The sequence below is a fragment of the Ictidomys tridecemlineatus genome, chromosome 6, assembly GCF_052094955.1.
Source record: "Ictidomys tridecemlineatus isolate mIctTri1 chromosome 6, mIctTri1.hap1, whole genome shotgun sequence".
NCBI classification, from domain to species: Eukaryota; Metazoa; Chordata; class Mammalia; order Rodentia; family Sciuridae; genus Ictidomys; species Ictidomys tridecemlineatus.
The window spans coordinates 99,820,869-99,892,957 of NC_135482.1; the positions used below are offsets into that span (position 1 = coordinate 99,820,869).

Here is a 72,089-nt window from a genome sequence, read left to right on the forward strand (position 1 = left end):
TGAACATTGTTACATCACCTAACATGAGCATTTTGTGGGACATTCACTAGATCTAAATAATAGTAGACATTCTGTGATATTGTTCAATTAAAAGACTAAAACCTGGGATGATTTGCAATTTCTCATCAGAAGTTATTTGTTTTCTCAATTTCTGAAGAATGTTTATACAACATTTTTCATAAGTCTTATCAGATGCTCATGAATTACATTTTCTATGTCTTATATTTAAAAACACATTATTAGGTCATTATTCTCAGAACAGTTTGGGAAAATTAAAAAAAAAACAACTAATGCTTTTGTCATAGTGCAGGAAATCTCATTGCAGTGCTCCTGAGCCAGTCTAAATAAGCAGGCCAGGTAACCAGGATTAAAAAAAAAAAGATTTTACTTGGACACATTGACTGTTGGGTCTGGGGAAGGAACAATTAGGTATGATGTAATTTACTTCTGGTAAATTTGATATTTTACAGTCTCAGTTTAGCTATTACTGGCTTACTGCGTCATACTTTGCTCATGATTTTTTTTGTAGACTTATAAAAATTATCTCTTTTATTGATTCTTAATTTTTCTAGAAGAAAATATATAGGTATGAGCTTAAGCCCAGGAGTTTCCCATCAATCATATGTTATTTTGAGAAAGAAATACTAAGTGAGAATTATATATACTCATAGGTTCGTAAGCCTAGGGATGTGTAGGCTTATGATGGTTTTCACAGTGATTTTGTGGTCTTAGATTTATTTCAAAAATTATCATTTTATTACCTGTGAAGAACACAGGATGTAGAGGGAATATGTATTTTTTTTTACAGAGGTGTAATATATATGTATTGCCTACAGTAAAATAATGGTCCAATGTGATCTCATATTTTGCCCTGTTAACCTAGTGATAGTATGATGTTATCGATTTAACAAAATAGTGCACTATAGATCTACTATTGATGCTTTTTGTTTGCTGTTCATTATTTTCCTTGTACTTAGGTATGTTTTGCCTCTGCATCTATAGTTGGAAAGAAATGTTATTGCATCTGGCTGCATGATTGCATGTGACCACTAGAGGACATGCTCCCTCTAGCAGCAACTGTGGGAACTCTTGTTTAAACTTCCTGAAGAATGGAAGTGTTTAAAAGGAAAAGCAAATAAGACTCTGTAGGCATTTTGTCTATGGAGTCTGAGACTGTACCTGTTTCTAAAAGTTTTGGAACAGAATTTGTTCCCAAATCCCACCATTATGTACAATTGTAATACACTAATAAAAAAATGTAGGAAAAGTTTTAAAAATTTAGAAACAAAACAAAAGCAACAAAACCAACAACAAATCCTTGACAAACAAACACAAAATGAAACAAAAAACCAACTGCCTCCTCATCCTATATTTTTTTGAGCAGCGGTTATTTGTTAGACACTAGTTAAGGGCTTTGTATGAATTGTTTCATTTAATCTTCTCACAACCCTTCAAGGGAAGTAATGTGGTTTTATGTGTCTTATAGATGAGGAACACAGACATAGGAAGGGTAAATAAAATGTCCTACTGTATCTAAATTGTCACTATGTTAGTATAAAAGATAATGCATAATGAACTGATTGTGGCCTACCTCTGTGCCTTCATTACAAAAACTGGACTTTCCATGTTCATCTTAATATTTCAGACATTCAGAAGCAATCATATGCTGCATTATTTCAGTGCCTTTGCACCTTCCGGTCTTTCTGCCTCAAAAGACTACATGACTTAAATACTCCTCATATGCTTTGTCAGTGTTGCAGAAAATCTCCTTTCTGTGCTCTAGAATTTTGTCACAAGTCCTTCTTCCTTTTCCTGGATAAGCTCAAGTGGAAATAGTCTCTTCCTTCTCTCTTTCTCTCTCTCTCTCTCTCTCTCTCTCTCTCTCTCTCTCTCTCTCTCTCTCGCCACAACTGCATAGAATGTAGTATGATATTGCACCTCTCCCATTGTACTGAAATTATTTTTTCACATGCATCTGTATTATACCTCATCTCTTTAGTACAGGAATTATATTTCTTTCTTCCTCTTGATTCCCAATATTATTTGGTACATGATAAACACAAATAAAAGGCAGTGAAGGATAAAAAAAGCATAGGTATACTGGTATTACAAACAAGTTTTAATAGTTAAACCTTATATAGGAGGATAATTGTGATAAGCTTCATTTATAGTATTTCAATATCTTTGAAGGTAATTATATATTTATATCTCTACATATAGCTATTTATGTTTAATTTTAATGTTATAAATATTTTATGAAAATAGCTATGGAAAAAAATTTTATGAACAATGTCTATTTTAGTCAGCTTTTTCACTGCCATGACCAAAAGACCAACAAGGTGGAAAAGTTTATTCAGGGCTCATAGTTTCAGAGGTCTCCACCTCATGCCCCTGGACTGTGGTGAGGGAAAGGGGTTTGGTAACCCCCTGCCAACTGTGATCCACTTCTATGTGGATTACTGGGATAACCTACTTCTGAGGTATTGCCTATGTTTTTATTTGTAATTGTAGATGGGGAGGTGCTCTATAAATTTATTTCTAAGTCTAGGTGTGGTCTCCACAAAATGGCTTTCCTTCCCAGCACTATTTTCTGCCAGCAAGTTAAGTTGAATTGTGCAATGTCCTTGACTGCCTTGATGCTTCTATCACTTTTTAACTCTGTGTACCTTTCTTTGTATGTTGCTAAGGAAGTAGGCTTGTGAGTTTGCCTGTGTCTTTCTCCCTTTGTTATTCCTTCCCCTGGCCCTACCATAGTCAGCTTCTGGATAAATGAATTAATTTCTTATTCTTTGATCCAATAATCTAATTTCAAGTTGCCCAAGTATTAAGTTATCCAATGTTGAGTTTTAGAGTATTTTCTCTGCCACTCACCTCTATGGTCAATTGTTTTTTCATTTCTTTTGCAGAGGAGTTGCTGGTTACTGCCTTGGTCTGCTCTGCTATCTTCTTATCTTAAATAATTTAACATTATTAATCTTTCTGTCATTTTGATATATTTCTATTTTTCTAACGTGCCTATGGATTTTATGTTGGGAGTAAAGTTTCTTTTAGTATATTTAATTTTTTTTATTCATAAATATGTTTTTAGAGGGTGTTTTCCTCCTGGGAAATCTGAATCTAGTTGGATTTTGCGAGTAATACTTTGAAGTGGTTTTGCATTTCCCTTTCTCAAATTTTCAAGGTCATTATCTTTAGATGAATTTTAAATTAAATTACTGACTAGTAGTCTTTTTTCCCATCATAAGACAAACAAATTTTAACTCCATTCAAGCCTGTGTCAACAGATGCCTGGGATTTTAACCCTCAACTTTTTATCATGAATAGTTTCAAACAGCAGCTGAGTGAATGGAATAATTAACTTCTACATAACCAACATTTATATCTAAGAATTGTTAAGGTTTTGGCCAATTACATAAATAGTATTTGTTGTACCATCTGAGAATATGTTTTATATATGACACCTTACCCCCAAACTTCAGTAGACATCTTTTAAAATTTTTATTCCTCTACAAAATTATAATACCATTAACAGTCTTTGAAAACGTAAGTTATTTTCTAATATTGTGCATTGTATTATATTCAAATTACCTAAATTATTCTCAATACACTCATTATAGCTGTTCTGTACAATAGGGATCTCATAAAGTTCTACTTGCTGATTTAAAAACATTATTTCAGTAGGAAGGATGGAACCCAGGGCCTTGCACATTTTTAGGCAAGTTCTCTATATCTGAGTGACATATTCAGAACTGTTTACTTTTTTGAGACAGTATGTTATTAATTTTTTTCATATTGGCATTGAACTTGTGATCTTTCTGACTCATCCTCCTGAGTAGCTGAGGTAGCAGGTATGTGCCACCATGCTGAGCTAAATAGTTGTTTTTTATTTAATATCAACAGATTTTTATGGGGCAAAGTGAGATACTTCAATACATGTATATTGTGTGCAAAGATCACACTGGAATAATTAGTATATGCATCATCTCAAACATTTATCATTTTGTGTTGGAAATATTCAAAATACTCTCTACCAGCTATATGAAAATACTCAGTTCATTGCTGTTAACTGTAGTGATCCCACTGTACTATAGGTCCTCTGTACTCATAAACTGTCTGCTTTCAGAACCTCCTTCCTAGACTCTTGTAACTACTATATTATTTACTTCTATGAAATAAATTTTTAGCTATGTATGGAGAATATGCAGTATTTGTCTTTCTGTACCTGACTTATTTCACTTAATGTTTTTCAGTTTCATTCACATTGATACAATGTGACAAAATCTCATTTTTCATATTAGTGAATAATATTCAATTATGTATATATGCTAAAAATTCTTTATCCATTTATCTGTTGATGGACACCTTATCTGATTTTGTATTCTGACTATTGTTAGTAGTGCACATAAGAGTGAAATTTATTTCTTTGGTATGACAATTGCACTTTTAAAAACATATACTTAGAAGTGGGATAGTTGGATCATATTTATGAATTTATTTTTAGTTTTTTGAGGAAATTTTATACTTTTTCCATAATGGTTGTACTAATTTACATTCCCACCAGCAGTGTATAAGCAGTATATAATTTCTACATATCCTCACTGGGATTTTTTTATTTTTTGCTTTATTAATAATAACCATTTTGACTAGGGTGAGGTGATTTTTCATTGTGATTTTGATTTGCATTTTGCTGATGGTTAATGACATTGAATTTTTTTCTTATATGTATGGGATAATTTGTATTTCTTCTTTTAAGAAATATGTATTCAGATTGCTTATTTTTATATTAGATAATTTGTATTTTTGTTGTTGTGTTTTTTTTAATTCCTTATATATTCTGATAGTAATTTCTTTTTAGAGAAATAATTGGAAAATATTTCCTCCAATTCTGTAGGTTGTATCTTTATTCTGTTGATTGTTTCCTATGCTATACAGTAGCTTTGAGACAGTACTCAAATAAAACCCTTCATTTTTAGTATTTCAAAAAAAAACAGGTAGATAAACCATATTCTTACTTCTTTTTTGGCAAAAGAAAAATCACAATGTGGCAATAACATTTCTTCCTGTTATCAGTTTTTTGATATGTCCCTGCATAGTATTTGTTTCTTTTATAATGTAGTTGTCTTCTCATTTATTTTTAGGACATTTTCTATTTCCCAGAGAGCATGAGTTGTGTGTATATTGCTTGTGTGCTTAACTAAATATGTGCTAATTAACATACCATTGGGAAACTATTCACAGTGATCGAAAAGGAGAAAAATCTATATAGCACACTGCTATTTGCAAAAAGGTCATGAGGCAACATGTAGCAAATATCAAATAAGGTACACCATCAATTTCTTATGAGCTTCCATGCTTTCATGATAGATCATGTAACTTATATGACAAGCATCCAATACTAAATCCATAAAATATTATTGAAGTTTATTTTTCACAAAATCATAAGGAAATATAAATAGAAGTTTCAGTATTTTATCTGTATGCTCTAGAGTTTCTACTTTTTTTTATCAACCAAGGTGCTCCATTTTGAATATCACTGTCTAAGAGAAATTATACACTATAATTTAAAGTGTATGGGTGTAGATACCATCACCATTCCCAAGTGTTTATATCATTCTCTGAGAAAAGATTAAGCTTTGATGCTATTGACATGTCTTTCTATGGGTGGAGTGTCTTTTTCTGCCTATTCACATGTTTATCCAGCTAACATCCATTGGTCAATAGATCAGAGTGAATATAATATGCATTTGACCCGAATTGAGGATTCTACTGCACAGTTCAGCTTACAAGGAGCCACTCAATGGTTGTGGATACCTTCTCAATCCTCTTATACCCTGGTACTGTGCTGAGGGACACTGTATGTGTGGACATGCTCCTCACCATGCCTCCCACCTGGGTTCCAGAATGAGAAAACATTCAGAAAGGATCCAAGTCAAGTTATAGTCAACTTTAAGTAGATCTTTAAGTCCATATGTTCTCTGTGTGGGAAATAAATATTACAAAGCTTTGGGGTTGTTTTGGACACAATGTATTCTATTTGCAATGTGAATTATTCTAGGGAGAGAGACTAACTTTAGAAACCTATTATGTTTAAGGAACTTGAATGAGAAAGCCTCTTAGAATCAGCTATTATTACTAGGAGGAGGGTGTGTGTATGCACAACTATATAAATGCTTGTATTTTGTTAAGTTCCAAAATTAATTGCAGAGAACTTAAAACGCCTTTGTACATTATAGCACTTTGTACATTTCCCTACTAATTATTTGGTCCTAAATTAAGCACTATATGGGGCAGGGAAAAATAAGTGTTTGCTGTAGGATGGGGTGAGCAGGTGGGATAAATGTAGCACTGGGCCTTAGGCTCAAGCAAGGAAAGGTGACAATGAAGGGGTTTGGTGTGACAGTGGTATTGGAGCCCATGAAAAGTGAAGAAAACCTCATCATGGTGGTGGAGTGTCTTCTGGTGTGTATACTTAGAGCCTGAGTACGGTGAGGAGGCTATCCACAAGTGGCAGTGGCCCAGAGCAGAGTAGCAGAGGATAGGAGAATTGAGGAGGTGTCCCCATAGGGGAAGGCTGGTGTGAGATGTCAGTCTGTGAGAAGAGGCCATCTATGTGGTGGTGTGGTGAGATATGGGGAATGTAACTTAAGCAGGATTGGTAAGTCATCCATGCATGAAGTCAGTTTTTGTGAGAAGTCAGAGCTCCCTTTTGGGTGAGGAATGAGTCTTTATAGAGGGGCTTCCTGGCATGGAATCTCAGCATCTGGGAGCAGTGAGTAGACATCCCTCAACATTGTTATTTCCAATGTTGGTTGGGATCAGTGACTAAGTGGGGTGAGGAGGGCATCCTTGGACAGGGAAACCTGTGTGGGTTTCAGAGAACAGTGAGGATAAAGGGGGTATCTCTGTGTAGAGTCCATTGTTGAAACTCACCACGAAAGCAAGGGAAAGAAGTAATTCTTGCTGGCAGTGGAGGACCTGGCATGGGATGTCAAAGCCCACGCAGGATGAGGAAAATGTCTGTGCAGAAGATAGACATGGTGTGGGTTTCAGAGACTGAGCTGGATAAGGAAGCTCTCCACATGATGGCATAGACCCAAAGGGGAGTCTGGTCCTTATATGGTAAGAACTTTTATCAGTTTGAGTAGCCTTTTGTGGTCTATTAGAACTCAGGGAGACCATGTGGTGGTGAGAGATATGCTTTAAGAATCTGATCTGTGTCACCCTTAAAGAAAAGTAGAACAGTAATATAGCATGACCCTGAAACACCCCTTTCTATTTCCAAGACACCATTCAAATTAAGGGAACAGTATGAATGTTCCTCGACTGAAATATTCAGGTAAATACTATCTTGTAGGATGCTGACTTTTTTTCATGTATGTTGTAAATTTGAGGGTGGCTTAACATGAGGTGTCAGAACCTCCACAAAGTGAGGAGAATGTCTGTTAGATGAGGTGTGGTTGGCTGGCCATTGTGGGAACACTCAATTATAGTGAGGAGGGCTATTGTTCAGAGGACAGTGGTTGGCCTAGGGAGTAAAGGATATATCATGGAGAAAAGAATGTCTAGGGAAAGATGGTACAAAAGATGAGAGATTGGTAACATCCAGAGTAAAATCAAATAAGTTAAAAATAAGTGAATAAGTGTAAACATAATGAACACAAATTTCTTTCTGTCACTGATGTGATAGAATTGTGACAGAAAGAAATGTGAAAATTGAGAAAATGAAAATGAAATCTGAGCCATTGAATTAGAAGTATTACTGTGAATTTACGGTTTTCAGTATATATTGATACAAAAATAAATGTAAGGTTAGGGGACATAGCTCAATTGGTAGAGTGCTTACTTTGCATGTACAGGGCCCTGGGTTCAATCCCCAAAACCACACACACACACACACACACACACACACACACACACGTAGAAATGGAATGGATACAAATATAGAGATGAGAAAGAAGGAGAGATGTGGAGGGAGGGAGACAGATATAATAGAAAAAAAGATTTAGGGGTTATTACAAGAAGGGGAATCATTTTGGGAGATCTGATAGTAAAGAACCTGGGCATGAATTCAAAGTAACCCTCTGGACTGGTCCTACATGAAAGATTTGGTTTTTGGACTGATTACATTTTATCCTTTGGACAAAAACCTCAGATTTTGCACTCAAGTTCATTCTCTTCTATATGTATTCCATTCAATTTTCCTAACTTTTAAGTATAATCATATGTACCTTCCAGAGCTGGTTGTTAATGTGATGTGGGGAGTAAAGGTAGAGATAAGTATGAAATGAAAGATGGCCTCCTCTTTTATTATGGCTTTCAGGAGTTCTCAAGGTAACCAGTAGCAAAATGAATAGAGATTCATGATGGAACTGATTATGAACAGCAGGGGAATGCAGAGATCACAGAGGAACACCATCTGAAAATAAAATTTAAACTTTTGCTTCCCCACCATGCTAAAGGAAGGTGGCTCTGAACATGGGCAGCCTGTATTCAGGAGATTTGTGTCAATGATAACCTTAGAATGTAGTACAAAAGAGCTGCCTTATCAGTCAAACATGATGATATGAACGCAATGTGAACAAGTGTTGCTCAGGTGGTTGGCTAAAAAGAGGTTACACTTGCACGTAGAAGTGCACAAATTTTAGTTTTGCTGTTGAATTTATAGAATGAAGTTCTCAGAAAAGATTTCTTTAATTGCTTGGTTCCTCTTTTCCTTTCCTTCCTATTTCTTTTGAGTTACCGCTTTTGTTATATTTCTTAGCTATATTTACTATGACAGCTGAAATTCTCATCTGGTTGTCACAAAGATCGGACCTCTGTGGCCCAGTGGTTTCACATGTTTTCAATCTTAGGGGTGTGTGCATATTTATTACTTCTGCTTTCATCTAGTTAAGTGGTAGAACAATTTACTCTCAAGCTGGATTCTCATTTGTAATATGTTTTAAGAAAAATATTGCATGGGATTTCTGAAAAAATAAGAAAGTTTTTTCTCAAGATGGCTTTGGGAACCAATTATGCTGAAATTAATTTCAAAAATGAATTGAAGTCCTCAGGCACCAACTCAAATTCTCCTGCAGGTAAAAATAATTTTTCAGTGGTCAAAGTTAATTATGAGTTGAAAGATAAAGAGACTGTAAATAAGCAGGGCAGAGGTAATGTTAGGTGCTGTTATATCTGAGTGATCATGTCTGGGACACCCAGAAATCTCTGAGGATTGTGCTGCCTGTAGATAGGAATTAAGGTGTTGTAAAGTTGCAAATGGGAAAGAAAACATCCATAATACTTTCTTTAATATTATCATTTACAGAAAATCAGATGTCGAATTCTATTGTATATGCTTTCAGGTATGAATATGTAAAAATGTGTGTACCTATATTTCCAGAACTGAAAGAATATAATACTGAGTTTTTCCTCCTCATCATTGACAATATACGTAATTTTTTTTGAGAAAAAGAAAAAAAAAAGCTTATTGCTTTTCTAGCAAAGGAGAAACACAGGGGATTCCTGTTCCAGAGGCCATATAATAAGAATTGTAATGCATTATGCTGTCATATATAAATAAAAATAAATAAATGAATAAATTAAGACAATATACATAATTTAAGGAAAGTGTTTCTCCTATTTAGTGCTTTTATCTGAATGGAATGTGCCCTCACTGACCCCCTCATATTTGGTGGCGACCAATTTTAGGTTTTATGTATCCTAAGCAAAAGCTTGAAGGTATGCCCCCTGTCCAGAAAATGTTTTTTAACCATGAAATAGTGACTAAAGAGGCTGACTTTATCTTAAAAATATGAAACTTTGTTAGAAAGATTTATCTTGTATAGTTTACTTATAAATGGATGCAATCTGAAATATTATTTAAATATGTAATAAGTAATAAGCAACAAAAATAAAAATATTAATAAACAAATTATGGTGAAAACATGTTCATGATACAGTATAAAAGTAAATAATGTATCAGAAATCAGAAAATATGTATGTCAATGAAATGGAAACATGCACATATATGTTGTAAACACTTCAAAAATTGCTGAAGAGACATGTGCCAAAAAATTAACAATAGTTATTCTCAATGTTAGAAATTTTTGTTTTTGGGTATTTTATAATGTTATTGTAATAAACATTTATTTTTAAATTTCCATTTTCATGTTATTTCAAATATTCACAGTATTAGTGATTGTGGTTTATAGAAGAAAATTTAAAGTAATAAGAGGAGAAAGTTTCCTTTTTTTTCACTGTGACAAAAATACCTGATAATAACAACTTACAGAAGTAAGCTTTATTTGGGATCAACATTTCAGAGGTCAGTCTTTGGTGAGTCAGCCCCATCACTCTGGCTCTGAGGTGAGGCAGAACATCATGGTAGAAGGGCATGGCAGAGTAGAGCTGTTCAGCTGATGGCAGCCAGAGGATCATGGAAGTTTCCACTGAGATTTCAAAGGAAGACTTGAGTGTTCAGACAAAGAGAAGCTGTGTTGGAATCCCTTCAGGATTCCCTTGAGAGGGCATGCATGAAGCTGTGAAGGGGAAGCTGAAGCTGGAATGGAGATCTCAGGGATTAAGACATGCAGGTAATGTGGAATGTCTGCTGAGGAAAGCTGTTGGCTGTAGAGGGAGTCAGCTTAAGAAAGCGACCTCTTGAATTACAACCAGCAAAGAAATTTAGGTGGTGCTGCAGAAGCTCTTTGAAGATTACATCGCACCACGATATTCCCCAGATTCTTGATATGGAGTTACAGAAACTAATATCTGCCTGATTGAATTTCACTTGTTTTGGTTCCATCCCTTCCTCTATATCCTTATTCCTCCTTTTTGGAATGGGAACATTTACTTTATGTCATTGTATATTGGAAGTATATAACTTTTGATTTTTATAGAGGCTCACAACACAGAGTTTGTCTTGAGTCACAGAGGAGACTTTGGATGTGGTCTGAAACTTTGAAAACTATGGGAACTCTTGGAGATGGACTAAATGTATTTTTCTTTCTTTCTTTTTTTTGTGAGATAGATGTGACGTTTTGAGGGCCATGAGTAAAATGTTATGGCTTGATTATGAGATGTGCTCTAAAAAGTTTATGTGGCAATTCATGAATGTTAAGAGATCAAATAGTTATGAGACCCATAACCTAGCTGGTGGATTAATGTATTTGATGGATTAATAATTAGAATGGATTGCTGGTTGGTAATCAGGTAGGGTGTGGCTGAAGAAATTTGGTCACAGGGGCATGCCTTTTGATTATATTCTTTTTATTTCAATATTTTTATGGATGAATTATAATTCTACACAATAGTGGGATTCACTGTTACATATTCATACATGTACATGATGTAACAATATAATTTGATCAACATCATTCCTCAAGGGATTATATTTTTCCCTGGCTCCTTGGTTGTTCTTTCTGCTTCCTGGCTATCTTGAGCTGAATAGCATTCCTCCACTACACTCTTCTTCCATGATATTCTTCCTTATGTCAGGCCCAGAGTAATGGAGAAGACAGACCATGGACTGACACCTCTGAAACCACAAACCCAAAATAAAATTTTTCTACTGTAAGTTGTTCTGGTAAGATATTTTGATCACAGTGACAAAAACCAACTCACATAGAGGAGGAACTGGAAATAAGGATAGAACTTATTACTGATGAGGATAGAATTCATTACTGATGAATTAATTTGATTTATTCTTCAGATACCAGGGAAAACACCATTCCTCACCAGAGTAATTTTGGTTTTTCCAAGCTTCTTCTTGCCTTGTTGCTGATACTTTTCCTGATGAAGGAAATCTTATTGTCTGTCTCTTTTATCAGTAAGTATGCCAACTAAGTCAGTTAGCAATGCCTGCCTTTCATAAATAGAAGCTATTCATTAGAAATTGACATTTCACAATGATCTATAACTTTGAAAAATATTGGGGGGTTGGGTGGGTGGATAGAGTTCCTGAGCATTTACTGGGAATTTTGCTTTTGCAAAAACAATGGGATTCATCTTCATTGATTGGATTTGAAAAGTAGATATATGTGTATGTGTTGGTTTACAGAATGAAATGTATGAGTCATCAGTTCTATATTAGATTCTTTGTATGGAAACATCTATAATTCCTTACTTGTATTTATAAAGCTAGCCTTATTTGACTTCACAGACATTTATATTTTGGGATGAGCAGGTGAACCTGCAGAAGATGTCAAGAAATGTTCCAGGAAGAGTTCTCCAGTGAATTTCCTTCTAATAATTTCTGTCTTGATCAATGGTGTGATAACTCAGGAAGAGTCAATTTAACAAATAAGTAGATTTATGCATATCTTGTATTTCAGAGTTTATCAAGTTTTCAAAAGTCATAAATATCAGCATATATTAAAATACATGTTTCATTCATTAATTTGGTAATTTGATAAGTAACAATAGCCATACATATTGTTTGCTAGGTGCCTTGTTAGAGAATCCAGAAATAGCCACAGATACTGGTGTCAAGACATTAATAGAATAGTCAAAATAACCAGTGCTTACAACAGTAGATGGGAAGTGTTGTTCAGGTAAGAAGTAAGCACAGGAGGCTGAGATAGGTTTGCTGAAGGAGGAGACATGTATGACTGTGTGTATCAAAAATAACATAGACATATTACAGTATCAAAGATTTGGGGGAAATATAAACATGGCATATAGTACTATGTGAATAACTATGAAATGAAGTTGGTTGTGACAGACATAAGCAGAACTCAGATCATGAAGAATGTCATTACCATTATAAAAAATTTTGATATTTTATAAAATATCATTTGCTCCTTAATAAAGAAGTCTAAAACAGTGGATTGAAACAGCTATTTATTTAGCTCATGCATCTGTGGCTTGGCAATTTAGACTGGTCTTTTTGGGAGTTTCTATTGGTCCTGACTGAACTCAGTCATGCATATGCTGTTAGGAACCAATCATAGGCACCTAGGCTTTTGAGGAACAGCATGTCAGTTGGAATGAAAGGGGCAATAACCACATTTCCTCATTACTCATCAGGATAACCTGGGTTTGTTCACATGGCCACTGGCAGATTTCCAAAAAAGAGGGAAAAGAAAACCAAGTACAATGAAGTTTCAATTTCTATTTAGCATGGTTACTTTTGCATGTTCTTTTGGCCAAATGGAATCTTAAAGTCAGCTTATATTCTAGTGGTGAAGTAACAGACCCCACTTGTTGATTGGAGAACATGGAAAGTCACATTGGGAAGGGGTGTGAGTATAGGGCGGGTGAAATATTGAGGCCCATCTTGCAGTGAGTCAGTCCTGGCCAGCCTTTGCAGAATTCTGGGGAAGGAATTGACATAGTCAAATTTAACTTATGGGGATATGCTTTTACTGAGGTGTGAAAATGGATTTATGAGGACAAGAGTGAAGGTAAGGAGAGGTGTTATTTCCTGGAAAATGGATAGAAGTAGACAGCATTGTGTTAAGAGAGATAAACCAGAATCAGAAAGTCACTGGTTGTATGTCTTCTCTCTTATATGATAATTTGGGAGCAAAAAGAGAAAAAGGGGTGAGCTCTCATGAAAATTGAGGGAAGAGTAGTAGAGGAAGGGGACAGGGTGAGGGAAGAGAGGAGAGAAATTGGAGTACAAGGAATGAAATTGACCAAATAATATTATGAGCACATATGATTATGTAACAGTGCATCCTATTATTATGTATAATTATAATGCACCAAACAGATGCTAATTCATAATCCCATTTGAAACATTGAGAGCATCATTTAATGATAGTGCTGCTAATGAAGAAAGAGAAGAAAGGTAGCTTTGAATGGTAAAGAAGATATAATGAAGGAGGCCAAGGTTTGATGATATTGGGGATTAAAGGACACAGAGAAGTTAAGTGTGAATATATATACTGATCTTGTAAACTCATCAGTTAAGAAGTTATTCAAATACGTAGACAATATAGGTTGCATAGCAGTTTTTTTGGTAAAGATGATTATTTACATTTTGGGAGAAATGTGTCAAACCACAAATGTACATGTCCAGTGGCAGGCATATTTGCTTGGATTTTAGAAAAGAGGTCTGGAGTTTTGGAAGTCATTCACATAATGACAGCAAGTCCCAGCAAGGGAATATATGCTATCAATCCAGAAGAGGACATTAAGCAAGAAGTAGGGATTAGGATGGAACTTTGGAAATGCTACATTTTTTAAAAAGTTGAATGGAGGAAGAGAGCTGATGGAAGAGGATAAGAAGCGGCAGCAAGAAAGTGGATGTGGGAACAGGTAGAGCACTGCACAAAGAGCTACAGAGGAAAACCCAGGGTGAATGATGCAAGAAGGTCATTAGAAGACTACTAATAAGTGGTCCTAGAAAATTACTGATGATCCATTTCAAGGATTGTTTTAATAAATTGATGAAAGCCAAAGCCACAATGAAGTGGGTGAAGGAACAAATAGAAGGTTAGGGGGAAAGAGGAAATTTAAATTCTTGCAGTAATTTCTCCCAGGGTCTTGCATCTGCTAAGCAAGTGCTGTAATACTGAGATACCACTGTAACTCAGAAAATTCAATTCCTAGAGGGAGGTGTGAATTAGTTCTCAAATGGGAGAGACCTGGTGCACTGAGGAGTTAGAATCAGTTTTTATGAAGAGAGTTAAAAGACAAAAGAGATGAAGAACACTTTTCTCTTGATCAGTCTTGGGGTTTTTGAAAAACATTTTTTTCTGTTCTTTAAGATAAGCCAGAGTTGCTTAAAATTAGCAAATTCTTCCTTCCCCCAAAGTCCCAGGTGGTGTACTTCCTTAAATAACTTCCACTTCCTTCCTACAATAGTTAGCCTTTGTTGGCATCTTAGGTTAAGTTTTGAAGAACACAGTGGACAAGATCATTTAAGTCCCATTATGATGGAACTGTCATGTCCTCTTTTAACTCTTCATCTTTTAGCTCTTCCTGAGAGATACCTAATCATTTAAAAGTAGTAGGATCATGATTCCATTGACTGTGGAGTCAAGGGGAAACTTTTCCTGTCAGTCTCTGTCCTATCAGGTAATTCTGTGTAGAATGCAAGAAAGCAATGTATAGAGCAATAACCTAATGCTACTAGAAAAATGATTTTTATTCTATTTTACAGCTTTCTTTCAAAAAAATTCTCAGTTGTTCAAAGAAAAACACTATGAAAATTCTACAAAAGAAATGATTCATGCAAATTCGGATTGTGTAAAAATCAATTCAACCATGAAAGGTAAAACTTTTTTTTGTATTCCACATTAAGTTTATTTAAAATGTGTAAAAGTATTAACAGATGCCAGAATATTATTTACTCAACAGTATGTTTTACTGTTACATAGAACAGTTAGTCAAGTGGAACACTATTATATCTGTCATTTAACAACAGGATGCAATACATGAGTATTAACATATAAACAAATATTCAGTTATAAAGACATATTACATACATAAGGTAAATATAGGTAAAAAAAATGCACTGTAAACCTGGTATGATGGTCCATGCTTGTAATCCAAGCAAATTGGGAAGCTGAATAGTTTCAGAAGTTTAAATTCAGCCTCAGCAACCTAGTGTGGTTTCAAGCAACTTAGCAATACAGTCTCAACATTTGAAATAGTGGAAAGAGGGCTTAAGAATGTGGCTCAGTGTATAAAAATTCCTAAACGTAAACTGAAATGCAACAAAAACTTAAAAGTTTAAAATATTACACTTCAGTGTTAAACATCAAAAATAGATTTCATATAATTTTTTCCTCAGTATTCAAAAGTGAAAATAGTAATTTTTGATTTAGAAAAACAATTATATTCTTTCAAAGATGACGTTTCTTCACTATACATGTATGATATTTATGACTGATATTGAGTAAACCTTATTAACAACAGAATTTATACAGAAAAGAACCTCTACAAATTGAAAAAATGCAGCAAAGCTTTTAATAAGAAATCAATTATTTTCACCACTAGGCTACTTATTCTGGAAAGAAGACATATAAATGTAGAGAATGTAGAAACATTTTAAATTATATATCATATATTACTAGACATCAGAGAGAACACATTGGAGAGAAGCTATACAAATGAGACCATTACTCTAAGAAAGGGACAACATTTAATCCTCACCACAATAACCATGGCGTAGAGAATGTTTTGAAATGTGAAAATTGACAATGTGACCATGCCTCCAAAATTTATTCACCAATACTCAGAACTTGTGGATACATACTGGTTAGAGAAAATACAAATGGAAAAAAAATGTAGCTACATGTTTCTTAAACACTGCTTATTTTTGGAAAATTCATTGTGCCCAGAAACCCTAAAAAGTTAAATAATATATTCAAAATGTATTTAAATTTTAAATTCATTGAACATCTGAAAACTTTTACTAGTAGTGAAAATAGAACAGATTTTGTCCAAAATATATGCCTTATATAACAGTGTAACATTTATAATAAATGTGAGAGTATAGTAAAGTTATTATGTATATATTACACCTTGATGTATATGAGGATCAGTAAAATACAGAACTCATTTAAGTTTAAAAAACAAGTAGTTGTCTTTAGCTTTTGCTTAAATTTATTAAGCATTATCAAGTTATTTTGTAGAAAGGTAAAACTTAATGTGTGTAGAATTCAATTACTGTAGTAGGTAATGATCCCAAATCAGAATTTGTGATTACCAGGGAGATCACAATAAGAAGTGGAATCTCATGATCATTCTAAGCTACAAGTGTATTATATAATTCATAGTGTCTAAAATTATTGTTTGTGAATTCAAAGTTGTTCATGTGAAACTTTATTGTGAAACAGGATATATTGCTGTTGCATTTATTCAGCTTGTTTTTTTTTTCAGAAGTTTCTGTGCAGTACAGCTCCTTTTCTCACATGTCAGTTAAAAAATTGCTGACAATAATGATAATGGCTATATAATTGTGAGATTGAATTATCTATATTAATGTTATTTAAAGACCATATTTCCATTTACAAAAACATAAGCATATGATATTGAAAGATCCAGTTTTAATTCCATACTGCACACACTGACCACTGTGTAATTAAAAGTATTTGCTACAAATAGTGAATCAATATTAACATATTATCACTAATTAAATTACAATATTTTTGGTACTGGGAATTAAACACAGGGTTTCACACATGCTAGACAAGTCTATCACTGAGCCACCTTCCTATCTCACAGTTCTTATTTTTTTCCTCAGTTTTCAACTATTGTTCTTTTTCTATACTAAAGTCCCATGCAGCCTGTGAAATTACATTTAATTGTCATGTCTCTTATTTGCTGTGATAGGATTTCAGACCTTCCATGTTTTTGATGACACTGACAATTTTGGGGAATACTGTTCTATATATTGTAGGCTGTCTCTCTATTAAAAGTTGAAGTTTTCTAATGGTTAGATTGGGATTATTTGGTTTTGGGGAGGAAGATCATAGATGTAAAATGCTATTTTCATCACATTATTTCAAGAGTATATATTATCAAAATAATTTTTAATAATTGATGCTGAACTTAATGCTACTTTTTCCTCTTCCATTTCCACATTGTACTGTTTGAAAAGAAGTTACTATGCCTAGCTCAAACTTTAAGATTGAGGAGTTATTCTTGTCCATTAGGATGGAGTACTTAGGGTTGTCTGGAGGAACAGATGCAATATGAATATGACAATTTAGTTTAAGGATTTGGCTTTTGCAATTATGGAGGCTTGAAAAGTTTAATATTTGATCTGGGTAAACAGCAGGGTGGAGACTCAGGAGAAGTAGCAGTTTGAGAGCAATGACAATCTGCTGCAGAACCAGGAAGAACAAATGTTGCAGATGAAGTCTAAAGGCAAATTTGCTGGAGAATTCTCTCTTGCCTGTGGGGGGCACTTTTTTGTTCCATTAAGATCTTCAAATGATGGGATGAGATCTACTCACATTTGGAAGGCAAATTTCTTTACTAAAATTTCACAAATTAAAATGTAATTCTCATTCAAAAATATCCTTGAAGCAATACCCAGAATGCTTGATAAAACTAGTATATAAAATTAGCCATCAAGAAGTATCTATATAATTTATTTGGAATTTTATGCATTTGAGGTTTGTCTTTTCTATTTCATTTATTAATTTACTCTATCTTTTACATCTGCATGTACTAATGTCTACTTACTTTATATTTCAGATTATAATCCAATGCCACTTCATTTATCTTGTTATTCTGACTTTGACTAGTGGGTGGTCTTTCTTTTGGCTCTTGTGGCCTTTGTCATTTGCCATCAATGTGTTTTTTGTTTGTTTTTGTATTTTACTTTCTGTAACTACAAAATGCTCTAGATTCATGTTGTCTGTTGTTTTTTGTCCCTATCTAGAACTAACCATTCCTATGAGGAGCCCTGACTCTTTTTATTGAAGAATAATATCCTAGAAATTTTGATATGTTGTATTTTTATTTTCATTCATTCAATGTATTTTTTAAAGTTATCTTTGACACATCTTTAACTCATGGGTTATTTATATATATTATTTAGTTTCAAGTGTTTGGAGATTTTCTGTTTTCTTTCTTTCATTGATTTCTAGTTTGCTCTCATTGTTGCTGAATGACATTATATGATTTTAGTGATTTTAAATTTCTTGAAGTATGTTCTGTATCTCAGTATGTGGTCTATCTTGTCATAGGCTCCATGGGCACTTGTAAAGAATGGGTAGTCTGTTGGTGAGTAGACTCTTCTAAGAATGTTGATTGGATTCTGTAGGTTGATAAAGTTTTTGTTCTTCTACGGTTTTCTAATTTTCTGCCTGGATTTCTTTAATTTTATTAATCTGTTTTCAACTTTTATTTCCACTTGTGTGAATTTTTACTTCATATATTTTGAAAACCTGTTGTTTGGTATATTCACATTTGAAATCATGATAAATGAAGTTCTGTTTATTGTTTTTATTATGTTTCTGGTGTTTGGTTGGAAAATTCTCATTTTTTGTCTCTCCCAATTCACTTATTCCTCTGTTCCCTCCATTCTGATGTTAAATCCTACACTGACATCTTAAAATGTGATTATATTTTTCAATGATAAAATTTCTATAGTTTTTTTTATATCTCTGTTTCTTTGTTGGGTCTGCTGTTTTAAAAACTTTGGTTGAAGAATATTTGCTTTTTCTTATTAGAGCATCTTTATTATGGCTGCTTTAAAAATCTTTGTTACATAATTTTAACATTTTTGTTTTCATGATTTTTTACATCAGTTGATTATCAGTTTTTATTACATTTGAGAACTTCCTGGTTTTTGGTGTAAAGAGCTATCTTTTGCTGAACCTTGGACATTTTTGGATTGAGTTTTCAGAGGTGGGGTCTTATTTAATTAATATGTTTTTGTGGCTTTTCCTGATACCACTTCAGCAGGAGAAATGGGCCCTGACACATTGATACCTGATGAAGGCAGACTTGGCTCTTTGTTACATCTGGATAAAGATAGAATAATGGTGCTCATGTGGTTCCTTTGGTCCTTAATTTTAATAATAAACACACTTTAAAAATAGATTTTCTCATGTTGCATTTATATTTCCTTCTTCCCAATAAAGGAAAAGTCTGGAGCTGTTGCCCAAAGAATTGGAAGTCATTTAGTTCCAGTTGCTACTTTATTTCTTCTAAACAAAGATCTTGGAAGGAGAGTCAGGAGAACTGCTCTACAATGGAGGCTCATCTGGTGGTGATCAACAGCAAGGAAGAGCAGGTACTTTCTGAGAGACAATGGAGTCATGAGCCTGTCTGATTTTTGTACATATCCTTGCTAAGAAGGAATACTGGAGCTGTGACAGATGATTTTCCATAAGACAGATAGGAGAGGCTTCTTCAGCCTTCACATTCCACACCTTGTACCTTCTTCAATGTAACTAAGCTAACTTGAGAGAAATTATGGAATTAAAAATAATAGCTGGGGCTTTAGTGAAAGCATGAAAATAGCAGCTTGTTCTTCCAATATGTATATGTTTTATAAATTATTAAGTGTTTTACAGAGAGAGGTATTAAGTTGAATAGGGAAATAAAGTGAAATTAAGAGTCACAGCAATTAGGAATGAAATTTAAGAATCTGTGAAAAATAATTAAATTTGTAAGAATTTAATTATGAACAAATTTGAAGAATGCTGCCTTAATAACAAAAGTGGGGAAATAAGTCTGAGATAGGAATTCATTATGATTATGGATAGGAATTGCTTCCATAGTTAATGAAAATATGATACTTCCCTGTTTAGCTGAGAAAACCTGCACTTCTGGGAACCCCATGTGGCTATTCCTTGCTTCCCACCTCATTTCTATATAAAGATCTCTGTGGAAACATCACACTATAACCTTTAATATGTATAATAGTTATGTATCAAAAGATTTTTGCTACATTTAAAAAAATTGGTTTATTATATTTGTACAGATTGATGGAATGTTTTGTTTACTAAATTATTTATTTATTCTAATTAATTATACATGATGGCAGAATGCAATTCATTTTATATTACACATATAGAACACAAATTTTCAGGTGATGGTTGTACAAAAAGTATTTCTACACCATTCGTGTCTTCATATATGTACTTAGGGTAATAATGTCTAACTCATTACACCATCATTTCTACCCCCTTTCATGCTCCCTTTTCCTTCTTCCCCTTTTCCCTCTCTAAAGTTACTTCATTCTTCCCCCCCACCATTGCCATTATAAGTCAGCATTCTCATATTAAAGAAAACAATCAGCCTTTGGTTTTTAGGGATTGATTTATTTCACTGAGCATGATATTCTCCAACCCCATTCTTTTATCTGCAAATGCCATGATTTTATTTTCTTTTAATGCTAAATAATGTTCCATTGTGTATGCATACACATTATCTACTGAAGAGCATCTGGATTGGTTTCACAATTCACCTATTATGAATTGTGCTGCTTTAAACATTGATATGGCTGTGTCTCTGTATGCTGCAGTCTGGCTGGGCACAATTCAGGAGCCACTTGTCAAAAGAAACTAACTTTATTTTTAGAACCACACACGGAAACAAAACAGCTCCTCCAGAAAAACCCTCAGAGCCCAACTGCCACCACCGGCTTCCCACAAACCTCTCACACCAAAACCAAGCCTGTCCCACTCCCACAATCCTCCTGCTCTTGAGGCCGATTGTCTGGGTCGCATGGGCGGAGCCAAAGAAGTCCCCCAATGAGCAGCTCCGTGGTCTGAAAGGACAGGGAAACAGCCCAATGAGCATCACCGCAGAGGAGCCAATCAGCTAGATGTTGCTGGGGCCGCTGTGAGCCAATCATCAGCCAGCAGCTGGAAGTTTGCTGGCAGCTGGAAGTTTGCTGGGACCCCTTCAGCTGTGGCTCTCAACATCTCCCCCTCTTTGTTTAAACAAGAATCATGTGGCTTAGGGACCGTGCCTGCCTTAGGTTGTCCAATAGTACATATGATCCTTACCCGTTAGATGAGCTGACCTCAAGGCATCAGCCTCCTGTCTTAGGTTGGTACCATTGTAATTGGATCTTACCCATCACTGACTACTGGTCCAGTATACAGCCACACCTGTGGAGAGGTACTTGTACTAGCGCGGGGGGGTGATGTTCTTTGCCTCACCTCTGTTGGACCCAAAATTTTAGCTGAACGATCATGACAAACAGAAGGGAGGAAGATACACCAAGCCAATTGACGGCTCCTTTTGGAAAATTTGTACCACCGATGACATCATCAGCAAAAATACCCCAACACTACCACAAGTCCCTGCTCCAACAGATAGTTCACAATGCATACAGGTGATACATATTCCAGGAAAGTTCTGCAAGCAGTTCAGTGATGGCTATTGCAGAAGCTGTAGATTGTTTATATCTTTGTCTTCACCGGCACTGGGATGAAGATAGGAATTCTGGCAATAATGGCTAAAGAAAAAATTATGTAACATTCCAGAAGGCACTAAAAGAAAACAATTTTCTTAACAATTTACATTATCTTGAAGAGAATTATTAAATATAATAAAAAGGAAAGGTGAAAGTAAACAAACAGATCTGTTAACCTCCTTTTTTGTTCACATATTAAAACAATCCTCAACATTGTTTACCCAATTTAAATTAAAGCATTTAAATCACGTGAATAAAAACAATATTTGGATCAATTTTTTCATGAGTGCTCATTATATATGATATATGGAAATACGTACATTCAAACATATAACACAAAACACAAGTGTACAAACATAATATAATACATTCAACACATAACATAATAGTAAAGGTCTTATAACTTTTTACAGGTGAAATCTCCATTGCAATGTTTAAAAACTCTATAGTCAAAAAATAGAACTGATCAGCAAAACATTAACCTAGGTCTGTATGAGCTCAAAAAACACAATAGAACTTCATGATATGGGAAAGGGCAATAATAAAATAGATATTGAAAAAAGTACCCTGGTTCTGTTGCAGATGTAAGAATAGCCAAATTGGAGTTTTGGATATCAGCTGTTATGAATTTGAGCCAAATCATTTTCTTTTTGGTCTGTAGAAATCGCTTTAGTTAATCTCTCTGGAATCAAAATCGGCTGCTGTTCTCCCTGTGGAAACACACAAACAGGCCCCCTACTCCAGACAATCACTGGGTCAGAACTTTAGTTAATCTCTCCGGAATCCAAATCGGCTGCTGTTCCTCCTGTGGAAACACACAAACAGACCCCCAACTCCAGACAATTACTGGGTCAGGACCTTTCCATTGTCCTGTTAGAATATCTTTCCAAAGTACCTTGGGCTTATGTACATTTTTTGGACACATATGCCTTTCCACAGCACTAAGTCCTGATGAATCCAAATTTAAAAAGTTTAGAGTAAAAGGGGTTATTTTAAGTTTATCTTTGGGGAATATGTACCCCTTCCCAATTCCGTCTTTTTCCTTTAATAAGTACATTTTAATAGTTTGATGAGCTCTTTCAACTATGCCTTGTCCCTGAGGATTGTATGGGATTCCTGTTATATGAGTAATGCCAAATGACGAGCAAAATTGTTTAAAAGTGGTAGAAGTATAACCAGGGGTATTATCTGTTTTTAACTGTTTTGGAACACCCACCATGGCAAAATTTTGTAAGCAATGAGCTAAAACATCTTTAGTTTTTTCTCCAGCATGAAAGGAGCCCATCAAAAATCCAGAAGAAATATCAACTGTAACATGCAAATATTTTAATTTTCCAAATTCTGGCAAGTGTGTGACATCCATCTGCCAAATATGGTTAGGTATCAATTCTCTAGGATTGACTCCAAGATTAACTTGTGGTAAAAAGGTCATACAATTTTGACATTGTTTTATTATTTGTCTAGCTTGTTCCTTAGTTATTTTAAAATGCTTTTGTAAAGTATTAGCATTGACATGGGACCTTTTATGAAAATTTATAGCTTCTTCTAGTGGAGAGAAAATATGTATGTCATGTGTAGTTTTATCTGCTAAATCATTGCCCAAACTAAGGGCTCCAGGCAATCCTGTATGTGCCCTGATATGTCCTATAAAGAATAGATCTTTTCTGTCCCAGATTAGACTTTGTATACTGGAAAGCAAAGAGAAAACAGTAGAGGAAGGGGAAATCCTACCAGCATCTTCAAGGGGTACTATAGCATTAACTATATACTGACTATCGGAAAATAAATTAAATACAGAATCTTTAAACATCACAAAAGCTTGTAATACTGCATTAAGCTCTACCTTTTGAGCTGATTGTTCGGGTACTAAAAATGTAAAAGTTTGATCAGGTGTAACTATTGCTGCTGTACCATTATTTGACCCATCAGTGAATATATTTGGAGCATTCATGATAGGTGTTTTTCTTGTCATTTTTGGAAAAATTACAGGATGCGATGAGCAAAAAGACAATAAAGGATTAGATGGTAAGTGGTTATCAAATGAAACATTAGATTTGCACATGATTATTGCCCAAGTACTTAACTCATTAGCTAATTCATCAATTTGATTCATAGTATATGGAGTAATAATTTTATTGGGAGAAATTCCAAACACTCCCTTTGCTGCTTTTATTCCTTTGAGTATTAATTGTCCTACAACCTCAGGATACCTAGTAAGAATAGTATTAGGATAATAAGATAAATATATCCATAATAATGGACCTTCTTGCCAAAATACTCCTGTAGGAATATTTTTTGTTGGTAGTACAATAAATAATAAAGGCAAACATATCAATTCTATCCAAATGCATATTTTCCATATATGTTTCAATGATTTTTTAATGCCTTTTTTGCTTCAGGTGTTAACATGCGGGGTGAATTTGGATCTGATGAATCTTTTAGGATATCAAATAAAGGTCCCAACTCTCCTGTTGGTTTACCTAGATAAGGTCTTATCCAATTTATGTCTCCTAATAACTTTTGAAAGTCATTAAGTAATTTGAGTTGATCTACTCGTATTTGAATTTTTGGTGGACAGACCATGGTTGAGGATAATAGAACTCCTAAATAATTAATTGAAAAATTTAATTGTACTTTATCTATTGATATCTCTAGATTATATTTTTTAATAAGTTTGTAAGTATGACATAACATTCTAGCAATGTGTTTCTATCTTTGTGTGCTAATAATACATCATCCATATAGTAAAATATTTGTAGTTCAGGATTTTGATTTCTAAGTGGCTGGATTACTTTGTTAACATAAATTTGACACATAGTTGGGCTGTTAGCCATCCATTGAGGGAGTACTTTCCATTCATATCTCTGATCAGGACCTTCATGATTCAGTGCAGGGATAGTAAATGCAAAACGTGGACTTTCCTCAGAATGAATTGGAATTGCAAAAAAAAAAAAAAAACAATCTGTAATATCTATAACTAAAACATACCAAGTTTTTGGCAAAGCAAACAATGGAGAAATACCCGATTGAGCAGGTCCCATAATAACCATCTCATTATTAATGGCTCTTAAATCTTGCAATAATCTCCATTTACCAGATTTCTTTTTGATGACAAAAATGGGAGTATTATGGGGAGATACAGAAGGTTGTATATGTCCTTCCGCTAATTGTTGTTTGACCAGATCATGGGCTGCTTGTATCTTTTCTTTAGTCAGGGGCCACTGAGGAACCCATACTGATCTTTCTGATTTCCAAGTATTTTTTATTGTCTCAGTGGCCCTTTCTGAAAATCCAACCCATGTCTGTCTGTTCCGTGATCTATTTTTATTGGTGCTGCTATACCTTGTTCTTGTTTTTCTAATCTTTTTTCTTTCCTAAAACATTGTCTAGCCATAATAGTGGGTGCATTTTGATTAATGTTATTTGTTAAAGTCAAACCTAATTGATCTAGGACATCCCGTCCCCATAAATTTACTGGAAAATGATCCAATACATATGGCTGTATAGTTCCTTCACATCCTTCAGGATCCTTCCAATCTAATACCATTGCACTTCTATCGGGATTAGTCGCCACTCCTAGGCCTCGAAGTGTTTGAGTGGCTTGTTGTAATGGCCAATGTTTTTGCCATTCTTGACGAGAGATGATGCTAAGGTCTGCACCTGTATCCAGTAGCCCATTAAATTCATGTCCTTGAATATTTAGTTTTAACATGGGGCAAGAATCTAAATTTAATGAAAGCATAGCCCAATCTACACCTGTGGAGCCTAATCCCTTGGAACCTCTTTCTACAGCACGACTGGAAAATTTATCATGTAGGCTTGGTATTATTAGTAACTGTGCTATTCTATCTCCTGGTGAAATTACTGATATACCCTTTGGAGAACTGGCTATAATTTTTCTTTCACCTTCATAATCAGGATCAATTACCCCTGGACTTATCATAAGTCCTTTTAGAGTAGAATTGCTGTGTCCCAATAATAAGCCTACTGTTCCTTTGGGAAGATGTCCTTTTACCCCTGTGGGAATGATTTGAACTTCCATCTCTGGAGTTAGTACTGATCTGGCGGAGGCGCAGATGTCCAACCCTGCACTCCTTCTGGTTTGTCTGATGTGGGATCTGATGGACAATGTGTCCTGGGCACTACCCTGATGGGGTTGCTGGGTTCCTCCAGTGCTCTGTATATTTGTGGTTTTTGGCCCCGGAGCATTGGGCCCCCCTGTCCATTTTTTGGCAATGGAGCCCGATGCCTTTCTCCATGATATCGTGGATAAATACCTGGTCCTTGTTCGTTTTTTGATAATGGAGTACCCTCTATGGTGGTTTGAGAATGGCATTCATTAGCCCAATGTCTCCCTCTACGGCATCGTGGGCAAATACCCGGTCTTCTACTCCTTTGATACCTAGTTTTGTTAAACCCTTCTCCTATAGGGCAATTCCTTTTAAAATGTCCTGTTTGTTCACAATTGTAGCATGTTCTTGGCCTGGAATCTAAAGCCTGTTTTACTGTAGCTGCCACAATTTGCCCTTGTTTATTAATGTCTCTGGCATCTAAAGCCTGTTTTACTGCAGCTGCCATGACTTGTTCTTGTTCATTAATGTCTCTACAAAATTTAATATATGTGTTTAAATCTTCATGCTTCCATGGTCTGATGATTTCTCTGCACCAACGTTTCACTTGGTCATAAGCCAGTTGTTTTATTAATGGCATTGCTTGTTTTCTATTCCCAAAAACTCTGGTAGCTGTTTGAATAAGCCTATCTACGAATTCAGCGTAAGATTCATTAGCTCCTTGTATTATCTTAGATAATTGACCTTGTAAACCTCCATGTCCTTGTAAAGTCTTACATGCCTTAATCGCCTCTACAGCAATTTGTGAGTATATGCCAGGATCATATGCAATTTGTTGCTGCTGATTCTCATAAGATTCCTTTCTTAACAACATATCTAGATTTCTCTGAGGATAATCAGTGGCTGCATTTTTCCTAGCCGTTTCCTTGCATTGGCAACCTTCCATAACAGGTATTGACCTCCATTTAGCACAGCTTTACACATATTAGCCCAATCTGCTGGCGTCATGTTCAAGTTGTTAATGGATTCAACCAAGCTTACAGTGAAGGGTGCTTGAGGACCATAGGTTGTTACAGCCTCTTTTAGCTGCTTCACTGTTTTGAAATTTAAAGCATGGTAAATTCACTGCCCTCCTACCTCAAATACAGGGCATGTTAATACTTGAGATCCTGTCTCAGGATCCCAACTATCAATTGCGTGGGTTGGGGGCCTCCCAGCATATGGAGATGGCCTTGTTAGTTGGACATTTACATCCTCTGGTGATAGAAAGGTGTTAGTAGCAGTCTCCTGTAGAGGTGGCGCTGTTGGTCGGACCCTTACACCCTCTAGTGATAGAAATGTGTTAGTAGCAGTCTCCTGTTGTAACTTTTCCCCTGATGGCTTTTTCTGCTTTAAATTTTCTTCCTCTGTCTGACTAGTTCGAGAGACCTTCTCTTTTACTTGAATCTTTGCCTCTGTCTGACTAACTTGAGAGACCTTCTCTTTTACTTGAATCAATATGTCTTCTCCTTCCTCTACCATTGTCTGAACTGAAGGCTTTGGACTAAGCAAACAAGATACTATCGTCCACAATGGCAATGTGCCAACTGGCAGAATCCCTGGGCTTTTCTTTTTCATTCTTTTTAAATCTTCACCATGATGGTTCCATTGTGATATATTTAACAACTCCTCCTTAAAAAGCCATAGGCTACATTTTTGTATTGTATCAACGTATGCCTTGACTGCTCTTGATTTTACTGGGATGCCTCCTTCCTCTAACAATTTACTTAACACTCTTTTGGTTTGTTTTTTTACTAATTTCTGATCCCATATTTCTACTATAATACAACCCAACAAGATAACACCAAACAAAACCGAGATAGAATGAAATAAAAATCGAACAACAAAAAATCATTGTAGCCTTTCTCCCTATCTGTTCCTCAGACGGAAATAGTTTTTTCTCAGATGTGAGCGGTTTTTCTTCCATCTCACTCATCTCCAGGGTCAGGCAACTTAAAACAAAAGTGAAGTAAAACAAAAGAGAAATCTTAAAATGGCTACCCATCCTCTCGCCTGCCCTCAGGGGTGAGCAGTTTACTTACCCTCAGTCGCTCCCCGCGTGAGCCACCAAATGCCACAGTCTGGCTGGGCACAATTCAGGAGCCACTTGTCAAAAGAATAACTTTATTTTTAGAACTACACACGCCAAACTAAACAGCTCCTCAGGAAAAATCCTCAGAGCCCAACTGCCACCACTGGCTTCCCACAAGCCTCTCACACCAAAACCAAGCCTGTCCCACTCCCACAATCCTCCTGCTCTTGAGGCCGATTGACTGGGTCGTGTGGGCGGAGCCAAAGAAGTCCCCCAATGAGCAGCTCCATGGTCTGAAAGGGCAGGGAAACAGCCCAATGAGCATCACCGCAGAGGAGCCAATCAGCTAGATGTTACTGGGGCCACTGTGAGCCAATCATCAGCTGGCAGTCTGAAAGGGTGGGGAAACAGCTCAATGAGCATCTCCAATGAGCATCACCACAGAGGAGCCAATTAGCTAGATGTTGCTGGGGCCGCTGTGAGCCAATCATCAGCTGGCAGCTGGAAGTTTGCTGGCAGCTGGAAGTTTGCTGGGGCCCCTTCGGCTGTGGCTCTCAACACCTGTAGTATAGTGTTTTTAAGTCTTTGGGTATAAACCGAGGAGTGAGATAGCTGGGTTAAATGGTAGTTCCATTCTCAATTTCTCAAGGAAACTCCACTGCTTTACAGATTGACTGCACCAATTTGCAGTCCCACCAGCAATGTATAAGTCTGCCTTTTCCCCCCACATCCTCATCAACAATGTTGTTGTTTGTATTCTTGATAGCTGCCATTCTGACTGGAGTGAGATAAAATCTTAGAGTAGTTTTGATTTGCCTTTCTCTAATTACTATAGATGTTGAGCATTTTTTTCATGTTTGTTGATTGATTATGTATCCTCTTCTGAGAAGTGACTGTTCATTTCCTTGGTCCCTTTATTGATTGGGTTATTTTTTTTTTTGGTGTTCAGCTTTTTGAGTTCTTTATATACCCTAGATATTTGTGCTCTACCTGAAGTGCTTATGGTAAAAATTTACTCCCATTCTGTTTTCTCTCTATTCACCTCACTGAATGTTTCTTTGCTAAGAAGACGCTTTCCAGTTTTAATCCATCCTATTTATTGATTCTTGGTTTTAATTCTTGGGCTACAGAAGTCTTATTAAGAAAGTTGGGGCCTAATCTGCCATTATGGAGGTTTGGGCCTACTTTTTCTTCCATGCACAAGGTCTGTGGTTTAATTCCTAGGTCCTTGATGTATATTGAGTTGAGGTTTGTGTGTGGTGAGAGAAAGGAGAACTAACACCAATACTTCTCAAACTATTTTATGAAAAAGGAAAAGAAAGAACACTTCCAAACACATCATATGAGGCCAATATCACCCTGAATCCATGAGCAGACAAAGATACATCAAAGAAAGAATACTTCAGACCAATATCTCTAATGAGTATATATGTAAAAATCCTCAATAAAATTCTGGAAAATCAGAAACAAAAACATATTAAAAAATTAGTGCACCATGATCAAGTAGGAGTCATCCCAGCGATGTAAGGTTGGTTCAACATTTGGAAATCAATAAATGTAATTCATCACATCAGTAGACTCAAAGATAAAAATCATATAATTTTCTCAATAGATGCAGAGAAAGAATATGATAAAATACAGCATCCTTTTATGTTCAAAACACTGGAAAAACTAGCGCTAAAAGGACCATTCCTCAACATTGCAAAGGCTATTTATGTTAAGCCACAGGACAACATCATTCTAAATGAAAAAAAAAATTGAAAGCATTCCCTCTAAAATCTGGAACAAGGCAGGGATGATTTTTTCACCACTTCTATTTAACATAGTTCTTGAAACTCTAGCCAGAGAACTCAGATAGATGAAAAAAACTAAAGGGATACAGATAGAAAAAGAACTCAGATTATCACTATTTGCAAACAATATGATTCTATACGTAGAAGACCCAAAACATTCCACCAGAAATCTTCTAGAACTAATAAATGAATTCAGAAAAGTAGCTGGGTATAAAAGCAACACCCATAAATCAAAGGTATTTCTGTATATCAGTGACAAAACCTCAGAAAGAGAAACTAGGAAAACCACTCCATTTACAATAGCCTCAAAAAAGAAAAAAAAAAACATGAGAATAAACTTAAAGAAAGTGTTGAAAGGCCTCTACAATAAAAACTACATCATGCTAAAGAAAGAAATTAAAGAAGACCTTAGAAGATGGAAAGCTCCACCTTGCTCTTGGATTGGCAGAATTGATATTGTCAAAATGACCATACTACCAAAAGTACTATATAGACTCAATGCAATCCCAATACAAATCCCAATGAGATTCCTCATAGAAATAGAAAAAGCAATCATGAAATTCATATGGAAAAATAAGAGACTCAGAATATCCAAAGCAATCCTTAGCAAGAAGAGTGAAACTGGTGGCATTACTATTCCAGACCTAAAACTACTGCAGAGCAATAGTAGCAAAAACAGCATGGTATTGGTACCAAAATAGACCAGTAGAACAATGTTACAGAAAAGAGGACACAGAGTCTAACCCACCTAACTACAGATATTTTATATTAGACAAAAGTACCAAAAACGTTCTTTGGAGAAATGATGGGATATGTTGTTACATATTTGTATATACACACAATGTAACAATATAATTTGGTCAATATCATTCCCTAGCACTTCTCTCCCTCCCCACTTCTCATCCCTTCTATCTTTCCTCTACTTATCTCCCCTTGATTTTTATGAGATCCACCCCCACTTTTTTTGCTTTGTTCTCTCTAGTTTGTACATAAGAAAGAAAACATGTGGGCCCTGACCTTCTGGGTTTGACATATTTTGCTTAACATAATGGTCTTAGTTTAATCCATTTGCCTAAAAATGACATAATTTTACTTCTATTTATGGCTGAACTCCATTGTTTATATATACCACACTTTTCTTTATCCTTTCATCTACTGGTGGACACCTACATTGGATTCAGAGTTTGGCTATTGTAAATTGTGCTGCTATAAACATGAGTATGCATGTATTCCAGTAGTATGATGACTTTAATTCTTTAGGATAAATATGCAGAAGGGCTATAATGGTTCATATGGTGGTTAAAAGCCTAATCTTTTGAGGAGCCTTCAAAACGATTTCCATAATGCTTGTACGAATTTACAATCCCACCAACACTGTAACACCATTCTTTTTTCTCCTCATCCTCTTCAGTATTTATTATTTGTATTCATGGTAACTGCTATTCTGACTGGTGTGAGATGAAAATCTCAGCGTAGTTTTAATTTGTAGTTTCCTAACAGATAATGATATGGAACTTTTTTCCCCATATATTTGTTGGCCACTTGTATTTCTTCTTTTGAGAAGAGTCTGTTTAATTCATTTGCCCATCTATTAATTATTTGATTTTTTTGGTGAAGTTTTTCAAGCTTTTTGTATATTCTAGATATTAATCCTATGTTAGAAGAGAAACCAGCAAAGATTTTCTCCCATTCTTTAGGTTCTTTCTTTGCATTCCTAATTGTTTTCTTTGCTATGCAGAAGCTTTTTAATTTGATACCATCCTATTGTGAAACTTGTTGCCTGTGCCTATATGGTGTAGTACTGAGCCTATGCTTTCTTTAAAGAGTTGCAAGGTTTTGTTCTACTTTCTAGGTCTTTGATATATTTTGAGTTGATTTTTGTGCAGGGTAAGAGATAAGGGTCTAGTTTTATTTTTCTACATATGGATAACCGGTTGTCCCAGCACCATTTGTTACAAAGGCTGTTGTTATTTCAATGTACGTTTTTGGCACTTTGTCAAGGATCAGATGACTGTACATGGGTGGTTTTGTCTCTTTGTCTTATATTCTATACCATTGGTCTATGTTTTATGTCAGTACTATGCAGTTTTTGTTAATATAGCTGTGTAGTATAGTTTGAAGTCAGGTATAGTGATTCCTTCAGCATTGCTTTTTTTGGGTTAGGATTGTTTTAGCTACTCTGGGTCTTTAATTCTTCTGAATAAATTCTAGGACTGTTTTTTTTTTCTTTTTTCTAGTTCTGCGAAATATGTCACTAGTATTTTGAAGAGGATTGCATTGAATTTGTATTTTGATTTTGGTAGCATGGCCATTTTGACAATATTTGTTCAGCTTGTCCAGAAACATCTTATCTATTTCTGTCTTCTGAGTTCTTCAATTTCTGCAATGTTCTATAATTTTCATTATAGACGTCTTTTACCTCCTTGGTGAGATTTATTCCTTGCTATCTTTTTTTTTTGAGGCTTTTGAGATTGGAATAATTTTCTTCATTTCTTTTTCAGAAAATTCATTGTTTTTTGTATAGGAAATCTATTTTTTTATAAAAAGTTTTTAAAAATATAAAGAAGATGGAAATATTAACTACCCAGATTTGATTATTACACACAGTATGTATGAATCAAATTATGACACTCTACCCCATAAATTTATACAATTAAAATAATAGTTAAAATTTACCAATCTAAAAATAATTTATTTGTGAACATATTTGTTCATAAAGTTACTTGTGATATATTTATAGTGTATATAGCTTAATTTAACAATAAATTAAATAAACAACAACAAACCCCCCAAAACACCCCAGTTGTGGTTGAGTACTCTACAGATATGATTTCTTTTTTTTTCTTTTCTTTAAGGATTTTCTTACCTGGAATTTGAATAAATCACATGCTTATTTTGTGGGGTTGTCAGATCCAGAGGGTCAGAGACATTGGCAATGGATTGATCAGACACCATACAATGAAAATACCATGTGAGTAGAGAATTAGATAAAAGAATCCTGGGTCCTATATCATACCTAAAATCCAGGGTGCCCAGCTCTAAGATATGAAATTCAAATATCTCATTTTTGTTCTGTTGGGCACTTGGTTAAATTATTTTATTATCTCATTTAATCATCAAGAAAATCTTATATAATACAATTCATATTTTATAGAAATGAGAAAGTGGAGTGTGGAGAGTACAGATAATTTAGCTAAGGTAATCCAATAATGGTTTCCAAATTCAGGTATATTGTACTTTGCTTTTAACCTATTTATATCTCCTTAATATAGATACATGCTTATTAAGATTATTACAGATTATTTTTAAATTATGATTTAATATTTCTCATAAAGCAGAAATCCTAACTTCTGATACCATTACAATATCCAAGACATATATTATCTTTTTTATAAATATTTATTTTTTTAATTATAATTGTATACAATTTCTTTATTTTCTTTATTTGTTTTTATATGGTGCTGAGGATCAAACTCACCTGCAGGTGTGAGGTGAATGCTCTACCACTGAGCCATAACCCAGACCCACATTTATATTATCTTTTAAAATATTTTAGTATACTTCCACCTCTGATCCTCATATCTTCTTTGTGAAATATATAGTGCTGTTACTCTGGTTCAATTTTTAGATGGGCAAACTGAGAATCAAAGAAATGAAATTATTTGTCAAAAAAAACCAATAATAAGTAGGCTCTCTAGAGATTTTGCTTGCCTTTTGACTCCAAAATCATTCCTGTAAAAAGGGGAAAAAAGAACTATATTGATAATGATACCAGACTGATATCTCTTCATTATATAACAAAGCCACGTGATTGACAGTCCCTGGCAATAGGACTTTGGATGCACAAATAGAAAACAACCTCTGGGATGTCTTTAGGTGAAAAGTTTGCTGCAATAAGGTATGAAAAAAAGTTAAGTGATGTGGGCACAGTTTTCAAGGGAAATATTGAAGGTTTGATGGAGGAAAAACTGCATGAGAAGTGGGGAAGCATTGGTCTGGGCATATTTGACCCTGACTTCCACAAAGTTCCACCCCAGTGTATGGCCCCATAACTGTCTCTAACCATTTTAAAAGTAGTGCTGAAAAAATAACCTCATGCTTTTTCTCTGTTTCAGGTTCTGGCATCTAGGTGAGCCCAACAGGGTCCAAGAGCGTTGTGTTGTGTTAAATTATCGTAAACAATGGGGCTGGAATGATATTTTTTGTGCTCATGTTCAAAGCTCAATTTGTGAAATGATGAAGATCTACTTATGAATCAAACACCTTTTTTATGGACATGTTGTTGGATTCATGTCCATTATTCTAGAGATAACTATTAAGTTCCTCTTTATGTGAAAGAAATTCCATAGACTTTTAAGTATGTTGTTATTTTACTTTTTAAGAAAACTGTCTACATATTTATTTGTTTATTCATTCATTTGCTTATTCATAAAATGACATTTTCTATATGACAAAGAGTACACTGGAAACCTATTTTGTGCATACATAGAATACACTTGAGCCTGTTCCCTAATCTCTGTCTGAATGCTAAGGGTATATTTATGGACATAAATTATATGATGTGGTTTATCCACTTATCTGTTTTCCCTTCTCACCTCTTGGCTTTATTGATGCATAATTTGGAAATATAAATTTTATATATTTAGTTTACAAAGTAATGATTTGATATTTATATATACTGTGAAATGATTATTATAATCAAGTTATATAACCTTCTATTACTTAACATAGTTTACATTATTTTGTGGTTGGTAAGAACACTTAAGATCTTTCTGAAGGAGACAAATTTATGCTATGTGCATTTATGAATATATCACAATAAATTCCACTATTGGTACACCAATAAAAATTGTCAAAAAGCAAATTTCACCTATGCAATATGATATTGTTAACTGTAGTCACCAAGGTGTCCAGAACTTATTTATATTTTAAGTGAAATTTTATACCTTTGGCCAACTTATTCCCTTTTCCTGCACTTCCCAACCCCACTCAACTGCCATTCTGCCCTTCTTTTCTTGATGGTCATTTTTTTAGATTGTATACATAAGTGTGTTCGTACAGTATTTACCATTCTTTGCCTGATATTTTCACTTAGATTAATGCCCTCCAGATTCATCCTTGTTGTTGCAAATTGCAAATTTGTAATTTCATTTAAAATTTTAATTGAGTCCTTTCTCTTTTTTCTTTTATAGATTTGTTGAAGGCTTATCAATTTTTTAAAAATTCTGTTAAGAAAACCAAGTCATTTTTGTTTATCTGTTTAATTGTTTTTCTAGGTTTTCATGTATTCTACTCTATGTTTATTTTATTCCTCCAGTTACTTTTGAATTTAGTCTGTTCTTTTCCAGTTCTTTTTTTAAATATTTAATTGATTTTATTTTTAAATATATGAGAGTGGAATACATTACAGTTACTATTACACATATAGAGCAAAATTTTTCGTATCTTTGTTTGGATATAATGTATGTTCACACCAATTCATATCTTCATACATGTACTTTGGATAATGATGTCCATCACATTCCACCATCATTGCTAACCCCCTGCCCCCTCGTTACCCCTCACCCCTTCTGCCCTATCTAGAGTTCATCTATTCTTTTCCAGTTCTCTAAGTTATAAAGTTAAGTTGTTAATTTGAGTTTTTCCCTCCTTAATATAGGTATTTTTAGTTCTAAATGTTCTTTTGTGACTTCCCTTGACATATCCTATAAGTTTTGTTATGCTATGTTTTTATTTTTTTCCTCAAGATATATATATTTTGGGGGGTGTACTGGGGACTGAACTCAATGACACTGGACCACTGAGCCCTATTTTGAAGTGCTTGTGGTAAAAATTTGCTCCCAATCTGTAGGCTCTCTATTCACCTCGCTGAATGTTTCTTTTGTGAAGTAAAAGCTTCCTAATTTGAATCCATCCTATTTATTGATTTTTGGTTTTACTTCTTGTGGTATAGGAGTCTTATTAAGGAAATTGGGGCCTATTCCAACATGATGGAGATTTGGGCCTAGTTTTTCTTCCATTAGGCACAAGGTTTCTGGTTTAATTCCTAGGTCCTTGATCAACTTTAAATTGAGTTTTGTGCATGGTGAGAGGTAGAGATTTAATTTCATTTTGTTACATGTGGATTCCACTTTTCTCAGCACCACTTTTTGAAGAGAGTATCTTTTCTCCAATGTACGTTTTGAGCACATATACAATATGTGCCAAACAATATGTTTTTGTCTAATATACAATAACTGCAGTCATGTGGTTAGACTCTGCGGCCTCTATTCTGTACCATTGGTCTACAGGTCTATTTTGGTGCCAATATTATGCTGTTTTTGTTACTATTACTTTGTAGTATAGTTTTAGGTGTGGAATAGTAATGCCGTCAGCTTTACTCTTCTTGCTAAGGATTGCTTTGGCTATTCTGGTCTCTTATTTTTCAATGTGAATTTCATGATTGCTTTTTCTATTTCTATGAGAAATGTCATTGGAATTTTGACTGGGCTTGCATTGAATCTGTATAGTGCTTTTGGTAATATGGTCATTTTGACAATATTAATTCTGACTATCTAAGAGCAAGGTGGAGATTTCCATCTTCTAAGGTCTTCTTTAATTTCTTTCTTTAGCATGTTGTAGTTTTCATTGTAGAGGTCTTTCAACTCTTAAGTTTATTCACAAATATTTTATTTTATTTTATTTTAGGCTATTGTAATTGGGGTGGGTTTTCTAGTTTCTCTTTTCGAGGATTTGTCACTGATGTACAGAAATACCTTTGATTTATGGGTGTTGCTTTTATATCCAGCTACTTTGCTGAATTTATTTATTAGTTCTAGATGTTTTCTGGTGAAACTTTTTGGGTTTTCTAAGTATGGGATCATATTGTCTGCAAATAGTGACAATCTGAGTTCTTCTTTTCCTATCCATATCCCTTTAATTTCTTTCATTTTTCTGATTGTTCTGGCTAGAGTTTCAAGACCTATGTTAAATAGAAGTGGTGAAAGAGGGCATCCCTGTCTTGTTATAGTTTTTAGAGGGAATACTTTCATTTTTTTATTTAGAATCATGTTAGCCTGAGGCTTAGCATAGATTGCCTTTACAATTGAGGAATTGTTGAGGAATGTTCCTGTTATTCCTAGTTTTTCTAGGGTTTTGAACATGAAAGGATGCTGTATTTTATCAAATGCTTTTCCTGCATCTATTGAGATGATCATATGATTTTTATCTTTGAGTCTATTGATGTAATGAATTACATTTATTGAGTTCTGTATGTTGAACCAACCTTACATCCCTGGGATGACCCCTACTTGATGAAGGTGCACTAATTTTTTGATATGTTTTCGTATTCGATTTTCCAGAATTTTATTGAGCATTTTTGCATATACATTCATTAGAGATATTGGTCTGAAGTTTTCTTTCTTTGATGTGCTTTTGTCTGGTTTTGGAATCAGGGTAATACTGGCTTCATAGGATGTGTTTGGAAGTGTTCCTTCTTTTTCTATTTCATGGAATAGTTTCAAAATTATTGGTATTAGTTCTTCTTTAAAGGTCTTATATAACTCAACTTTGTATCCATCTGGTCCTGGGATTTTCTTGGTAGGTAATCTTCAGATGGTGTCCTCTTTCCTTGCTTTAAATTGATTTGTTTAAATTGTGTATATCACCCGATTTTAGTTTGGGCATATCATATGCCTCTAGAAATTTGTTGATCCCTTTGATATTTTCTATTTTATTGGGATACACAGTTTTGAAATTATTTATAACTACCTGCTGTATTTCTTTAGTGTCCCATCATAATATTTTCTTTTTCATCATGAATGTTATAATTTTAGTGTTTTCTCTTCTTCTCTTCATTAGCATGGCTAATGGCTTATCATTTTTATTTATTTTTTCCAAGAACCAACTTTTTATTTTGTCAATTTTTTCAATTGTTTCTTTTGTTTCAGTTTTATTGATTTTAGCTCTGATTTTAATTATTTCTTATCTTTTACTGATTTTTGGGATTGAATTGTTCTTCTTTTTCTAGGATTTTGAGGTGTAATGTTAGGCCATTTATTTGTTGACTTTTTTTTCTTTTAAGGAATGAACTCTATGCAATGAATGTTTCTCTTATAAATGCCTTTGTAGTGTCCCAGAGATTTTGAAATGTTGCATTTTTGTTTTCATTTACCTTTAAGAATTTTTAAATCTTTTCCTAGATATCTTTGCCACCATTGTTCTTTCAAAGGCATGTTATTAATCTCCAGGTGATGGAGTAACTTTTATTTTTATTTTATCATTGATTTCTAATTTTATTCCATTGTGGTCTGATAGAATGCAAGGTAGTATGTCTACTTTTTTGTATTTACTAAGATTTACTTTGTTTCATAATATATGGTCTATTTTAGAGAAGGATCCATGTACTGCTGAGAAGAATGTGTATTCCCTTATTGATAGATAATATACTCTATATATGTCAGTTAAGTCTAAGTTATTGATTTTATTATTGAGTTTTATTGTTTTTTGCTTATCTTTTGTTTGGAAGATATCCACTGGTGAACATGGTGTGTCAAAGTTACTCAGAATTATTGTGTTGTGGGCTATTTGACTCTTGAACTTGAGAAGAGTTTGACTAATGAACATAGAGGCTCCAATTTGGGGGGCATATATATTTATAACTGTATGTCTTGTTGAAAGAAGTATTGAATGTTCATCTTTATCCCTTTTAATTGACTTTAGCTTGAATTCTATTTTATTTGATATGAGGATGAAAATCCCTGCTTGTTTATGTGGATCATGTGAATGGTGTATTTTATCTCAACCTTTCACTTTCAGTATGTGGATGTCTTTTCCTATGAGACAAGTCTCTTGAAGGCAGCATATTGTTGGGTCTTTTTTTTTAAAAAATTCAATATACCAGCCTATGTATTTTTACTGATGAGTTTAGGTCATTAACATTTAGGGTTATTATTGAGACATAATTTGAATTACCTGTCATTTTTGTTTATTTTTGGTATTTAACTTGACTTGATTTCTCATTTGGTTGGCTTTTCCTTTATTGTAGTTCTTCTCTTTGCACATTTTCATTGTTGTTTTTATTTTCTTCCTCATGGAATATTTTGCCTAGAATGTTCTGTAGTGCAGGGTTTCTTGCTGTAAATTCTTTTAGCTTTTGTTTATCATGAAAATTTGTATTTCATCATCAAATTTAAAGCTTAATTTTGCTGGATATAAGATTCTTTGTTGATATCCATTATATTTTAGAACCTGGTAATTGTTGATCCAGGATCTCCTAGCTGTGAGTGTCTGGGTTAAAAGTTAATAAACTGATTGAGTTAAAAAATCTTCTGAGGTCTGAATTGGTCTTCTCTTACAGGTAATCTCATTTTTCTCTCTTGTGGCTTTTGAAATTCTATCCTTATTCTGTATGCTAGACATTTTTATTATAATTGTCTTGGTGTAGATCTCTTGTAATTTTGTGCATTTGGTGTCCTATAGACCTTTTGTATTTTATTTTCCAATTCATTCTTCATGCTTGGGAAATTTTCTGATTATTTGAATGAAAAGATTGTGCATTACTTTGGTTTGAGTCTTTGAACCTTCCTCTATCCCCATAAATCTTAATTTGGTCTTTTGATGGTATCCCATAATTCTTGGATATTCTGTTCATGGTTTCTTACCATCTTCACTGTGAGGTCAACTTTATTTTCAAGATTGCATATTTTGTCTTCATTGTCTGAGGTCTTGTCTTCCATGTGATCTAGCCTGTTGGTGATGCTATCTGTAGAGTTTTTTAATTGGCTTATTGTTTCATTAATTTCAAGGATTTCTGTTTTTTCCCCCAGTATATCTATTACTTTCTTGAAGTAATATCTTGCAACCTGTATTTGCTCTTATCTCTCTGTTGGTGTGATCTATGGTAAACTGTATTTGTTCTCTTATCTCTCTGTTGATGTGATTGATTTTTGCATGTACTTGCTCACTTAGGTCATTCCTTAATTCTCAAATCATTTTAGTTATATATATTCTATACTCCATCTATGACATTTTGCCTATTGAGCTACCTATACATTCTATTGTTGTAGTATCTTGGTTTGTTTGGGGCACCTTCTTCCCTTCTTATTCATGATGTCTATGTATTGTCCTCTCTTGCAGTGTATATTCAAGGTATTATAGTTTCTGTCCTATTGTCTTATAGTGTCCCTACAGCCTACCAATATTTCACTTTTAAGGGAGAGATCAATATTAAAGCACTAAATGTACCCAACATGCAGCCATATATCAGTTAGCTTCTATTTTTACACTTACAGTTTTGTCACTGTATTCAGCAATAATGAGTTTGGTTATCTTCTACCATATACTCAATAGGTTTGCATAATGGTTTACAATTTCTGATGGTAGAAGAGGGAACTGGGGGGTTGGCTGAGATATTTATGATGTAGAATGTGAGAATATGGAGGTATTTGATTATATGATATTAAGAGGTTAATCAGAAGAAGTTGGATGTTACTAGGAGAAACAAGAGATAGGCAAACCCCATTCAAGACTTCCTGTTATTACAGCAATAGGATAACTGTTAGCACCCCTAATAGAGAAACCTCTGGTGCAGCCAGGCCCACAGGGACCTTGGTGATGTCTTACCAAGTCATTATTGTTGCCCCTTGATATAATTGGCAATATACCAGTTTCATGGTGGGGCATCCTCAAGCCTATATGTACCCTGATGTCAAGCTATGGAGCCATGCTTTAGTGAATAAGTAACCCCATCATGGGGGCAGCTCTCTGGGTGGGCAAGGGTTGGGATTCTTTCCAGAAATCTGTATTGTAGTGTGTGGGGGCCCCCACTGCCACACTCTCTAGCCATGATGTTCAACCTCATCTTGAGCCCTGAGTAATGGAACCGACCTTCTATGGATTAAGATCTTTGAAACTATGAGCCCTCAAATAAAATTTTCCTGCTCTATAATTATTCTGGTTGGGTCCTTTAGTCATAGCAGTGAAAAATATGACTAAAACATCAGTTTTATAATTTCTGTCTACAGGTTGTCAGTCAAAATGACCCCTGGAATGTTTATATTCTCTTCTTTACTAAAATTCTTACATTTTCTTTGTAAAATAATACTAAATATATCATACTTATAATGAAACTTGTAATTCATTGACCTGGTATGATAATTTTATGAATAATGATAACCTGTGCATGTGGACATCTCAATATGATGTTCAGGGATTGTGCAATTGAGTCTTTCCATTTGCTACTAATTTTCTGACTATGCTCAAATTCACACATTTTTATGGGGGTTTTATTTTTAATGTTATATGTAGAATTTACTAGTTAATTTTCCAAAGAGCACCTTATACTATATTCTGGGGGAACTTTTACTTCATGTAATTGAGCTCACTACCTTATAATTGTGCCGTAGGGATGAAAATTGATCAACCCAGCCTAATTCCATTTTAAGATTTGGAGCCATCTTTTCACAAAGTCATTAAAAGTTAATTTCTGTTTTACTATAAATTAGTGATATTTCTAAACCTATTTGAAATTCCTGTCCATGCTCTGAACTCAATGCCTGGGTCTCCTTGACCAGATAACAACCCTCTCTAAAACCTTAGTGGTGCCTCAAATTTTCTGGTGCCCCATGACCAGATAAAAACCCTCTCTGAAACCTTAGTTTCACCTCATAAATTCTGATGTTGGGATCTGAATTTACCCCCTACCTTGAAATATCATGCCATGTAGATCATTAATCTGCTATCTGCCCTTCTATTACATTTACCAGAACCCTGTTAGCTGTAGGTTCCCAAGACAAAACCCTTTGTAACTTTTTGTGCTATATAAACCTTTTCTTCCCGGAAAGCTGGGCTGATCTATAGCCTGGTTTTCGGAGAGACAGTTGCTGGTGGCCAGCTTTCCTTGTGTACACAGTGCAAACTTGCTTTAATTTGATTTAAACTTGGAGTTGATGCTCTTTTCTTTGTGTCATGGTTCAACAAAAATGAAAAAAATTAAAAATGTATATATTACTAAAAATGCTGTTGAATACTACAATAAAGAGTGCACTTGCTCAGAAATGAAACATTTCATCATGTGATTAGCCAGTTGTTTTAGTCAGCTTTTTTACCACTCTGACTAAAGGATCCAACCAGAACAATTGTAGAGGATAAAAAGTTCATTTGAAGAATCATGATTTCAAGAGGTTTAAGCAGGTCACATAGTGATCAGAAAGGAGAGAGAGAGAGAGAGAGAGAGAGAGAGAGAGAGAGAGAGAGAGAGAGAGAGAGAGAGAGAAATCGAGAAAGAGAATCCACTCTCCAGGTACAAATTATATACCCATAGTCACGTTTCCAATGAACCACTTCCTCCTGCCACATCCCACTGGCCTTCAGTTGCCACTCAGTTAATTCCACCAAGGATTAATTCACTGATTAGGCTAAGGCTAATACCTAGTCATTTCTCTTCCAAACCTTCTTTCATTGTCTCACATGTGCGCTTTTGGGGGATACAATATCTAAACCATTACACCAGTTCTGGGACTCTCTTCTTCCATCTACCTTGCATTGTGTGAATTTCAGGGCCTTTCCCTTTAGTTTTCTCAACAACATCTTTAAAATAATGTGTGTGTAGCAGGGTTTATGGAAGATTTGAGTTTAAAGTGTGATATAAAATGAAAAATTATCCAGCTGAGTTCTAATCAATAAATAGGATTTTTCTTCTTTTTTGTTATCTACTTTTTGACACATTTATGAAAATAACAACTCAGTGGATAAAAGTTCATTTTGGCTCATAGTTTCAGAGGTTCAGTTCATTATTGCCTGACTCCATTGCTTTGGAACAAAGATGAGGCAGAACACCATGACAGAAGGGCAGCAAAGGAGGAAAATTTCCCACCCCTTGACAGCCAGGATGTAAGGACAAAAAGAGAAAAAGACCAGGGGGACAAGCTACAACCCCCAAGGGAACATCCCTAATAACCTACCTCCAGCAGCCATGCTGAGCCTGCTCACAGTCACATCCAGAACAGTAGTTCTTTCAAATTATTAATCTACTGAAAAACCAGCCTCTACCTCAGAGCAAAGCCTTTCCAAGGAAGGGAGCTTGACCCTTGTCCTTGAAAAGACCCACAGAGCACTCCTAGGCACATACTCATCCTGTTGATTTGTTTATCTACAAATAACAGAAGATATCTGCCCAGCCAGGTGTCCCTTACTCAGTTAGGCTAGGTTGGAACATATAGAAACCTTCTAGCAACCACCATTCAGCATGAGACAGGGGAAATACCTGGGATGGCAGCTGACTCTTCCAGTACTTTATGGTGGTTGATAACTTGTTGGGAAACCATGTATTTCAGCAAGTACTCCCCTCATGGCTTAAACCAATCAGTTCAAACAAATCCCCCTCTTGTACTAACCAATCACCCTTACCCAACTTGTTCCCACCAGTGAATGTGCTAATCATGTTTTAGACTTGTTTTATGATTTTCCTGTTGTGTGTGATGATTTGCTAAGAGATGCTATGATGTATGTAAAGTCCCCAACTTCCCCAAAGAGTGTATAAAACTGCTGCAAACCCTGGGCTTGGGGCCTCTCAGTGTCACCAGTTGCTCTGTGCTTGCAGAGGACCTAGCTAGCTTGCAATAAACACCTCTTTGCTGCTTACATGGATCTTTGTCTCTGGTGGTCTTTGGGGGGTCCAGAATTCAAGCATAACACTACCAGATAAATTTATTGATTATGATAAATCTCTCATAATTCAATAATTTTACCTGTGAACATTCCTGCATTGTCTCACATGACCTTTTGTGGAACACATTATATCCAAAATATAACATTCTATTCCTGGCCCTCAAAACGTCATGTCCATCTCACAATGCAAAACACATGTAATGTGTATTCAAGAGTTCCTATAGTCTTAATAGTTCCAGCATTGACTAAAAGTCCAAGAACAAAATCTTATCTGAAACTCATGGCTAACTTTTGGCTGTGAGTCACTTTAATGATCAAAAGTAAGACACATATGCATACAATACCAAAAAATAAACATTATCTTTCCACTAGGGAGAGATAGGGGAATAGAAAGAAAAGATGGGACCATAAAAAGAACAAAACCTAGCCTGGGAAAACTTTCCTGTGGCTTCATCTTTAACATCTGTCAGGAGCGACAAATGAATCCCCATTCTGAACTCTATAGCCTTGGACAGATAGACTGCCCTTGTGGGTTTTTTTTAGTACAAAAGTGCTGAAAGTCACACTCATTTGCCAGTGGCTACTGTCAATGAGGCATATTCCATGCCTGGTGTGGGATTTATGGATTCAATAGTTTTGAATTCAGATGCCTGCTGCCCTGGGGTGAAGGAAACAGTCTAGAGGCAGCAGCTGACCCAAGCAAGAAGAATATATCATGCAAATATATAATTCTCAATTAGCCTGCTCCTGTTGACTCTGTTTACCTTGAAGAACACTTCAGGAGAATAAATCCCTTTGATATACTTCCATTTAATAAAGGATTCCTGAGATTTTTTCCTCTGTTAGGATCTGACCCATCAGGTCTGATCCATCCATAAGCCCTTTCACCCTTTGTGTTGCAGTAATTCACTTGCAGGTCAGCATGGGAAAAGAAAGAAAAAGAAGAAGCAGAGCAAGCAAAGCAGCAGCAGAAAAAAAGGTCCTTTATTGTGTACAATCAATCTTTTTATAATATTGTGAACAAAAAAGGCAGCCTTCCAACATCAATAAATCAGGTCTTTCAGCTAATTAAACATAGCATACAGAAGTTTTACTTTCTAATCAGAAGTGACCCGCTTCTCATGGCTAATCTATTCTCCGCTCGGAGTATGTTGAGCTCTGCTCTTTGTTAAGAACAGATAATAAAATTTTTCTCAGCGCCCTCCTAGCCCACTTGGCAGAACATCCTGTTTTCAGGCAGGTCCTCCCAAGGACAGCAGACACCTCGTTTTCAAGCATGTCCGCTGTTACTTATCTATACCTTGACAGAATATCCCATTTGCAGGCATACTCCATCAAGAACAGTAATAGTAACACAGTTACATCTGATTCTCTACATCTCCCTCCTTTTGTTTTTGTAAATGAGCCTTAGCAGAAGCGACAAGAGAGGTTTCATGTTTCAGTTGCTTTTTCTTTTTCCAGCATTGGATGACTATATACAAAACAAAACACAAAACAAAAATTATTACAGTGTTACCTAAAGAAGTTGACAACAAGGTAGAAAAATGACTTAAAGTATTTAAATTAGCAATACTTGAAGACAACTTTTGTAAAATGTCAGATCCTGTTAGTTCAGGTAATGTCTTATTAAAGGTGTCCATAAAAGTTTTTTCCAAATTCATAATTTCTAAAGTTAAATTTTGATGTCCATTTAACCATCTTTTAACAGTTTCCCAGAAATCACTGGTATTATATGGTATAGGAGTCACACAAATATGAGAAGAATTCCAGTCACACTTCAGAACACTTCTGGTAACCAAGATAGTCACTTGATCACCAAGCCAGGAAACAGTATGTTGTAAATTGATCACCTCTGTAGCTAATTGAGAGTTTAAGTCCTTTGTTGTTGCCATATTAAATGAGCATCTTGATGCCATGTTCTCATGAAATTCGCAGTTTGAATGTCTTGATGCAAAGCAACACTAGCTATTGCAGCAGTGGCAGTTACAGAAGCAACTGCAGGGAATGAAGCTATAACTATTCCTATTAATTGTAGAGAGCAATATAACAAAACTTGAACAGCATTGTACAAATGAGTAACAGACAATGAATCAGAGCAAGGATGAGTCAACTTAACAGGCACCCACAATTCTGTTCGAGCTTTAACAATAACTAAAGAATAATTATTAATTTCTATTAATTCCCAATTAGTTCTATTTCCACATTGAATAAGATAACAGTCTATACATGATATTGTTCCCCAAGTTACATTCCATTCCCAGTTTTCAATCATAAGAGAATAAGGAAATTTAAAACATGTAGAAAAATAAGTCAGATTATTACGTAGATGTACTTCAAAAGGAGAGGAATGGGATACATCTAACTTGAAATTTCCAGTCCATACAGTGAGTTTCCCAGATACTGCCCATATTTTCCATATATCCCCTTGAGTATTGGAAAACCTTATATCCTGTAACATTGGAGAGACCAAAGCATAATGTTGCATTTTAATTGTCTCATTACCCCAAGCATTTATTGTCCCATTATGTCGATGCCATCTTAAAGTACGATTTGACCAACTTTTTATAAATTTAGAATGATTAGGACTCCACCCAACTATAGTGATATTTTGATATTTGACTACTGTTTTAGGGTGATGATCATGACATACTTTCCACTTTAAATGAGTTAAAAATGTTTCAAAATATTTAGCTTAACATAAAGGAAGATGAGTTCTGACAAAACATTCTTCAGATGATAGTCATGATTGATTAACATTCATACTAGAGGTATTAAATCCTCAGAAAGATATCATGACAGTAAAAACAGCAGTAGGGTAACTATGATGATTAACTCCCCAACTATTATAAGAAAGAGTTGTTATGTGCTATAAGAGGCAAACAGAAAGAACGAGCCCCTATACACAGTGGGACTCCTTCAACAGCTACAGTTATATTAGAAATATTATACAGATTTTTATAGAATGGAATATTTTTAATTCCCCCACATACATGAGGGGGGAAAATTAGTATTATTAGTACACACACGAACTTCAGATTTTCCCCAGGAAACACCGCACCAAAGGAGGTTTAGGAACATAGGCCCAATAAGCAAAAGAATGAGCAGAAACTATACTTACCTGGCAATTAATAACTGTAAGCATAGCTAATAAAAGATTAACAAGATTTAAAGGCTGATTTGCCTTTTGAAGGTTTTTTTCAGCTTCTTGAGTCAACTTTTTTATCTGTCCCCATGTTGGGGGGTCCGCTGTTCTCGTTGCCATTGTAGAAGTTCTCTTCATTGCCAGCTCCTGAAATTGTCTGACAAATGGATCACTTATTCTGCAATTTGATAAGTCTTGAAGGTACCTAGAAAGGTGTTTTACCTGTAGAAATAAGAGCAAATCCCCTTCCCATGTGGTGCAACAACCTAGAAATCCATTCTTTATTTTCATCCCTGTACCACATAGGTATTTCCAATTTTAGAAATAATGGCTGAGATTTAAATGTAGAGAAATGTTGCTGGGCTGCAGGAACCTTGGAAGTTGACCAGACATTTAAAACATTTAAAGTTAGTAAAGTTTTATGAAGTATATTTTGAGGTATATAAGCCATAGCCATATCCCCCCTTTTTATTTTTAGTATATATTTTCTTAACATATGATTTGTCCTTTCTATAATAGCTTGACCTTGACTATTACAAGGTATGCCAAATATATGTGTAATGTCATACTTTTGTAAAAATGAATGTAATTTTTGTGAGGTATATGCAGGTGCATTGTCAGTTTAAGTTCTAAAGGAATTCCCATGATAGCAAAACAAGATAATAAACGAGAAATGATTGCATCAGCCCTTTTTTTTTAAAGATAAACTGTGGCCCAAGAAAATGAGTATTACTGTCAATAGTATGATGTACATATCTTAATTGTCCAAATGACTGAATTATAACAACATCCATTTGTTAAAGGGCATTAAGATGGAGTCCCCTTGGATTAACACCAGGAGGACAGTAAGGAATATTAAAAGAAGCACATGATGAACAGTTATTTTGTATTTATTATAAAGTCCTTTAGTGTTTGTATGAAGTAAAGTATGTTCTAGATGAGCCTTTTGTAAGGGGAATAATAGTTAATCAATATTTTGATTTTTTCTAGTTAATGGTCCTGGCAATGTAGAATGTACTCTAATATGAGTAAAATATACTGAAATTTGGTCTACTATTTTTGTTGTTATTTTTACATGTAGTTAGATAGGACATAGAGTCTTATCTTAGGTAAGTAGGGCTCTTTATAAATTTAAGTAAAGTGTTATAGTTTAAAGTTTATTATTTTTTTAAAATATTATATTATAAATTTTATATAAATAATTGTTTAAGTTTATTTGAGTAAAAACTAACACAATATGATAACACATCTAAAACATGAAATAAAGAAAGGCTGAAAGCTTTTAGCGTTTTTTAGAAAAATAGAAAAATGTTCTTGTGTTTTATAATATTAACCTTTATGTAGATAAGGCTCTCATTAACTTAAAAAATATATTTAAATTGTACCTCAGTATAAAAAGCAACATAAAACTTTATATATCTTATTGATAATAGGCCCAGTTATAGAACATTAAAGGATATAAATAAATCTCCAACATATTATTTTTATAAACCTAAAATTACCATGCAACCTTTTGGAGAACACCAGCTTGATATAATTTTTTTAAAGCTTTTATCTTAAAGACTTATATACCTGGAAAATATGAACACATTTAATATACAAAGAAGAGTAATAGTACCATAATTACTACTGATGTTGTTATATTAATTAAGTTTAGCTCTTAAAGAAATAACATAATAGAATATTGCAAAATAACAGTTGTTATTTAACCATATTTGTATAATCCTTAATTTTTTTAAGATTATTTGTTCACAAATTTACATATATAGCCAATGTACACAGACCTTCTTTATCACTTACTTAAAACTATATAGACAACATACATAGACCTTCTTTATCACTTGCTTAAATTCTTTTATTTACTCACTTCCAGAAACACATTTTTTTTTTATTAAATCCATACATAGAACCTTTTAATTTTTTTTAAACCCTTCTTTATTTACACTTTGAAATCATCCTTGTAAATTTTTGAATTTGGGCAAATTATTCCATTTTAATATGAGATATTTTGTTATTTGTAGTACACAATTAATCACATTTGTTTACCATATTATGAAAATATAGTGTCTAAATATTAGGGATGATAAAGAACCATTTATTTATTTATTTATTTATTTATATTATTTACCAACTTAAAAAATTATTAATAATGTTATCTAATGTAATTTAAGGAGTTAAAAGCATTTAATGGTATATTTAACATTTAGCATATTAACCTTGTAAATCAATCAGATATTTAACAAATATTCATAAACATAAAATAATCTTTTTTTTAAAGAGAGAGTGAGAGAAGAGAGAGAGAGAGAGAGAGAGAGAGAGAGAGAGAGAGAGAGAATTTTTAATATTTATTTTTTAGTTCTCGGTGGACACAACATCTTTGTTGGTATGTGGTGCTGAGGATCGAACCCGGGCCGCACGCATGCCAGGCGAGCGCGCTACCGCTGAGCCACATCCCCAGCCCATAAAATAATCTTATGTCTAATTAATTTACTTATTTTATCAAAACATTAGGCAAGTATAATGAACCATGTTAGCCATTTTTTGTTGTTGTTGAAGAAAAGTCCTAGAACCAAAGCATATCAGTCATTAACATGTTAAAGACATCTTATTTTTATCTGTTTACCCAATTTAAATTGAACCATTTAAATCAGTGAATTAAAAATATTTGGATCCAAATATTTTTTTTAATTTTTATGAGCGCTCTTTACATATATATCAATCTTTATATCATTTACATGATATATGGACATACACACAAACAGACATACAACATATAATACAAATGTGCACACATAACACAATAAAGGCCTTGTAGCTATTTTAGGTGAAATTTCCATTGTAATGTTTAAATATTCCACAGTTGATCAAAAATAGAACTGATCAGAAAAACATTAACTTAGGTCTGTAGGGTCAAAATTATGAGCTCAAAAAATACAGAATCTAGGAAAAAGTAAGAGTCCTAGAAAAATGACCGGCCAGTAATTAGAAAGTATCATAAAATTTATTTATATATTTTATTTTATTTTTTACAATCCCTTTTAAAATGATCTGCTTTTCCACAATTGAAACAAGTTCCTGATTTATTGGGTTTAAGGGCTCTTGCCATGGCTGCAGCAAAAACAGAAACTTTGATGTTCAATTCCTCCCACTCACATATTTACTCAATGAGGCGTTTTGCCCTTTTAATGGCCCCAAAATATGCTTACATTTAGGATTTGCATTTTCAAATGTTAATGTTTCTAATAATACCTTTGCTATTTGATTTTGACCCATTGCCTTCATAACAAAAGTACGCGGTCTTGCAAGAAAATCAGTGTAAGTTTCAGTATCCCCTTGTATAGATTTAGTAAAGGAAGGTTGTGCCTGACCAGTGGGTATCACACATCTCAAAGCTCTTAAGAAAACCTGTCAAACTTGTTGAAGATCTGAATCTTTATATTGAGCCTGTCTCTAAAGGCACAGTAATTACTTTCCCCCATTAACTTATCCTCCATAGGTCCCGGGGGATTTTGAACTTCACTCTCTCCAGCTTGTTTTTGTGCCTCATCTTCCCATCAACTTCTCAATTGTAACCACTGAGATCCCTCCAAAACTGTTTTGGCTAATGCCTCCCAATCCAAAGGAATAAGTAATTTAGAAGTACCCAAATTTTCTAACATATCTAACACAAAAGGAGACTGAGGGCCATATTGAAAGGCTGTAGCTTTTAAATCCTTTATAAACTTGTATACCACTGCAGTATAGTGAACATCAATCATAGAGAATTTTGTAGGTTTTATTGTCTAGTTATAGGAAACAAATGTTGTGGATCAACAAAACAACCAGGAGGAGCTGCAAGATCATCATCATCATCATGTGTCATAGTAAAAGGAAATGAAAAACATTGTTGTTTTCTACCCACATTAACTCTATACTCTGTCATTGGAAAGAGAGAAGCATTAAAAGGAGCAGTAGGTTTAAGAGAGGACCTTTGCTTTTTTAATTGCATTTTATCCACAAAGGCCCTCCATAATTTCTTTCATATTGGAGTCACTATCTGAACTTTTTGAATCTTTCTCATCGCCCAGATCTGATTTAGGAGAGTCATCTATAGTATCACAAATATTTTCTTAGGGCTCTGTTTTGTTAACCTTATTATCAGATTCTGATGTATTAACTTGTCTTTCACAAAGAGAGCCCTTTTGTTATTGCTTTCTAATAATTGTAATGCTTGAGTAATAGCGCTACACAATGTCCAAATCTTCAAAGAAATAACATTCCCAGCCTGATGCTGCTTACAGAGCTCTTTTTGAACCAATTTCTATTCCCCTAAATTTAACTGGACCTTAGTTTGATACTGGAACCAGTGACAATGACATTCTATAATTTAAATAACTCCTTGAGTCTCTTATGAGATGTTTTCACACCTATGGAATATAATAATCCTTGTAGTAACTCCACATATTGTTCCTTTAAGGACTGGGAGTTTCCCATGTTAGTTCTGAAAGTCCCCCTAAAGTCTCTTTCAACCTGGGGCGATACCTTTTGATGTTTGTTAGTTCTGAAAGTCCCCCTAAAGTTTCTTTCAACCTGGGGTGATACCTTTCGATGTTTGTTAGTTCTGAAAGTCCCCCTAAAGTTTCTTTCAACCCCTGGGGTGATACCTTTTGATATTTGTTAGTTCTGAAAGTCTCCCTTTCGTTTTCTTAACCCGGGTGCTTACCCTTTCAGTGCTGAATCCTGCCGACTACACCAAATGTTGCAGTAATTCACTTGCAGGTCAGCATGGGAAAAAAAAAAAGAAGAAGCAGAGCAAGCAAAGCAGCAGCAGAAAAAAGTCCTTTATTGTGTACAAGCAATATTTTTATAGTATTGTGAACAAAGAAGGCAGCCTTCCAACATCAATAAATCAGGTCTTTCAGCTAATTAAACATAGCATACAGAAGTTTTACTTTCTAATCAGAAGTGACCCGCTTCTCATGGCTAATCTATTCTCCGCTCGGAGTATGTTGAGCTCTGCTCTTTGTTAAGAACAGATAATAAAATTTTTCTCAGCGCCCTCCTAGCCCACTTGGCAGAACATCCCGTTTGCAGGCAAGTCCTCCCAAGGACAGCAGACACCTCGTTTTCAAGCATGTCCCCGTTACCTTATCTAAACCTTGAAGGAGCCTCTCATTTGCAAGCAGGCCCTCCCAAGGACAGCAGACACTTCGTTTGCAAGCATGTCCGCTGTTACTTATCTATACCTTGACAGAATATCCCATTTGCAGGCAGACTCCATCAAGAACAGTAATAGTAGCGCAGTTACATCTGATTCTCCACACTTTGAAACTATTTTTGTGCTTCTTTTGCTTTTATTTCTTATTATTTCAGATTTTTAATTTTTTAGCTGGTTCACCCTTCAGTTTCCTAATACCTCATTGTGCAGGATACGTTGAGAAGCATCTGGGGTACATGTTGATTGTTAGGGGCTAGAAGGAAGTTCTCCTTCAAATAATAGCCTGACACAAGAAACAGCCCCCTGGGAGACATCCTGCCAGGGAGACATCCTGCAGCCATCTATCTCCCTGAGACATCCTGTGGCCATCTGTCTTCCTGAAACATCCTGAAGTTATTTCACCTTGTGCAGACATCCAGCAACTGCTGGTAAGAGAGCTTCCCCATCCCCAGCATATAAATACCCCTGTGTGAACAGTAAAAATTTGCAGCTTGATCAGAACTCCTGTCTTGCTGTCATCCCTCATGTCTCTTGTCCCTTCCTTCCTCCCCACCTAAGTTCGCTGCCCACGTTGATGTGTCCTGCCGGTCGGGACATTTGGCACCCAATGATTGGGGCTCGAGCCTTTGACTGAGGGGGAACACCATCCTTGGGGAGACTTGGCCAAGCGGAGCTCACGATCGCCTTGGCAGACACCACCGAGAGACAGATCCAGGAGGAGAGTGGGGATGACGCATGGTGAGTGACCCACCATGGGACAAGCAGTCTCATCACATGATTTGTTTTTGTCAGGCCTTAAGGAGGCCCTCAAGACATGGGGGGTGCATGTTAAGGAAAAGGACTTAAAATTATTCTTTTCATACATAGGAGAATTGTGTCCGTGATTTTCCCCTGAAGGGACCATTGATGGTAAAAGATGGCTTAGAGTAGGAGACTGTTTGAAAGATTATTATGAATCCTTTGGCCCAGAAAACGTGCCTGTTCCCACCTTTTCTTACTGGAACTTAATTAACAAAATTCTTAAAAGTTCACCTTTTGACAATGGTACCTTAAAACTTGTCAGGATTGGGGAGGAGGCTATGCAGAAGACCTCTCATCCCTCTTGTCTGCCCTCGGCATGCCCTTCAGTTAGTATGGACATAGATCCATCTCAGTCTTCCCAGGACCCTGGGAACCTTCCTGGTCCCCCTCAAAATCCCACCCTAATTAATAAGGCTCCAACAGTTACCAACCACCTTTATCCAGTTTTAAATCCTGGAGACACATTGACCCCAGGGGAGAAGGCTACCTTGGAGAAGAAAGCAGCTCGATACCATTCAGAAGACCCACCACCACTCAGGACCCTGCCACAGCCTATAGGACTTATACATCCACCTCCCTCCTATATCCCTCCTGCCTTTTGTGCTCTGGCCCTTCAGGGACCAACTGCCCCCTCAGATATCTTTTCCCCACTTCCCTTGCCTAACCTGGCACCCTTGCAAGAGTCTCTCCAACCTAAATGGGAACAGATCCAACTTTTAAAAGAATTAAAATCCCTTGACTCTGAGCTCCGCTCATTAGCCTTAGGCATGGAGTCAACCTGAGCTGGCCCAAGGCGGTCTAATACAAAGGCTAAGCCACGACATCGCCCTGTTCTCACCTTCCCAGTCACCCACAGTCAGACAGATAAGCCCGCCCAGGCTGAGGACAAAGACTTAGAGGAGGATCTAGAGGAGGAAGCGGGGGAAACAGATCTAGGGGAGGAAGTGGGGGAAGGGCAAAAGGAAGATCAGGACTCAAAGGATGAGGAGTTCACCCCTAGGCAGGAAGGAACCCAAAGTGTTCCTACAAAAAATTAAGCCTACGTTTTCTTGAAAAACTTAAAAAGGCTTGTGCTCACTATGGCCCCAGTCTGCCTTATACATTGGCTTTATTAGAGAGCCAAAGCGCACAATGGCTTACTCCCAATGATTGGATATTTTTAGCCCGAACTACCCTCAGTGCCAGAGACTTCCTGTTATGGAATGCAGATTTCAAAGAGCACTGTCGGGAAACTGCTCAAAAAAATTTAACTAAGGCCTCCTCTAAATCCTGGACTTATGTTAAGCTAGTGGGCAATGTGCCCTTTGACACTAACCCTAAACCAGCGTGTTTCCCTGCTAGACTTTTGGCACAAATTCAGACGGCTGGCTTACATGCTTGGAGATGCCTCCCTCAAAAGGGCTCAGCTACCACTTCCCTGGCAAAAATCTGATAAGGACCTGACGAGCCTTATAGTGACTTTTTTGCCCGGCTCAACCTAGCCATGGAACACCTTCTTGGACCAAGCAAAAGTGAAAGCCCCTTTGTAAAACATCTTGCCTGTGAAAACGCCAACCCAGCATGTCAGGATATTCTATGACCACATAAGGATAAAGGGGAACTTTATGACTTTATTAGACTCTGTGCCAGGGTGGGTGCAGCCCATGCCATGAGTCTTGCCATAGGTGCCACTTTTACCAAGGCTTTTCGCAATCCTGGCTCACGTACTTGCTTTACTTGTAAACAAACTGGCCATTTTGTATGTGAGTGTCCAACAGGCAAACAAAGCCTAGGGATAGCGTCTCCTCAAACTGGGGCTAAACCACCCCCAGCCACCCTTTTCCCTAGATGTGGTAAAGGTTGTCACTGGGTCAATGAGTGTAGATCTAAGACTAATGCCCTTGGACAGCCTATTTCTTCCCACTTCTGGGGAAACTCCTTTCGGGGCTAGCCCCTGGCCCCGACCTCCCCCAGGACAAACCCAGGGGCAATAAGGTTTGTTCCCTCCCAAACTCCCAACCTACCTCAAAATCCTTCTCCACAATTGCCTCCCTCCAACGAGCCACCCCAGGCAGCACAGGATTGGACCTCTGTGCCATCACTGATACAACATTAGACTCCATGCAAGGGCCCCAGATAATACGCACTGTAATTATGGGTTCCCTTCCATCTCATATGTGTGCCCTCATTCTTGGAAGAGCCTCTACTACCTTACAAAGTGTTCAGGTCTTCCCTGGCATTATTGATAATGATTTCACTGGAGAAATAAAAATACTAGCCACAGTTATTAATGGAGTTGTGGCCATCCCAGCAGGAACAAGACTTGCACAATTAATACTCCTTCTCTTAGATTCAGGAGGCACTTCCACCGCCCAAATCCTACTGTGGGGGACTGCCTCCTTGGGCTCCTCTGATGTGTATTGGGTTCAGCCCATTTCTCACAATAGACCCACCCTTACCCTACTTATTGAAGGAAAGGAATTCCAAGGAATCCTAGATACTGGAGCTGATACCACAGTTATTTCTCAAAAACACTGGCCATCAAGTTGGCCCCTCACTCCATCCTTGACTGACCTTAAAGGGATAGGACAGTCAAAAAAATCCTCTGGTCAGCTCTAGGGCCCTTAGCTGGACTGATAAAGAGGGTAATAAGGGAACTGTCACTCCTTTCATTGTTCCTGACCTCCCTGTTAACCTATGGGGCCGAGGTATTTTGAGTCAAATGGAAGTTATTCTTGCCAGTCCCAATTCCACAGTGACTCATCAAATGCTTCGTATGAATTTTGTCCCTGGTACAGGCCTTGGGAGACTGAGACAAGGACAGGTTGAGCCTATACAACCCATACAAAAAACAAATACATATTTGTTTTCGGATTTTTAGTGTCGGTCCCAGACCCTCCTGTACCCCACGCAGATAAGATTATTTGGAAGACTCAGACTCCTGTGTGGGTGGATCAGTGGCCCCTTACCCAAGAAAAATTGGAGGTTGCCTCAATGTTAGTGCAGGAACAGCTGGCAGCCGGCCATGTAGAGCCCTCAACCTCACCATGGAATACTCCCATTTTTGTTATCAAGAAAAAACAGGCAAATGGTGCCTTTTACAAGATTTGCATGCCACTAATAAAGTTATGTGCCTGATGGGAGCACTACAGCCAGGCATTCCTACACCAGTGGCTATTCCCAAAAACTATTGTAAAATGGTTATTGACTTAAAAGATTGCTTTTTTACCATTCCTTTACATCCTGAGGATAGACCCTATTTTGCCTTTAGTATCCCTCGCATTAATTTTCAGGGCCCTATGCAGAGATTTCAATGGAAGGTTCTTCCCCAAGGTATGGCCAACAGCCCTAGTCTTTGCCAAAAATACGTCACTCAAGAAGTAGACCCTGTGAGAGAGCGATGGCCACAAATTCATATTTTACATTATATGGATGATTTGTTAATTGCTGCACCTAACACCCATGACCTTAATAATTGTTACTTGGACCTTTACAAAGCCCTCACTACGTTGGGACTACAGATAGCTCCTGATAAGGTTCAAACACAGGACCCTGATACCTTTTTGGGCCTTAAATTTCAAGATAATCAGATCCAAATTCCTAAAATACAACTCCGTGTGGACCATCTTCACACCCTTAATGATTTTCAAAAATTAATGGAGGATATTCAATGGCTAAGACCATATTTAAAATTACCCACTTGTGTACTTTTGGTCCTTAATGATATTTTGAGAGGTGATTTCCACCCCTCCTCCCCTCGAAAGCTTACTCCTGAGGCACGACAGGCATTAAACCAAGTCACGGAAGCCATTGTGCAACAGTTTGTTACACAAATTTCTTATAACCTTCCTCTGGTTCTGGTTATTTTACAAACTCCTCACACACCCACAGGAATATTTTGGCAATGGGATCCACATTTTAAAAATAAAGGCTGCCCCTTGCTTTGGGTCCATTTACCCACCACATCCTCCAAAGTTATTACTGTTTATCCTGCTCAAGTAGCTTCTATTATTATTAAAGGCCGCTTGCTTTCTTGACAACATTTTGGCAAAGATCCTGATAATATTTTAATTCCATATACTAAGAACCAAACCCAATTTTTACTACAGACAGGGGATGAATGGGGGTATTGCCCTATCAGGCTTTTTGGGAACAATTGATAACCACCTCCCCAATGACCCCCTTTTACATTTTGCCCAATTACATCCATTTATTTTTCCCAAAATTACTCAAAAGGCTCCCATTCCTCAAGCCCTTACTGTCTTTACAGACAGTTCCAGTAATGGCCGTGCAGTCTTTGTTGTCAATAACCAGCCTACCACCTTTGATACTGTCTATCAGTCAGCACAGCTTGTGGAATTGTTTGCCATAACACAAGTTTTTATAACATTTTTTGATAAGCCTATTAATATTTATACAGACAGTGCCTACATTGCTCATTCTGTGCCCCTGCTGGAGATTTCACCGGCCATTAAGGCTTCTTCCAATGCAGCTTTTCTGTTTCACCAGCTTCAGCAGCTAATTCAGGCCAGACAACACCCATTTTTTTTAGGACACATTAGGGCACACTCTGATCTTCCCGGCCCTCTAACTCAAGGTAATGCCCAAGATGATGCGGTAACTCATTCCATCTTTCCAATTTTTGTTGGCTCCGTTCAAAAGGCCACAGAGTTACACAATCTTCACCATTTAAATTCTCAGAGCCTTTGATTACTTTGTAAAATTACCAGGCAACAGGCGATTGTAAAATAGTAAAAGCATGTCCTGCTTGCGCTGTCTCCCTTCCCATTCAACACTTGGGAGTTAACCCCTGAGGATTACTGCCCAATCAGGTTCGGCAAATGGATGTTGCATATTTTCCTGAATTTGGAAAAACCAAATATATACACTTTTCTATAGATACCTTTATTTTTGCATCACCACATTCCGGAGAGGCTACCAAAGATGTTCTTTCTCATCTTGTTTCAGCCTTTTCCGTAATGGGTAAACCAATACATATTAAAACAGATAATGGTCCTGCATATACCAGTGCCAAGTTTAAACAGTATTGTGCTACCTTGCAAATTTGTCATACTACTGGAATTCCATACAACCCTCAGGGCCAAGGCATTGTGGAATGTGCCCACCTTACCTTAAAGACTTGGCTAACCCGCCTTAAGGCTTCCGCCCTTGTATTTACCACTCCCAGGGATCGCCTTAACCATGCATTATTTGCCCTTAATTTTCTTACCCTAGACAGTGAAGGCCATTCAGCCACAAACAGACACTGGCATCCCTCGTCCAATTCTGTTCGCCCACCTATTATGTGGCGCGATCCCCTAATGGAAAGGCCCAGATCCTGTCCTCATCTGGGAATGAGGCTCAGCTTGTGTTTTGGACCAAGAGCAAGCAGCCCCAAGATGGTTACCAGAACCCCTGGTTAAACAGGTTAATGACTTACCTCAACCCAGGGATTGAGGTCCTCCCCCTGAGGACAAATTTTCCTCTTTTTCAGATGCAGCCAACAATCTGTGTGAGGATCCTGCTTAAGGCACTTCTGCTGAACAGGTTTGTACATGGAGGCCTTGGCCCTCCACTTTCCAACATCATGGAGTACTTTTTTGCCCCCCCCCCCCGTGAATGCAAGGGATGATCTTGGACTCAGGCTCCCACTAGTTGGACCCAGACTGCTGACTGCATGACTAAGGTGGCTTACCTTGGTGCTGAGGTTGACCATAAACTCGAAGGAGTTCATCAGCCTCAATGGGTATGTGTTAACAAGCCAAAGATTATTCCCCCCAGTACAAGTAAAGCTCTCCAAAATTGTTCTGCAACTTGTATGCATACCCAGGCGATGCATGTCTCTTGTTATGCGTCAGCCTCAATTTGTGTTAACAAGCAGGGAGAACAATTTTTTGAAGCCACCCTAACTAAAACTCATGCAGCAGGGGGGACCACTATTCATTATACCTCCGTTCTTTTTGACCGGGGAAGAGAAGGCAAATACACCAAGCTATAGTCAGCTGGATTCCAAGGCACTGTTGGTAAATTCTCCTCCTGGCTCATTAAGGCCCCTACAGAGGTCTCTGATGGTGGAGGACCCACTGATGCTGTCAAGCATCTTCAGATAATCAAACTTTTGAAACCCCAGATCCCTGAGCTCACATATCATCCCTTAATGCTGCCTAAATCCCAATTCCCAGATTTAGATACTAGATATTTTGGAAACTACCTTCTCCTTGCTTAATAATTCCAACCCCACCCTTGCTGATGATTGCTGGTTCTGCATGACAACAGGGACAATCATGCCTATGGCAGTTCCTATTAATTCTATCATAGACAATGACAATACATGCCAAACTGGATTTCCTTTTAAAGTACAGCCTATAGGCACTTTTACATTATGTCTTTTAGGCGCAATGCAGAATAATACCTATGATATTGATGTTGGAGTTACTTCCTTTGGAAATTGTTCAACAGTACAAAATTATTCCTCACCCACCCCACCTCTTTGTCCCCCCAATGGCACAGTTTTTATGTGTGGAGGAAATTCGGCCTTCCCCAGGCTTCCAGCAAATTGGACGGGTGGCGTGTTCTTGCCTTATTACTCCCTGATATAACTATTGTCCCAGGAGACGAACCTCTATCCATTCCTAGCCTAGACACCTTAGTCAAAAGGCACAGGCAGGCAATACAGGCCTTACCACTCCTTGCCAGCCTTGTGATAACAGCTGCTGTGGCACAGGTACAGCCGGCTTAGGCACGGCTATACACTCTTAACGTCGCCTGTCTCAACAACTTATAAATGGTGTACAAACTCTATCAGGAGCCATTAAAGATTTACAGGACCAAATAGACTCCCTGGCAGAAGTGGTCCTTCAAAACAGATGAGGCTTAGATTTGCTGACAGCTAACCAAGGAGGTATTTGCTTGGCCCTAGGGGAACAATGCTGCTTTTATGCCAATAAATCAGGCATAGAATGCACTAAAATTAAGCAGATTCAAGAAGATAGAAAAGAGACGAAGGGAACTATTTGAAAATCCCCTCTGGACTGGGCTTAATGGATTTCTACCCTACTTTCTTCCCCTATTAGGCCCTTTGTTGGGTTTACTTTTAATGGTGTCCACAGGACCCTGCATTATAAACAGGCTGGTACAATTTATTAAAGAAGAGATTAATATTTTGGCCTCTAAGCCCATACAGGTCCACTATCATCGTTTGGAGATGGAAGACTATGCTGCCAACATTTAAAAGGATGTTCCACCCTTCTCAGAGGCTTATTTCTTAAGTTTACATCCCCACAGATCTCTCTTTCTTATATAAAAGTGTAAGTAACAGCTCTGACCAACCATCTTCTGCCCTTGACATAAGAGTTAAGTTATCCCTCCTCCCTGGACCTCTTGGGGGAGGACGCACCCATGGAGTGAGGATGTTAGGCCAAAATAATGGAGGGTGTAGGAAGGACTGCAGGAGGATGGATCCACGGATCCCAAAACCCAAGACCTCTGAGTGACATGCTCTTGTGCATGGTGGTTGGCATGCTTCTCCCTCAAAACCATCTCCTCTAAAAACATGCCAAGTCCGCGAAATCTCCTAGTGAAGATGCTCACTTGGATCAGGAGATATTCTAAGGCCTCCTAGAGGAACAGAGCCTCTATCACCCCCTAAAAAACATGGCCAATAAGGTATGGTCAAATATTTTATATAATAAAGGGGGAAATGTCAGGGGCTAGAAGGAAGTTCTCCTTCAAAGAATAGCCTGACACTTACAAGAAACAGCCCCCTGGGAGACATCCTGCCTGGGAGACATCCTACAGCCATCTATCTCCCTGAGACATCCTGCGGCCATCTGTCTTCCTGAAATATCCTGCAGTTATCTCACCTTGTGCAGACATCCAGCAACTGCTGGTAAGAGAGCTTCCCCATCCCCAGCATATAAATACCCCTGTGTGAACAATAAGAATTTGCAGCTTGATCAGAACTCCTGTCTTGCTGTCATCCCTCGTGTCTCTTGTCCCTTCATTCCTCCCCACCTAAGTTCACTGCCCACGTTGATGTGTCCTGCCGGTTGGGACATTGGCACCCAACGATTGGGGCTCAAGCCTTTGACTGAGGGGGGAACGCCGTCCTCCAGGGAGACTTGGCCAAGTGGAGCTAGCGATCGCCTCGGCAGACACAACCGAGAGACAGATCCAGGAGAGTGGGAACGATGCATGGTGAGTAGCACCCCTTCCCTCCGAGGCTGGCAAAAATAAACCAGTTGCTACTTTCCACAAAGTTTTGCTAGGGGGCGCCTCAAGTCCCTATAGTTCTTGAACTAGTTGAGGCTCAGATCTCCTAACAGGTCCTGGGGTCCTGGAAGGGCACGTGCTTAAGGAAAGTCTTCCCTGGGCAGCTCCCCTAAACTCACTTTGAAGCGTCCCCCTCCCCTGTCAGCTGCAGGCATCCAGGTCCCCGGTAGGGGAGAGGCCCCCACATCTCCCCCACCCAGGCAAGTGATGCTGGCTTGCCTTGAGCCTGGAGTGCAGAGCTCATGTGCCAAATGGCGCTGAGGTTATCAATCTTGCATATTGATACATTGCAACTTGGAGAGGGGAGGGCTGTGTCCCCTCAGAGAGGAGTTACACAGGGCAACCTTTCACGGAAAAACACGCTGCCCGCAGAGAGCAGCACTGGGTCAGCCCAGCAGCAGTGCCCGCCCCAAGCAGGGTGCCTGCACCCTGTGGTTCCCTGCCTGCCTGCCTGCCAGCCTGGCCTGAGCCTGTCAGGGGCTAGAAGGAAATTCTCCTTCAAAGAATAGCCTGACAGTTACAAGAAACAGCCCCCTGGGAGACATCCTGCCTGGGAAACATCCTGCAGCTACCTATCTTCCTGAAACATCCTGCGGTTATCAGGATCATCAGACATCCTGCAGCTGGCAGTTTTACCACCCACATCCAGCAACTGCTGATTAGAGAGCTTCCCCATCCCCAGCATATAAATACCCCTGTGTGAACAATAAAAATTTGCAGCTTGATCAGAACTCCTGTCTTGCTATCATCCCTCCTGTCTCTTGTCCCTTCATTCCTCCCCACCTAGGTTCACTGCCTTCCTTGATGCCCTGCCGGTTGGGACAGTTGGTGAGATGTGAGCTCCAAAAGTAACCTCATTCCTAGAGGCTTTCTGGTTGCAGGGATTGTGGCATCTTTCTTAACCTTGCTTTCTCCACAGCCAGAAGTGCTCCTCAGTCAGGAGTCCTACAGGCATAACTTAATGCCAAAGTCTCTACTTCCCCTTTGTTTTTATCTTTATAGCTTTATTTATCACCCACTCAGGGGCAGCCCACAGATATTTCAACCTTGCTACACTTTGGATGGCCAACCAGACCTTTTTTTGAAATTTTAGTGGAAGCCTTTTTGACTCCTGAACTTTAGCACCCTGCCTTCTTGCAGAAGCAGCAACATGTGGGTGACTCCCAAGTTCTAGCAAGTTTGCATAATACCTCGGTGCCCTGGTGTAGAGAATGGTGGAAAAGCTCCGTAAACTCAACAAGCCAAAACAACCTTTACCTGTCCAAGATTTTATTAGCAGGACTGTAGTGGCTAGTCACAGAATAGAAGGAGATTGAGAGAGAGAGAGAGAGAGAGAGAGAGAGAGAGAGAGAGAGAGAGAGAGAAGAAAAGAGAGGGAAAGAGAGGAAGAGAGTGGGAGAGTAAGAGAGGTAAAGTAAGAGAGAGAGAGAAGAGAGAGGAGACAGGAAGAGAGAGGAGAGAGGGAAGAGAGGGAGAGGGGAAAGAGAGAGGAGAAGGGGAGAGGGAGAGAGAGAGTAAGAAGGGTAGAGTAAGAGAGTGAGCACGAACAGGGTGTTGATATTTATGGGCTTAACACAGGATGAGGAGGAGCAAGGCGAATGGGCTGTTACTTCTTCATTGGCCGAGAGTTCCAGCCACTTCAGGGATTAGAGGTGCGCCATTCAAAGTTCGCACCATTCACAGGGATTGGAGGTCATGGTTTGCACACCATTCAGTGAATCATGAACCTAAGCTCCCTGAAGAGAAGCGCTCCGAGTTCCATCTTTACCAACACTCTTGAGCTCCTGGAAGAGAAGCACTCTGGTCACCATATTTACCAACATTCCTCCCTTTTTTGTTTTGGTTTGGGGGCTTCATACTCGATCTGGCTACTTCCTGCTAAGTAGGGGCATCATTTAAAAGGAGGGAGGGAGGTCAGTTGGTTGGAGAAGAAGGGCCAGGAGGCCCCATATCCATGCACTGAAGGCATGGATTTCCTCTGGGGTGAAGTCTATGAATGTGCCCTGCAACTATGAAAAGAAACAGCATTAATTTCTGGCATGTCATCCAGTCTGTAGGGCTGGTAGAAAAAGCCTATGGCCAGGAGAAGGCAGATTAGAACATATAAAGCTGAAAACCAAGAGATTATTTTTTGACATGGTGGGGTAGAGATGGCCCTTTGATGGAGTTGTTATTCAGTATCTTCATCTTTCATCACTTGGTGGAGGTTTCTTGGAATGACTGGATGTGCATGTTGTCTGGCTTGTTGGAAAGCTGCTGGTAATCCCTGAGGAGGAGCTGATTAAAAGTTTGGTTAGAGATTTTGTTAATTTTTCCTTGAAATAATTGTCAAAATGCAAGAAAGGAAGGCACAGAATAAAAAGACCCCAAATAGAGATGCCAGTATTGAGAGAATCCAGTAGCTGATGGGGTTTGTGAAGAGGTCCCAATAGGATTTTTGTGCCAATTGCTGCTTTCTAAAAAGAGTGGGTGTACTTTGTTGCTGTGGGTTCCTAGATCCTATCAGGAGGCTCATTCTTATGTATGTTTTTCTCTGGAATGGGATGAAGGGTGGTGTGTCACTGTGAAAAATGGAACTTGAGAAGGTTATCTGGGGATATCTCACAAGTAAATCTGGGTGATTGTGGGGGTCCTGCAAGGTTGAGAGCTGTGGTGGTATTGTCCTCTGGAGGGCTTGCCGCTGGTTTTAACCTAGAAATATGAATCCAGGGGGTTAGTTTCTTTCCTTCCTGTTGGAGTTTTGCAGCATTGGGTGTGCACAGGACTACCTGTAATGGCCCTTCCCATTTTGCGGTTGGGAGGAATCTTTCCCCTGGGGAAGAAAAGTAGACCCATTTTTCTGGTTTGTGCAGAAAGGAGGCAGCTGAATTCTCTGGATCTGGAAGCAAAAAAATCTTGTTGCTTCCATAGCTCAGACTGTATAAGGAAGAGGAGGGGAAGAACATATTGGTTGGGGAGGGGCCAAGGCTTATGGAGGCCTTCAAGATGGATAATATATCCCTTCCCAGCAAGGGGACTGGACAGTGAGGCATAACCAAAAAATGGTGTGAAAAGGAAAACTCAGATAAGGAGCAAGTGAGGGGAGGAGTTCTGTGCGGGATGATGGTTTGGCCTTCTACCCTGACAATAGGAAATTCAGAGGGAAAGGCAGTTCCCCAAAACTCTCTCAGAACTGAGAATGTGGCCCCAGTGTCTACCAAAACGTTTATGGGATGCCCATCCACTCAGATAATCACCCTGGGTACCTGCTCAGTGATTGAATAGGTCAGGACAGAAGACCCAGGGCCCAGTCAATCCTCAGCTGCTAGGCCCAGCAAGTCACTGGCGGGGTGAGCGACCTCAGCTCCTCTCCAGGAATTGGGGCAATCCAACCCCCAATGGCCAGGACATTGGCATATAGGGCACGGTCTTGGTGGTGCCCTGGGGTTAGGGCAAGCCTTAGCCCAATGTCCTTCATCACTACACTTAAAGCAGGGCCCAGGGGGTCCTCATTGTGGGGGTTGTTGTCTCCCCCTTTCCATAGGTTGGAAGCAGCCCTGGAACACCTGGGCCAACATCTGGCATTTTTTGCGTTTTGCTCTTTTATCTCTGTTATGTTAGACCTTGAAGGCTGTGACCAACACCTCAGTCTAAGGAGTCAAGAATCCCCTCTCTAATTTTTTTTTTTTAGCTTTGCCTGGATATTGGGGTAGCTTTGTGAGAAAAAATAGGTCATAATAAGTTGCCTCTCATCCGGGGATTCAGGGTCCAAGTTAGTGTACTGAAGGAGAGCCTTTGTTGGTCAGTCTAGGAACCCTGAGGGGTTTTCATTTCTCTCCTGGATGACTTCCTGGAGTTTATCAAAGTTAATAGCCTTTTTGCTGCTGCCTTTAGACCAGCTATCAGAGAGGTAATAAGGTGGTCCTTGTATCCCAGGTCTTGGGGGTCATTATAATCTCAATGGGAGTATTATCTGGAACCACCTGGGCCCCTAAGGGATGATGGGCATTAGTCTGATGAACCTGGTCTGCATAGGCCCTAGCCTAGTCCAAAACCCTTCTCTTCTCCTCAGGGAGGAGAGTATTGGACAGAATCATTTAGAGATCATGAAAGGTGTGGTTATAGGCTTGAGTTAAGTATTGAAACTCTTTAATATAAGAGACAGGGTTTGCAGTTTAAGATTCCAATTTTTTTTCTACTTGAGAAAGTTCAAGCATAGAAAAAGAAACATAAACCCTTAAAATCCCATCTGGCCTGGTGACTTCCCAAAGGGGGGCCACAACATGTGAAGTTTGAGTCAGGTGATGAGATGTGGTGACTTGTGAGTTAGGTGCTGTATTAGTGCATGAACAGATGGCTGAACAGGTGGTCGGTGGACTAAACTGAGGTGGAGGGACCTGGGTGTAAGAAACGGAAGTGGGAGGAATTTGTGCAGAAGTGTCGGGAGGAAGAGGAGAAGAAGTGTCCAAAGAAGAAGCCACAGATGTAAAAGATGGGGAAGTGGGAGGAGGTAAAACTGGGGAAAGCAGGCCTAAGGGCAGGGGAGAGTTGTATGGAGGTGGTTCATCACCTGGGTCAAAAGTGGAGGCAGAGAGCAAAGAAGAGGAAGGAGGAGGAGAAGGTGTGGAGGCAAAGAGTGGAGAAGACGTGGAAGGAGGTTTGAGAGCAAGGAGTAGCTGTTGAGGCTTGCATTGGGTGCAGAGATTTGGATGAGATTGAAGCAAGGAAAAAGCCTCCACATAGAGAATCTAGTTCCACTTCTTTGATTGCTCACAGTAATTAAAAGATCCTGGAATAAATTAGGATCCAGAGACCCACATGTGGGCAAAAGCTTTTGGTTGTCTAAGGGGTATGTAGGCCAGTCCTGAGTGCAGAATTTCAAGAGCCTTTTCAGTTTAATATCAGGGGCCAGGCTCAGGGTTTTCGAATTATCTAAGAGTCACTGCAAGGGAGAATCAGCCAAGAGGGACAAGGAATTTACCATGCTGGAAGGGCAATATGGGAGTCAGAGAAAGAGTAAGAGAGAGGGAGAGAAAACCTGTGCTGGAAAGAGCTTCCTGGAAGCTCTGGGGCAAACAGAGGATTAAGTGGGTGTCCCCAAAATGACTGACCACCATGAGGAAATACAGAGGGCATTACCCAGTTGTCACCAGAGAAGTGCAATCTGTAAGACTCAAATAGGGCCAGGGCCATGACACCCTGACATCAGGAAAGTTTTTCAACTGGAACGAAAGAGTCAGGAACAGAGTTCCAGAATACCAGGAGGAATGGAGTTCCAGACTCGGGTGAGATGGGCTGTAGCAATTACACTAACCTGTACATGGGAGATAAGAGTGAAGGCAGATGGAGGAGTTAGAAAGAGGGAATTAATCCTGTGTCCCAGGTGTTTGATTTCCAGGGGTGTCCTAGCAGAGCGCCCAGGGTCCACCGCGACCCTGATGGTCTGGGTGGGGTGCATTCCCCCCCTAAAATACCCAGAGGGATTGCCAGACACTCTACAGCCAATTCCCTCATTCTGGTGAGTTAGAGTTCAGGAGCTCATGGGATGGGGGAACTCACCAATCTTCAGTGGGTGGTGGATGTCAGGCAGGCGAACAGAGGAGTGGACTATGACAGGAACGGTTGGGCTTGGAGTTTGGGAACAGGGTTCTGCCTTGAGTGACTTGAGTGACGGGGAACCTTGTCCTGGTTTTGGCACCAATGTAAAGAATGGTGGGGCTGGGGATGTGGCTCAAGCGGTAGCACGCTCGCCTGGCATGCATGCGGCCCGGGTTCGATCCTCAGCACCACATACCAACAAAGATGTTGTGTCCGCCGAGAAATAAAAAATAAATATTAAAAATCCTCTCTCTCTCTCTCTCTCTCTCTCTCTCTCTCTCTCTCTCTCTCTCTCTCTCCTCTCTCACTCTCTCTTAAAAAAAAAGAATGGTGGAAAAGCTCCATAAACTCAACAAGGCAAAACAATCATTTACCTGTCCGAGATTTTATTAGCAGGACCATAGCAGCCAGTCACAGAAGAGAAGCGAGGAAGAAAGAGAGAGAGAGAGAGAGAGAGAGAGAGAGAGAGAGAGAGAGAGAGAGAGAGAAGAAAAGAAAAGAGAAGGAGAGAGAGAGGAAGAGGGGGGAGAGTAAGAGAGGTAAAGTAAGAGAGAGAAGAGAGAGGAGACGGGGAAGAGAGAGGAGGGGGGAAGAAAGAGGAGAGGGGAAAGAGAGAGAGGAGAGGGGAAAGAGAGGGAGGAGGGGGAGAGTGAGAGAGAGAGCACAAACAGGGTGTTGATATTTATGGACTTAACACAGGATGAGGAGGAGCAGGCGAATGGGCTGTTACTTCTTCATTGGCCAATAGTTCACGCCACTTCAGGGATTGGAGGTGATGGTTCACACACCATTCAGTGCATCATGGACCTGAGCTCTGGAAAGAGAAGCACTCCAGGTTCCATATTTACCAACACTCTTGAGCTTCTGGAAGAGAAGCACTCTGGGCACCATCTTTACCAACACATGGAATCATGGCTGCAATGGCCTCTGAGAGCCTGTAGAGCTCAGCATGGTGAAACAATTTCCTAGGCCACCCCAAATGAAAGGGATACTCTCATAATCTCATCTCAAAGGAATTTTTCATACTACATTCTGCAATCAGTGGGTATGGTCTTAAAAATTACTGAGATGCCCTCAAGGCATTTTTCCTGGTGTCTCTATGTAAAGTAATTAGAATTTCTTTAGAGGGTGTAATTTCTTCAACAAGATTTTTTTTCTTTCACTTTTCCAAGCACTTTTGTGGCCAAACTATAAGTTTTAACAATTCTTTGGTTTTTGCTTCCTATTATCATGGTAAAACTAAAAGCCACCAGCAATATCCATGCCACTGACTGAATGCTATGATCCCTTGAAATTTACTCTGCCAGATTAAGTAGTCTATCACATTTAAATTCAGCTTCACACAGAATCTCAGGACACTGGCAAAATGTAGCCAGGTTCTTTGCCAGAATATAACAAGTGTGCCTCTAGTCCAATTCCCAATAACTGGCAAAATGTAGCCAGGTTCTTTGCAAGAATATAACAAGAGTGGCCTCTAGTCCAATTCCAAATATAATCTAATTTTTCTCTGAAAACTCATGAGTGCAGTCTACATTTTTACTGGCATTCTGGTCTTCTGAGGTCTCACCAGAATTGCACATTAAGCTCTGCTTACAATATTCTAAAGTTTTTCCAGTTAACATATCTATACTTTTCAAAATTTCTTCCACAAATCAGCTCCCAAAACATCTGAATCACATGGTCAAATTAGTCACAGCAGCAGACCCACTTCTAGTTACCATTGGGAGTTTGTGTAACTGAGACCAAAATATCTGAAAAGAACAACCTAGAGGAGGTAAAGTTCATTTAGGGCTCTAGGTTTCAAAGGTCTCAGGTGGCCTACTCTACACCTCCAGGCCTAAGGTGAGGCAGAAATGAGCAAAGGTCATAGTAGAGGAAAGTTGCTTAACTCCTGGCAGGGTCAAGGAACAGAGAGAGTGGGAGATGGGGGAGAAGTCATAGGGAGAATGCACCCTTTCAGAGATTGCCCCCATTCATCCACTTCATGATTTAGTGAACAGCAAATCTGATTGTTGGGAATGAAATTGAAATTTTGACTCAGAACTTATTTATTTTTCTTTGACTTGAAGTACTAAACTTTGTTATGTTACATGTAGAAATGGGGACTTTTGGTTAGTTGAATACTCTGGTTGAGAGAAAAATACCATATATCCAGCATGAAGATGTAGCTGAAGCCAGATTTGAGGATAGGGAGTTAGTAATTAGTAAAGTAATTAGAATTTCTTTAGGGGCTGTAATTTCTTCAACAAGATTTTTTTCTTTCAGTTTTCCATGCACTTTTGTGGCCAAATTATAAGTTTTAACAATTCTTTGATTTTTGTAATTAAATTCTTTGTAATTTCTTCAACAAGATTTGTTGTGTAGTTAGATAAATCTGGGCTAATATTGAGTATGGTTAAGGAAATGGAGGCCATTATTGAGAATGGAGTCCAGGAAACCAGAGCAGCATTGAAATGTTAATGTCCCCAAGGCCCAGAACTCATCTTAAGGAACTGTTAATGAAAAATCTCCCAGCAAACAGGGAAGTGATAATCAAAAACCACCCAGGACCTTTCTTCCCAGATTACTCCTTCAATCCACCTATCTTTCACCTTTTGGCCTTCCCACCTGCATTCTATCACTGCAAGATAAATGGAAACAAAGGGCACAAAAGTGGGAAAGCTGAAAGAAGACCTTTAGCTATAAAATAGTTAAGATTTCCCCCTTCCACATATTCCACTTTTTGGGTCCTCTTCTTCCTCTGGGGAGAAGTCTTTCTGCTGTCCTTTAATAAAGCTTCTACTTTCCACTCTACATTTGCCTTAGTGTTCTTCTCTGGTGTTATACTTCAGTATTTGGGGAAGCAAGGACTCATCACCGGTTAACAGTAGTAACATTGCTTTGGAAAAGAATTTGTTCAGAAAATATGCCCACTCAAAATTAAGATAGCCATTGTGATTATTTAAAGTGGATTTCCAGAAAGCAACAGTGATGTCATCTGCAGAACTTGAGGGACTAGATACCACTGGGAACTCAATGGCAGTTCAGCTGAGGTGGAGCAGGGAGAAATTTTGTCAGATATTCCAAGATCTGACTGATAAACCCAGCCTAATTCCCTCTAAAGATTGGGAGCCATGACAAGGCATGAAAAGTTAATTTTGGCTTTACTATAAATTACTGTGATTTCTAAACTGCTTGGAATGCCTGCCCTTGCCTTGAACTCACCCATGCTTGAGTCTCCTTGGCCAGATAATAGCCCTGTCTGAAACTTTGGTGGCACCTCATAAATTCTGGCTTTTCCTGGCCAGATGTGGACCCTCTCTGAAACTCTAGTAATGTCTCATAAATTCTGATGTTTGGACCTAAATTTACTCCCTAAGTGCTGGACCATTAACATACTACCTTTCTTTGTGTTATGCTTGTCAAAATCCATCCTGCTATCTGTAAGTTTTCAAGACACCCCCCCTTGTTTTTGCAACTTTATGTGCAATAAAGCTGCACTCCTAGAGATCTGTGGTGCTGTCTTCTATTCCCACTGGTTTTGGGAGAGACAGCCCCATCCAGTCTGAATTACAAGCTTGCTTTAATTTAATTTAAATTGGAGTCTGTAGTCTTTTCTTTGCATTGTGGTTTAACACTGACAGCTCTACAATTGGGTGTTTTGAATATTTGTGACTTTGAGGTAATCCAAATAGGTTTCTTTATCTTTTTGTTAAACTATGCATTAATAAATTGTACATATCTTATGTTTAGGCACACTCTACAGTTATTCCTTGCTTGTGATTTAAACCAAGCTGATAAACAGATTAGGAATAGCTTTGAAGGTCATTTAGTCTGTGTAAATTCTCTGCAAATTCCCTTGAGAAGCCCAGGCTCATCAAATAAGTTTCCAAGACCATATAAAAAAGACCAGATTATGCTCCAGGGAGCTGACACAGGATTCTGGGGCTAATTGAGCTCTGACAATACTGCAGAATTTGCCTGCTTGTAGCTATTGGGGACAGAATGGTTGTTGTTATTCAGAAACCTTGACCTCAAGGGCAGGATAATTATCTTCTATTGGGTTTGCAGTGTGATTCCCATTCTGGTCTGCTCCATCTGCTGTGTTTCTCCTTCTGCCATGACCCAGGGACTGAAAGCTTCCCTGGGAATGTTGGGGTTCTTGAGCCCTATTTTCAACAGGCTCATAGTAAAGGACAGCCTTCTTGCTCATGACATTTTTGGTGTTTTAGTGACTTAGTACAACATTTCATGAGTTTTTCCTAGTTTTGATTTCTAGCACAACATTTAAAAATATTTTGTAGAATCTTGTATATATATTTTTTTTATTTCCTGATTCAGTTGTAAGTTAGTTTGCTTGCCTGACAGCTTTCCTGTCTGCTTTACTTTCTTTATTCCTTTTTCCTTTTGCCACGCTTGATATTATTATAGTTTGGATATGAAGTTTCCCATGATGACTCTTGTGTTGAAGGTTGTTCAATGTGGCTGAGTTCAGAGATAGGGCTTTTGGGAAGTTATTGGATCATGGGACTAATAACCTTATGAATGGATTGATCCACTGATAAAATTAATAGCCACATAGGATCCAGTTAGAGGAAGTAGGTCAACTAGGGGTGTGCTTCTGAAAGTTATAGCTTACCCCTGGCTATTTCTGTTGTAGGAACAGATGAGGCAAGGCACCAAAGATAGCAGGAAACAATTTTATTTGGTTGCAGCCAGATTCAGAGGGCACAGATTTTGCTGTAGTCAATCAATTCCCTGAACCCTAAGTTAAGGAAATTTCAGAACTTTATACCCAGCATGTAAGGGGAGAAGCTCAGAAGTTCACAGTCTGCAGAAGTTCACATAAAAGCAGCTTTTTCTTTCAGTGTTTTGGGCAAGTTAACCCTTCAAGGACAACATCTGAGAAGGGGAGAGCTTCTTCTCCCTTTTGTTTCTTCCCCTGACAGTTGTTACCATGGACCCAACTGGTAACTTCTCTTATCTTAGAAATGTAGACATCTCTGTAAAGCCCAGCTCAAGGCTAGAGGCCTTGTTTACACATTTCTACAAACTACTATATTGAATACATGTTTGTGAGAAACTAGTAAGGGGTGTCCAGCACCTGGAGTGTTAATTTCTTCCCAGCCAGTGGCCAAGTAAAACAGGGCAACATGAAAATAGGAAGTTTATCTACATTGAACTCTTTTGTAGAGATTCTTTTGCTGGCACTCCTAAAATCAGCCATGGTGAAGATTTCTGGAGAAACCCAGTTAAGACTTTTCTGTGGAAAAAGGAAGTGTCACTACATTTCCTCTTTCTTTCTGCTTCTCAATTGCCAGTAGCCGAGCAGCCTTTCTCTACCATGTCCTTTTGATATGATGTTTCCATTTTGGAGCAGAACAACCATGGACTGGAACTTCTGATACCATTAGCCCAAATAAACCTTTCCTCTTTGAAGCTGATTTTCTCAGGTGTTTATCATCATGATGAAAACTGACTAACTCAAATAAAAACTCAGGGCCTTGTTCATGCATCTAGGGCAACACTGAGCCCAAGTTTCAAGTTTCTTTTAGAGTCTTCTGGCTTAGAGTCACTTGGATTATTGTGATCTGTATCAGATGTACTTTGTTAAGAGTGGAAAGAACAGCCATTGAAAGAAAAAGTGATGTTTTACTTTTAGTGGGAACTGGATTAAATATGCATTTTTGGTTCTTGATGTGAGACACAGGTTTGTAGGTTAAAAGAGGGTGCTGTGGCTGG

General features: G+C 37.6%; 1 protein-coding gene across 1 annotated transcript; it reads left to right on the plus strand.

The window, feature by feature from the left end:
- The first annotated feature begins 8,995 nt into the window (after window positions 1-8,995).
- Window positions 8,996-34,022, plus strand: LOC101972186 (C-type lectin domain family 4 member A). Its single transcript, XM_005341253.2, has 6 exons — window positions 8,996-9,077; window positions 11,693-11,809; window positions 15,092-15,202; window positions 19,533-19,684; window positions 32,610-32,725; window positions 33,870-34,022. Exons 1-6 carry the CDS (start codon window positions 8,996-8,998, stop codon window positions 34,006-34,008), a joined length of 717 nt encoding a protein of 238 aa, XP_005341310.2. The 3' UTR covers window positions 34,009-34,022.
- The last annotated feature ends 38,067 nt before the right edge of the window (window positions 34,023-72,089 follow it).

Bases quoted from the DNA above. Each gene is read 5' to 3' on its own strand.
- LOC101972186 (XM_005341253.2), top strand. From the start codon at position 8,996: ATGGCTTTGGGAACCAATTATGCTGAAATTAATTTCAAAAATGAATTG. The intron at 11,810-15,091 runs GTAAGTATGCCA...TCTATTTTACAG, and splicing joins ATTGTCTGTCTCTTTTATCA to CTTTCTTTCAAAAAAATTCT. The intron at 15,203-19,532 runs GTAAAACTTTTT...TTCCCAATAAAG, and splicing joins AATCAATTCAACCATGAAAG to GAAAAGTCTGGAGCTGTTGC.